The sequence below is a fragment of the Salmo salar genome, chromosome 11 (genome assembly GCF_965601325.2).
Source record: "Salmo salar chromosome 11, fSalSal1, whole genome shotgun sequence".
Classification (NCBI taxonomy): domain Eukaryota; kingdom Metazoa; phylum Chordata; class Actinopteri; order Salmoniformes; family Salmonidae; genus Salmo; species Salmo salar.
Genome location: NC_138301.1, coordinates 27,053,309 through 27,125,397, shown reverse-complemented (window position 1 = coordinate 27,125,397; position 72,089 = coordinate 27,053,309). Strand labels below are relative to the sequence as shown.

The 72,089-nt window shown below is 43.6% G+C and overlaps 3 protein-coding genes across 4 annotated transcripts in view; all 3 read right to left on the bottom strand.

The window, feature by feature from the left end:
• The window catches only part of LOC106562367 (tubby protein-like), a 104,761-nt gene extending 88,179 nt beyond the window's left edge, over positions 1-16,582 (bottom strand). For both annotated transcript variants that reach the window (XM_014127206.3, XM_014127209.3), the window contains exon 1: positions 16,301-16,582. In XM_014127206.3, the coding sequence (XP_013982681.1) occupies positions 16,301-16,356 (56 nt within the window). In that variant the 5' untranslated portion in view covers positions 16,357-16,582. The remainder of the gene's footprint in view (positions 1-16,300) is intronic.
• A 4,848-nt stretch (positions 16,583-21,430) lies between these two features.
• Positions 21,431-61,614, bottom strand: LOC106562341 (ras-related protein R-Ras2). Its single transcript, XM_014127158.3, has 6 exons — positions 61,255-61,614; positions 28,027-28,114; positions 27,735-27,837; positions 26,384-26,492; positions 25,266-25,384; positions 21,431-23,662 (listed from the first exon to the last, which is right to left on the bottom strand). Exons 1-6 carry the CDS (start codon positions 61,354-61,356, stop codon positions 23,575-23,577), a joined length of 609 nt encoding a protein of 202 aa, XP_013982633.2. The 5' UTR covers positions 61,357-61,614; the 3' UTR covers positions 21,431-23,574.
• Positions 61,615-64,458: 2,844 nt separating this feature from the next.
• copb (Coatomer subunit beta) overlaps positions 64,459-72,089 on the bottom strand; it is a 7,907-nt gene continuing 276 nt past the window's right edge. Inside the window, 21 exon segments of the mRNA NM_001140349.1 lie at positions 64,459-65,228; positions 65,417-65,572; positions 65,998-66,087; positions 66,178-66,323; positions 66,430-66,549; positions 66,691-66,835; positions 67,229-67,408; positions 67,603-67,830; positions 67,955-68,075; positions 68,189-68,349; positions 68,446-68,542; positions 68,654-68,799; positions 68,902-69,048; positions 69,268-69,375; positions 69,495-69,614; positions 69,708-69,845; positions 70,575-70,667; positions 70,757-70,871; positions 70,974-71,143; positions 71,272-71,501; positions 71,631-71,784. Coding sequence (NP_001133821.1) covers positions 65,169-65,228; positions 65,417-65,572; positions 65,998-66,087; positions 66,178-66,323; positions 66,430-66,549; positions 66,691-66,835; positions 67,229-67,408; positions 67,603-67,830; positions 67,955-68,075; positions 68,189-68,349; positions 68,446-68,542; positions 68,654-68,799; positions 68,902-69,048; positions 69,268-69,375; positions 69,495-69,614; positions 69,708-69,845; positions 70,575-70,667; positions 70,757-70,871; positions 70,974-71,143; positions 71,272-71,501; positions 71,631-71,721 — 2,862 coding nt within the window. The 5' untranslated portion in view covers positions 71,722-71,784 and the 3' untranslated portion in view covers positions 64,459-65,168.

The window sequence follows — 72,089 nt, the reverse complement described above, 5'->3', positions numbered from 1 at the left end:
AAAGTTCCTATTTTAGGAAGGGAAGTAAACAAGACAAAAGGTGAACACAGGAAACCACATGCCCCCAGGGAGAACAGGCGCGCTCTCTCTCTGGTGTCAGTCAGAGTCCCTCTGAAACAGAGTGTGATGTAAATCTGTCCTCCTGAAAAGGCCTCATCTCATCGTATATCAGTCATAGATGTCAGGCTGCTATAGGTCTAAATCTCAGCAGACCCAGGGAGGCAATAATGTAGGCACGACAGATTTACTGTTATCATGCTAAATAATAACCTACCGCATGAGAGAGGCGAATAACTCAGAAAGACAGAGGTTTTTATTACTTTTATGAATGTAAGCAATAGATTTAAAGCTAACATGCTATAACACAAGGGAATGGATGCAACCAGCTGCAATTGATGCATCTACGACTGTACAAAGCATGTATTTCATTTTATGAAAATAAAATGGGTATGAAATAGAATGTTGTAATTTTTTATATTCTTCCACTACCAACCATTACTACTGACCTGAATGTTCTGTTGGACCAGGGGATAGCACACAGGAGCATCAGGGCACAGCTGGGTTGTCATGTGTGCACTCTGCATCAAAGTCTTCCTACACCTGGCAGTACACTGCTGAGTGGGCTATCTGACAGTAATGTGTTGTTACGTGGTGGCTAACCTGCTGCCTCACCTGGTTAAAGACAGGTATGTGCAGCTCAGGCTTTCAAAAGGGCCTCTGGGATATCCTCATAGGGGCGGCAGGTAGCGTAGTGGTTAGAGCGTTGGGCCAGTAACCGAAAGGTTGATGGAGCGAATCCCCGAGCTGACAAGTAAAAAAATCTGTTGTTTTACCCCTGATCAAGGCAGTTAACCCACTGTTCCCCGGGCGCCGAAAGATGTGGATGTCGATTAAGGCAGCCCCCCGCACCTCTCGGATTCAGAGGGGTTGGGTTAAACGCAGAAGACACATTTCAGTTGAAGGCATTTAGTTTTACAACTGACTGGTTATCCCCCCTTTCCCTCCACAATACTCCAATACTCCTCCTTCAGTCCCATCTGTCCACTTCTCTCAACTGTTGTGATAATAGCCACACATTCAATACTTACACCACGATGCGATGGCACATTGATTGCAATCTGCTATTGTCCTGAGTGATTCACTGCTGATTCAAGCATTGTTACTCAATACTGGTGTCACTGAGATTATGATTTTTCTCTAAAGCCTTCATTTAACTGTAATTGCCCAAGATGATAAGAAAAATATAAATCACAGTTTAACAGGAATAAGCACATACTGTACCTAGCTATAATGTTACCAAACAGGGGAAGGGAGGTGATGCAACCATAACAGGTGTAGGGACCGAACAAATATAATAAATAAAAAAGGCTTTTAATTTCGTAACGCCTAGGAAAAGCACTTGCACATCTGAGGTTGCTTGTTGCAGGTGCATGGGAATAATTTGATGATATATTGAAAGGAAAAAGACAACATTTAAAATGTAAGATAACATTCAACTACAAGTGTGTATGAGGACAGCCTTAACAATCTGTTTGCTTCATTGAGGAGTAATTTATCATTATCCCTGAGCCAGTGTTACAATGGCCATGCTGAACTTGAGGCATCAGCCAAGGCTGCTGATAAATTCCTGAAAAACTGCAGGCTGCCTGCTGCTGGACTAATGATCTTTTTACTTTCTTATTAGTTTTTCTGCTGAAACTTGTCAGTTAGTGAATCATTACATCCAGGAACAATGGCTCAGAGATAGCGAGCGAGAGAGAAAAAGAGCATCCAGCTAGATGATCTGTGGTCCATAGTGTGATGAGATAATGTGGTATCCATCCCACACAGTGGCCTACTCAGTGTCAACTAGGAGCCTGCAATCAGCCAACCAGTTTAATGAATGGTTTCCCATGGCCTCCCCTGTCTGTGGATGTAGAGCTTGTCTATAGCTTTATGACTAATCCAGTCCATAGGGCTTTGTTCTCTCCAACCTCTCCCACCTCCAGAGTAGAGGAGTCAGAGTGCCTCATTGACTCAACACTGCATTCAGCTGTGCAGAGCGAGGAGCAGCAGCACATGCTTTTTAATTGCCGTGAGCATTTCCAAGAATGTCCACATGAAAGAAACATGTCAAAGGGTGAAGTATTAAGACAGTTAATCAGTGTGTGATCAATGTAAGGACCAATGAGTTTTATTTACACTAGATGACTGACAGGGGGTGCTGTTTTGAAGCCACAAGCCACCATCTTGGCACTCCCCCACCATTGTAAACAATATTTTGGAAGCTATGGAAATGAGTTTACTAATGTGAACATTTGTTTTTGCTATGTTTATTCTATTACAGTCACCATAATGCATACTTTTAAATTATATTATGTGAGCTAGACAGAAAAACATGAAAACATAAAAACATTTTCCTTAAAGTATACTTTTTTGATAGTACTAATGTTACTGTCCCCACTAAAACAAAATAATACTTAAATACATGTTAAATTTGTCCTTAAAACATTTGAATTAAATATTGTAGAATTCCATTCATTCCTATGGAGGACTGCTTTTCTGAGGAGTGCCAGTATGGCTGACCGGTGGCTTCAAAGCCTCTCCATGGCCAAAACATAGCACCCGCAATGCAGGGTTTATATACATCATTGGCAAGGACCTTGGACAGTTCCTGTCTATGATGTGTGAGTTTGCCACTGACCGCTTACTCTGGCAATTGGCCAGTGTACTCGAACAAAGAGGCCTCGCTCGGTGAAAAGAGTGGGATGGTTGGGGTCTTTCCTATCAGATATGTTCAAAACGCCTCCAGAGGTTGTGTTCTGTTGTTATGCTCATTCACAAGCAGAGCGGAGCATGAGGACTGATAGAAAATTATAAGACAAAAGAATACTCTGGGAGTCAAATCAAATTTCATTGGTCACATACACATGGTTAGCAGATGTTAATGAGAGTGAAGCGAAATGCTTGTGCTTCTAGTTCCGACAGTGCAGTAATATCTAACAATTTCACAACAACTACCTTATATATACACAAACACACACACACACACACACACACACACACACACACACGTAAATGGATGAATAAGAATGTACATATAAATATATGGAAGAGCGACGGCCGTGCGGCATAGGCAAGATGCAGTAGATGGTATAGAGTACAGTATATACATATGAGATGAGTAATGTAGGGTATGTAAACATTATATAAAGTGGCATTGTTTAAAGTGCCTAGTGATACATTTATTACATCCAATTATTAAAGTGGCTAGAGATTTGAGTCTGTTGGCAGCAGCCACTCAATGTTAGTGATGACTGTTTAACAGTCTGATGGCCTTGAGATAGAAGCTGTTTTTCAGTCTCTCGGTCCCAGCTTTGACGCACCTGTACTGACCTCGCCTTCTAGATGATAGCGGGGTAAACAGGCAGTGGCTCGGGTGGTTGTTGTCCTTGATGATCTTTTTGGCCTTCCTGTGACATCAGGTGCTGTAGGTGTCCTGGAGGTCAGGTAGTTTGCCCCCGGTGATGCGTTGTGCAGACCTCACTACCCTCTGGAGAGCCTTATGGTTGTGGGCGGAGCAGTTGCCGTACAAGGCTGTGATACAGTCCAACAGGATGCTCTCGATTGTGCATCTGTAAAAGTTTGTGAGTGTTTTCAGTGACAAGCCACATTTCTTCAGGCTCCTGAGGTTGAAAAGGTGCTGTTGCGCCTTCTTCACCACGCTGTCTGTGTGGGTGGACCATTTCAGTTTGTCCGTGATGTGTACGCCGAGGAACTTAAAACTTTCCACCTTCTCCACTACTGTCCCATCGATGTGGATGGGGGGTGCTCCCTCTGCTGTTTCCTGAAGTCCACGATCATCTCCTTTGTTTTGTTGACGTTGAGTGTGAGGTTATTTTCCTGACACCACACTCCAAGGGCCCTCACCTCCTCCCTGTAGGCCGTCTCGTCGTTGTTGGTAATCAAGTCTACCACTGTAGTGCCGTCTGCAAACTTGATGATTGAGTTGGAGGCATGCATGGCCACGTAGTCATGGGTGAACAGGAAGTACAGGAGAGGGCTGAGAACGCACCCTTGTTGGGCCCCAGTGTTGAGGATCAGCGGGGTGGAGATGCTGTTTCCTACCCTCACCACCTGGGGGCGGCCCGTCAGAAAGTCCAGAACCCAGTTGCACTGGGTGGGGTCGAAACCCAGGGTCTCGAGCTTAATGACGAGTTTGGAGGGTACTATGGTGTTAAATGCTGAGCTGTAGTCGACGAACAGCATTCTTACATTAGGTATTCCTCTTGTCCAGATGGGTTAGGGCAGTGTGCAGTGTGATTGTGTCGTCTGTGGACCTATTGGGGCGGTAAGCAAATTGGAGTGGGTCTAGGGTATCAGGTAGGGTGGAGGTAATATGATCCTTGACTAGTCTCTCAAAGCACTTCATGATGACAGAATTGAGTGCTACGGGGCGATAGTCGTTTAGCTCAGTTACCTTAGCTTTCTTGGGAACAGGAACAATTGTGGCCCTCTTGAAGCATGTGGGCACAGCAGACTGGGATAGGGATTGATTGAATATGTCCGTAAACACACCAGCCAGCTGGTCTGCGCATGCTCTGAGGTCGCAGCTAGGGATGCCGTCTGAGCCGGCAGCCTTGCGAGGGTGAACACGTTTATATGTTTTACTCATGATGGCCACGGTGAAGGAGAGCCCACAGGTTTTGGTAGCGGGCCGTGTCAGTGGCACTGTATTGTCCTCAAAGCGAGCAAAGAAGTTGTTTAATTTGTCTGGGAGCAAGACGTCAGTGTCCGCGACGGGGCTGGTTTTCTTTTTGTAATCTGTGATTGACTGTAGACCCTGCCACATACGTCTCGTGTTTGTGCCGTTGAATTGCGACTCTACTTTGTCTCTATACTGACGCTTAGCTTGTTTGATTGCCTTGCGGAGGGAATAGCTACACTGTTTGTACTCGGTCATGTTTCCGGTCGCCTTGCCATGATTAAAAGCAGTGGTTCACGCCTTCAGTTTTGTGCGAATGCTGCCATCAATCCACAGTTTCTGGTTAGGGAAGGTTTTAATAGTCACCGTGGGTACAACATCACCGATGCACTCAATCTTGACGCGTGGAATCCGATTGGTGGGACCAGCTTTGAACAGACCTGAGCACGGGCGTTTCCTGTTTTAATTTCTGTCTATAGGCAGGGAGCAACAAAATGGAGTCGCAGACAGATTTTCCGAAAGGAGGGCGGGGGAGGGCTTTGTATGCATCGCGGAAGTTAGAGTAGAAATGATCCAGAATGCTGCCAGGTCGAGTCGCACATTCGATATACTGATACAATTTAGAGAGCCTTGCTTTCAGATTAGCTTTGTTAAAATCCCCAGCTACAATAATTGCAGACTCAGGATATATAGTTTCCAGTTTACAGAGAGTCCAGTGAAGTTCTTTCAGGGTGTTCACTGCATGGCCAGTCTACAGTACCCGTCTACCCCTACATACACTAAGCACTCCATTGCATGGTTAGAGGGTCAGGAAAAAACATCTATGGAGGGGTACCTACAACTCCAACATGATTTATAATACTGATACAATGTAGAATCATACACTAAGTGTACAAGACATTAGGAACAGCTTCCTAATATTGAGTTGCACCCCCCTTTTGCCCTCAGAACAGACTCAATTCTACAAGGTGTCCAAAGTGTTCCACAGGGATGCTGGCCCATGTTGACTCCAATGCTTCCCACAGTGTCAAATTGGCTGGATGTCCTTTGGGTGGTGAACCATTCTTGTGTCGGGTTTACCTTGGGGTCATGATAGGGGCTGTAACAAATGTTTGATGTATTATAATAATTGATTATGCTCATGTTGTATTAATAGAAGGGGAGGGGTTATAAGACCCCTCCCTCCTTACATTTATAGGGTCCTAGACTACAGATTTATTTATATATATATATATAAAATGTTTAATATTGTTCTACAGTCTTTTCTAGTCTCTGCCTCTTATAAAGAAACAGTCTGAGAGGCGTGTGACTGAGGGGAGTGAAAGGGATAAGGGGAGTGAAAGGAGAGTGAAAGGGATAAGAAACTAGTCAGACATTCCACTATAAATCAACTTGGCGAGTGGACATTTACTGCTGAGCCATCTTTGAATATGCTTTAACACTAAAACTCTTGTTTGTATAGCTGTGTAGGCATGGGCTTGGTCTCATGAGTAGAAGGTAATGACGTAGGCAGTGACATCATTAAGGCTGGACTTCGGGCTTAATAAAATAACTTGGACCCTTTACTATTTTGCAGAACTCGGAAACATGCGTGCTATGTTCCTGTTGTCAACTTCTGTCTGCAATTGCATTAATAAAGGTTTTTGATTGATTTAATTAAAGATATTGTCTGAATGCTAATTTCACCAATGAGCCAATGATTGACAAGGAACAAGGAACGAACCCCAACACTTCATACACACGGGAAACTGTTGAAAGTGAAAAACCCAGCAGCGTTGCAGTTCTTGACACACAAAAACCAGTGTGCCTGGCACCTACTACCATACCCCCTTCAAAAGGCACTTAAATATTTTGTCTTGCCCATCCACACTCAATGGCACACATACACAATCCATGTCTCAACTGTCTCAAGGCTTAAAAAAGGTTCTCATCCTCTCATCTACACTGATTGAAGTGGATTTAACAAGTGACATCAATAAGGGATCATATCTTTCACCTGGATTCACTTGGTCAGTCTATGTCATGGAAAGAGCAGGTGTTCCTTATGTTTTGTACACTCAGTGTATAAAGACCTAACCATAACTACTGGTAATTTCCCATTTTCCCTTCACAGCAGAACCATCTATTCATCACACCATAAGGCTTCTTTACACAAACCCCTTCCATACCTACAAAACACAAGCAGTGAAATTGGCTATTTACTTTTCCAGCTCTGGTATTCTTTAGAGTCTAGCTATATAATTATATACGTAGCATTCACTGTGATCGTCAGTCGCAGGCAGGCAGCTACCAGCTCTAATTGCCGTCTTTGCAGTTGGGCCAGCACACTTTGGCTTTAACAAGAGGTGCTCCACACTTCCCTTAATGATCTCTACAGCACAGGCAGTTCACGTGCTGCAGTCCTCCACTATTAACTCACTTCGAGGTTTGTTCTCTTCTCAAAACACTTTGTGTCCTTGGGACCGTAAGGGACGAGGAGGTTGACAGTGTACTGTGACACTATCGTGACATCGCAACATATAAACACTGACTATAGCAGTGTAGGAGAGTTAGACTCAGTCACTGCCATTCTCACAGTCAATGGTCCGCAATATTCCATACAGTAATACTGTCTCAATGAATAAGACACAGTATAATCATTATTTTTTAACTTGGACCAGAATCTCGCACAATAATGAACCAAGTGAAATTGCCAATGAAACCTGCTGTAGAGCCAGTAGAGAGATCTCATGCATTATTCTGGCCATGAATTATAGAGATAGTAGTTTCCAACAGACAGTCAGCGTGCCGAGGCTTATAATAATAGTCCAATTTATTTCTACAGTAAGAAAGCCCTATCATTACTGAAAAATAGTCTGACTGTCTCCATAGTACCCACTATTACCAGTGCTTGACTTGGACTGAAATAGGGTCCGGTTCTCATTTTGGGTGCTGGTACTGTTTACATTTAGGTGCAAGAGCTCCACAAGACTTCTGATCTAACATTCCATAAGAGGAACAGGAGCTCAAGCAGTAGAACATTTGAGGTGCCAGTACTCAGATCCAGTGAGCTCCTGTCCAAGTCAAACACTGACTATTACTTTAAAACACAGTTAGCATTCCACACAGCATACCAGAGGTCAACCTTCTCTGCGCTAAGATCAATTATTCAAAAGAGAGGTTTAGCATACAGTAGACTGAGAGACCAGTCTGTCTCTTAAATCTGAATGCAGGCAAGAATATGTAGTGCACTACTTTTGACCAGGAACAACAGGGTGTCATTTAGGATGCATTTGGGAGGCAAACCTGAGTGTACATTTCTGTCTAAATACAGGCCAGAATAGAGATTGCCTCTCATCTTTTTTGTTGATATTGAAACTCCCCTTCACTTACAGAAACACTCCATTTCAAATGACATAAGTAGCCAATTGTATTTTCATGGTATTTTAATTGGAAAATGTAATTTACATTTTCTTTACATACTGCGCAATTATGTTTTGAAAAGAAGATTGTTTACCAATTAAATTCTCTCTCCATTGTGACAAAACTCAATATTCTTCAGCAGTGCAGCTTCTGATCATTAAATAGCATCCTGTCTGGAAGTGAACATGTGGATGTGAACACTGTAATAACATCTCCATATACTGTACATCAGCCCAGTCACAGCCAAGGGGTAGGATACAGTACGTCTATGGTACATCCTCCATAATCCTAACAAGACACACTCAAGTGCTCAAAAGGTGCAGGTACCCACAAATGCTGATGCTCCAGATGCACAACTAGTCTAAACGACAATTTTATTGCTTCTTTAAATCAGACCAACAGTTTTCAGCTGTGCTAACATAATTGCAAAAGGGTTTACTAATGATCAATTAGCCTTTTAAAATGATAAACTTTAATTAGCTAACACAACATGCCATTGGAACACAGGAGTGATGGTTGCTGATAATGGGCCTCTGTACGCCTATGTCGATATTCCATTAAAAATCTGCTGTTTCCAGCTACAATAGTAATTTACAACATTAACAATGTCTACACTGTATTTCTGATCAATTTGATGTTATTTTAACGGACAAAAATGTGTTTTTCTTAAAAAAAACAAGGAAATGTCTAAGTGGCCCCAAACATTTCAACGGTAGTGTATATACATACACCCTTTCATCAACGTTCAAACATTCTCAACCTCCAACCATTCAAGCTATCCATGAACACTGTGCCATATATTGCAGTCAATACACATCATTCAAACACTGGGATTCAGCTGAAAGGTAATAATAATAAACTATAATCATGTGATATACAGTAGCCAGGTTCTAGATGATTGCACCTATTGAACACGGTCTCGGGCACTATAAAGGGAATAGGGTGCCATTAGGAACACAACGAGGACATCTCAAGCAAAGGACCAAACCGAACAACGACTTCCTTTCTACCATGCCACCAGATTGATATCAATATATGTTTTGAGGTTGGGAAAGTGAGGTAGTGTATGAGAGTATGACAAACGACAATACAATCAGATATGGGGATGTTGGGGAAACATTCAAACCCTTTGGAAAAATCCTTGAAAACAGAAACATAAAGCACCTCAGCCCTACAGTCGTGGTCGTAGTCCTGTCACACAGGTAAGATATTAAGGTCTGTCAGACTGTCCCTGCCTCTGCCTGCTTCTCCTGACGGCAGCATCTTAGAGCTGCTAAAGAAACTGAATTAAGCATCACTTAAATCCCACTCCTCTTAGAGGCTGACACAGAAAAATGCATACAGCTACCCAGGAATTCTAATATATTTTGAAAGCTGCTGGCAAGATGCTGCATTTAAAAAAATATTAATCATGAATGTACTACCAACCAGACCAGTCTGGAGCTGTGCTCTACAGACAGCTGGGTGAATCTTTATCTTAGACTGTAAAATTAGGTTTTGAGGATAGAAAGATTACTGTAGTTTTGCATGTAAAAGATAAATAGGATATTTCAGACCTTAGATAAACCATAGTATAAACTGAAATACAGTGCCGTTTATAAAAGCCAAAGGCAACGACTGTGAATATGGTTGTCTCCAGCTGCTTATTAATGAAATATTCATCTAATCTAATATATGCAGTGTGCCTCCCTAAACAACACATTGGTAAAAAGCATTTCCACTTCCACCACTATCTGATTGGGGGCTATAATTACTGAAGTGTAGAAAACTCCTCAGAGCAGAAGTTCCCAGAACAGTCTCAGTGGTAATGCTTCTTATTCACACTAGCTATCTAGTTGAAAGCCGGGTAAAAGCAGACATCTGCTCCCCTCATAGTGGTCTCTTGGTCTCATAATTCATTACTTCTGGAACAATAACTTTGCCTGACGACAAGCCCTCTCTCCCCTTCCAATAGATTCATCAGATGGGATCCAATTAGATGTAATAGAGGGTAGGAGGATAGGCTTCAATTAACTACTGATAGACAATGACCCAAACATTATACAGCTTTATGCTCTGAGGAAATCATATCCAAACCTCATGGATTTTGTGTTTACCCAACTAAACTCAGAAAGCATATGGTTACAAGAGCTTAAAACTATACGTTCCTGGGGGGCTGTGTTTTTGAAGCCTTGAAGATTGCAACTGGAAATGATTGATCATCAATGCCATGACCCTTGATGTGAAGCCTCAGGGAACTGGATTAAAACCTATTGAGTGCTCTATATACTGCTAGGGCCAGGTACTGGAACAGTTCAACATAGGACCTATATTTCTACATTGATATTACAACCATCAGATATTATCCATCACTGATGTGTTTGCAATCAAAACCCTGGCTAATGGCCCCAGCAGAGCCCTGACCTCACTCACAGACACACACGCCAACCTGTGTATGGCACTGACAGAGCAGAATTCAGTCTGGGCCTTGCAGCAGCAGCAGAGGGAGTGTTTTGAAAACAGTCTCTAATATGTAACTCCTATAAATCTGCCCACTTGTGTCCAAACCCAGCCCCTTCGTTCTCCCTCTCTCCCGACCCAGGCCCCCTCTCTCTCCGACCCAGGCCCCCTCTCTCTCTCTCTCTCTCTCCGACCCAGGCCCCCTCTCTCTCCAACCCAGGCCCCCTCTCTCTCCAACCCATGCCCCCTCTCTCTCCAACCCAGGCCCCCTCTCTCTCCAACCCAGGCCCCCTCTGTTCCATTCTGAGTCGATAAGAGGCAGACAGACACTGTTATTTACTTAGAGGCATACACCTCTATACACAATGACTAGTTTGACCAATTTACACTGAACATTTTACAAAAACACATTTAGTGGAAGAACTGTGCAGATACAAAGATTCAGTAAAATATCTCAAAGTTTATGTCCACGTTAGTTAAATATCTGCTCCAAATAAAGATTCAACATGTCTGCAGATAGAATGGTGTCAGCTATGACATCACACAATGACTTTGAAAAAAATCTATTTTGGTTATTGAACTACAGTAAGTGAAGTGGATTTACATCTGGTATTGGAATTGCGGTAACATCATTTCATCATGGGTCCCTGATCTGTACGACACAGAAATGCATAATTATGGATATTACTGTCATACTCTTCATGATGATCTATCCTAAATAAATAAATAGCCTCCCTACATCTGAAGGAGCACAGTTCCCGCTCAGCCCAGTCAAAACTGTTCGCTGCTCAGGCACCCCAATGGTGGAACAAGCTCCCTCACGACGCCAGGACAGCGGAGTCAATCACCACCTTCCGGAGACACCTGAAACCCCACCTCTTTAAGGAATACCTGGGATAGGATAAAGTAATCCTTCTTTTTAAATTCCATTACCGATTTGGTAACAAAATTGAGTTTTAATCACTTAATAATTCATAAACAAAATTGATATCAGTAAAAACACTATCTAATTGATAGGTTTACCTTTACTTGTTACTTCTGTGAATTTTCATTATCATCCCTCCTCATGATGGAGAGAAATTAGAAAATATCTTAAAGATAAAGCATGTGGGTTTTTGTTAACGGAATTTCAAGCCACAAGGCAATGTTTCTTAAACTTACAGAAGGCAGAAAAATGTATCCAAAACTAAATATGTGTTGATATTAGTTGGCAAGGGCCTTTGATGTATTTGTAATAACTTTTAGGACTTTTTCTGGTAGATGTTTTGCAAGACCCCTTTTCCATCTATTTGACCAGAAATCGAAGTATTTGCTTATTCCACATTTTTAGGATGGAAAAGGGTTGAAAAATGTATATGCCTTAATAAATAAATAAATAAATAAAGACTCTTAGCTTTCATTTGACATGCTCCTATGTTGGTGCTCATGGGTCCTTTTACATGGAAATAACCCTGTGTTACTGAGATAGAACACTATTATCAATAACAGTAAGACAGACAGGTTAGGATGGGAGAATCATATAATTCTTCTACTCCATTTAGTCGTACGATTCAAGTAAATAGTGTTTCCTGTCTTGAGATCAGTCCCTACATAGCATATGAACTCGTACCAAAGTTTATATGTTAGTACACACAGTAATATGTATGTGCATGTGTGTGCGCATTTAATGTACTATGCACAGTATGTCATTATTGACGTTACAATATTAACAGCCATAAGCTATATGTTGTATGTCTGCCTAGCCTAGTGCCTACAGTGTCTTTGTGTGTGTCATTCCCCTCCACTACACAGCTTATGGATGTGAGATCTCACACATCGGTACACCGTGTCATCACCCATTCATCTGTGACGCAGGAGCAGGTGTGCAGCGTGGACCATCCATACTCCAACAGTGCATTAATCCCCAGAAATGTTCTCAGAAATACAATGACAGCACACACAGAAAATGGCCCACTCTCACCAACACTACTCACTAACCCAAAAAACATCAAATGATTACTTAAAAAGTTTGCCCCTGCAGTAATGCACTTTATTGCAGTCCTGGCTTCATTATTGCATTAAATAATTGATATGTAATTGCTTCCTTCTGTAAAGAAGGAATTGTTAGAGGTCCATAAAGAAGTGCTGTAAAACTGCAATGTACCATGTGAGGCGATACCAAATCAGAGACTAATGAGATCTCCTGGCATTTATGTAGATTATTACAGCAGACACACAATAATTATGAAAACACAATCTGTAAGAATGTGAGACCCTCTCATTGAATAGTATCTCTCCATGTCTCTGTGGTTGCTGTGTTTACTGGCTGCCAGGCCTGTTGAACTAACACAATGTGAGTGCACTGCTCCTACCTTCGCAGGCACAGCCATGAATTACGATGCCTGAACAAACACACACCTGGTCCATGAGCAGAGCATATTCAAATGATAGCAGCACCTTTGAGGTTGCATACGGCCCAGAAACATTTTCTCATGAACCTGAGACCAGCCCGAGGGAACTCATAAATTGGAATGAAAAATGTAAGCATTTTAAATCAGGATCAAATTCTCCTCTAACAGTGAGAGATGCACTGCATAGAAGCTGGAGCAATCATTACTTACATATAAAATACCATACCCATAGTATCAGCTAAGCCAGAATAAATACATACAAGAGTGGCTGTTTAGTTTGTAAGTGGGTTATTAACTGTGGATGTTGATGTTTGTTGTTTGTGTCAGCTGCCTTTTTATGACTGTATTGCAAGTGTCAAACTCGTGTGACACATATCTGATGGAGTGCTATTTCATGTGTACTGCATCCAGATATCACTAGTGTGTCAAACATGGATCAAGCACTACAGTAATGAATGGTTTCTGGCATCTCGCCACACAACAAACCATTACATCTCTCTGTCACATTTTAGGAGCAGAGTAACCTGCCTCTATTCATTTGCATGTCATATACAGTACCTACTCATTCAAAGGTTTTTATTCATTTGTACTATTTTCACATTGTAGAATAATAATGAAGACATCAAAACTATGAAATAACACATGGAATCATGTAGTAACCAAAAAAGGGTTAAACAAATCAAAATGTATTTTATATTTTATATTCTTCAAAGTAGCCACCCTTTGCCTTAATGAAAGCTTTGCACACTCTTGGCATTCTCTCAACCAGCTTCACCTGGAATGCTTTTCCAACAGTCTTGAAGGAGTACCCACATATGCTGAGCACTTGTTGGCTGCTTTTCCTTCACTCTGCGGTGCAACTCATCCCAAACCATCTCAATTAGGTTGAGGTCGGGTGATTGTGGAGGCCAGGTCATCTGACGCAGCACTCCATCATTCCCCTTCTTGGTCAAATAGCCCTTACACAGCCTGGAGGTGTGTTTTCGGTCATTGTCCTGTTGAAAAACAAATGATAGTCCCACTAAGTGCAAACCAGATGGGATGGCGTATCACTGCAGAATGCTGTAGTAGCCATGCTGGTTAAGTGGGCCTTGAATTCTAAATAAATCACAGACATTGTCACCAGCAAAGCACCCCCACTCCATCACACCTCCTCCATGCTTCACGGTGGGAATCACACATGCGGAGATCATCCGTTCACCTACTCTGCGTCTCACAAAGACACCGCATTTGGAACCAAAAATCTCACATTTGGACTCATCAGACCAAAGGACAGATTTCCACCGGTCTAATGTCCATTGCTCGTGTTTCTTGGCCCAAGCAAGTCTCTTCTTCTTATTGGTGTCCTTTAGTAGTGGTTTCTTAGCAGCAATTCGACCATGAAGGCCTGATTCACACAGTCTCCTCTGAACAGTTGAAGTTGAGATGTGTCTGTTACTTGAACTCTGTGAAGCATTTATTTGTGCTGCAATATTGGAGGCTGGTAACTTTAATGAACTTGTAGCAGAGGTAACTCTGGGTCTTCCTTTCCTGTGGCGGTCCTCATGGGAGCCAGTTTCATCATAGTGTTTGATCGTTTTTGCGACTGCACGTGAAGAAAGTTCTTGAAATTTTCCGTATTGACTGACCTTCATGTCTTAAAGTAATGATGGACTGTTGTTTCTCTTTGCTTATTTGAGCTGTTCTTGCCATAATATGGACTTGGTCTTTTATCAAATAGGTTTATCTTCTGTATACCCCCCCTACCTTGTCACAACACAACTGATTGGCTCAAACTCATTAAGAAGGAAAGAAATTACATAAATTATCTTTTAATATTATAAGGCACACCTGTTAACTGAAATACATTCCAGGTGACTACCTCATGAAGCTGGTTGAGAGAATACCAAAACGTGCAATGCTATCATCAAGGCAAAGGGTGGCTATTTGAAGAATCTCAAATATAAAATATATTTTGATTTGTTTAACACTTTTTGGGTTACTACATGATTTCTACATGTACATACTACCTCAACTAACTGGTGCCCCCGCACATTGACTCTGTACCGGCACCCCCCTGTATATACTGTTATTTTTTACTGCTGCTCTTTAATTACTTGTTACTTTTATTTCTTATTCTTACCCCTATTTTTTTAAACTGCACTGTTGGTTAGGGGCTCGTATGTAAGCATTTCACTGCAATGTCAGCGCTGTTGTATTCAGCGCATGTGACTAATACATTTTGATTTGATTCCACATGTGTTATTTCATAGTTTTGATGTCTTCACTATTATTCTACAACTTTTGTCTGGTACTGTATATCATGAATACAAAAACATCAAACATCAAGAATGTGTTACTGCCTAGGAGACGTGCTGAGAGGCTTCAGCTTAATCCCACCACCCCACCCATTGTTGCACAGCACTGAGAGAAATCGTATGAAGCCGTAGGAGACCCAGAATCTCTCGCTGCATTCTCTTGGGATGCCCAAGCAGCACAGTTACGGTGTCTAGAATACCAATCACACTGTAAGAGCTTAAGAGAACCGGGCCACAAGCATCCCACTGGGCACAAATGTCAATTCCATGTTGGTTCAACGTCATTTCATTGAAATGAGGTGGAAACAATGTTGATTCAACCAGTGTGTGCTCAGTGGGATGTTGCTTACTGACTGACTGTGTGTGCTCATGTTGTCTGCTGACCAATAAGGAAAGACCTTATCGTCAGAATATAAAGACTAGCAAGCAACACCCTGTACTGTAGCTTTTTGATGCAGAAATAGAAAAATAAGTTATTTCCCCACTTACTGTACCAGTGCTGACAAAGCTTACTACAACTCAAATATACTGAAAGCTGTTTCATCTGATCGCAGTTAAAAGAAAAGAAAAAACAGAAAATGTAAGTTACAGAATATACAGCCTCCTAGGATCCGTCACACTGTATTTGTTTCAGGAAATCAACATTGACCGGAAGCAATATTGTTGTAGTATCACAGACAAATCACTGCTTTGACACACACACACACACACACACACACACACACACACACACACACACACACACACACACACACACACCTTATCTAGGTCATATCAATTTGCCATGCCAGTGTCAAAATGCCTCATGATGACAACTGGTTTACAGTGTAGACTGCATGACAGCCTGATACATATTCTATCAATATTAGGATTGCATCCAATTACAGCCCCTGTCAATTTATACATATGTCTAGACTAGGCTACTGCATTTAATTGGTTTTGTAGGTTGGTTTATCAATCACAACCAACTTCTGATTAGATATGACAATGGTAGCCTGCTAAACAAAAGGCAAAGGAGAGGTTCTGGTGGCAAATTGGTGATATCAGCTCGCATACCACGGTAATATTGACAAAGGATAGACGCTTACCTGTCATAACTCCATCGACTGTATGACATGTTTCTGTTGCTGCTGACTCCTTCCATGACTTCTTCTACGGGGTGTTGCTAAATAGGGTTCAACGTGACATGAAAATAAAACCGGGTTTAGATGCCACGCCGATATTTCTCAACAGTTCTAGCGTTTCCTCCTCCAACGAATGGGAGTTGAGATGTGGTGCACATCGATTCAGGGATTCACTTTCTATAGGCTATAGCATTTGGAATGTGAAGGGAAAAAAATCAGTGCGCGCAAGTTGACAAGCTTGTCAATAATTTGACGAATGCATGGGTTGCTCCATTGGTTGCGCGCACGCAGGCATGTCCCCATCTATTTCGATTAAATACATCATCGCGTAATTTTCAGATCACAACGAGCAAAAACATCACATTTCACTTGTATTTCACTGAAATTTGTATAGTCTGCATCCTCTGTAACAGTGTCCCCCAGATTGTAACGCCCGTTGGTCTCATCTTGTGATGATGTTGGAAAGGTGTAGCATTGTGATTTGAATTATTATCTGTATTTGTTGGCCTGCCATTCATTCCATTATTATTGAATTATTAATGGACAGTATTGAACTCTCTCTCCTTGGGCATGATTGATAGCCTACACATGTTCACATATTCATGTTTTCATCTGGTTGCACTGTGAATGAAAGATCATTTTCAGGCATATACAAGTGGACAGAGCTATCTGTTGATATTTCTTGGCCTTGTATACCTAAGTATTCTGGGGAGACATACCTTCTGTAAAACTGTCTTTGCTTCAGAAAATCAATGTTGACCGAAAGCAATGCCTTAATAACACAGAGAAATCACTGCTTCTGCACCCCCCCCCCCCCCCCCCCCCACACACACACACACACACATTTTTCGATCAATATCAAATGCATTTATTAACACTGATTGATAACATAAGCGAATTACAGAAAGCATGGGTTTAATCTTTTTGGATTGCGTCTGGAGGTGTTTGGCACATAGGCTTATTATTGCCTTTAACACAACCTGTTGACCATGAATCCCTTAAACTCTCATTGACAGCTCAGAGGGGGAAAGAGAGAGAGATGTGATGAATGCCTGACAGCCAATGTCCCTTAGGATTGGCCTTGAAGGTCGCTAAGCAAAGGCATTGAAAAAGCAGAGTGACAGTTGCCAATTTGGAGCAGTCATATAGTAGAACATATATATAGAACATAATTATATTGAAGAAAAATATAAACGCAACATGCAACAATTTCAAAGATTTTACTGAGTCAAGGAAATCAGTCAATTGAAATAAAATGAATTAATTAGGCCTTAATCTATGGATTTCACATGACTGAGCAGCCAATCAGAATGAGTTTTTCTCCACAAAAGGGCTTTATTACAGACAAAAATCAAACATGGGACCAACACTTTACCTGTTGCGTTTATATTTTGGTTCAGTGTATATAGCCCACTCCTGCCGAGGCCAAGTCCAACTCATAAAATTTCACAACATTTCTAACAGCACAGCAGGATTGAAAGAGAGTGTGCGGATGAATAAAGGGGTCCCTCATTATGAGGTACATTGAAAGTTCACACAAAAAGCTGTGTCAGTAACAAGAATAAGGTAAACACATATAATGGTCATCAGATTTTCTAAAGCAGCTGGTTTGGATGCCTGCCTTCCGGACTGTGACTTTGAGCCAAATGCAAAGTGAGATCTTTCATTGGGACATTGAGAGAGATTCGCCTAGGAAGTTTGGATGAGTGGGCACCCTCCCTCCCTTTCTCCTGCCAAACCCCAGTGTCAATGGATAGACGCTATGAGGGGGTGGCGGTGGACCTTGGCAGTCTCAATAGGGGTCCCTCAGAGGCATGTTGAATCAGACCCAAGCTCAATAGACAAAGGGGTTGACTCCCTGACAACTGGGACAGGCAGCTCAGACAAACCGTGAGAGTTTGGGGATGTGCAGTAGCCCACTGAGTCATGACTTTAAAAAACACGAGCCAGCTGGGAAATTGTGTCGCAGTGAACAGTTGAGATTATACAATGCCATGTAACGATTATACAATGTCTTGTAACCTTTTCAAAGAAATCATGACTGCTGATTGATGATGGTGCTGGTGAACGAGGAACAAAATTCTCTTTGATTTATTTAGGTGATTTGCAGTAATAAAGGGTGCTATTGAAATCCTTGTCCTTATTAGTGCCCACATTTTAGGCTTTTGAATACAGTAGAGTGAGTCAGCAAAACACAGGTGGAGGGTATGAAACCAAATGGTAACCAAGGGGATGCAGAAATCCATTTAAGAGAGTCACCCAAACATAAAATGCCTACAACAACATGATATTTGTGTATTTTGGGCTTTCATTACTATTCAATTCTGAGTTTTCAAGACAGGGTTCTAGTTTGAACCATGTTAAAAGACAAGGAATATCCTCCACCATCATCACTGATATGTCCAATCAACAGTTTTACGACTTTAAGAGGCACTGCACTACCCAACATATATCCTATCTCGGGTCCCTCTAGAGTAGACAATGAGAGAGAACAAATTAAGGAACAGGAGCGAGAGTGTCACGTCCTGACCAGTATAGAGGATTATTTGTATTATTTGGTCAGGGCGTGGCAGAGGTATGTTTGTTTTGGTAGGGTGGGTAGTTGTATGTTAGCACTGCTTTTGTTTAGCCTGCTACACTGTTCCTGTCGTGAGTTTTGTTTATTGTTTTTTCCTCGTGTTCACAATTAAAATAAATGATGATGAGCACGCAAACCGCTGCATATTGGTCCACTTTGTCCGACAGCGATTTCGAGATATCTTCAGATGAAGGTGAAGATCGTGACAGAGAGGGAGAGAGATGACACGCAATAAGGTAATAGCGGTAAGTTTACCTCTCTAAAAAAGCTCTGAAGAAACCACAAAGCTCATATGTATGAGATGACTACCACCAAGCTTAAAGTCTCAGTGAAAGGATGGTAATATCCTGGTATTTTAACAGAGATGGAATAATGAAAATTCATTACAGCACGTAAGGGAATTGTGCCCTCCCAACACTTACTATTTTCTCTGTATCCCATTCCCTTAATCTGAAATGAGAAATTGTAGTATAGTTATACTCCAACCCTCTAACCTTTCATTTGTGGTGGAGCTGATAATCCCTGCAGCAGATAGTAGCTGGACACCACTGAGCACACACACAACTGTCAGTGTCACACCTTCCAATGAGCCACATAAATGTGTGTGCATAAGCACAGTGCTAGCAGTTGTGTGTCCATGTGGGAGAGATGCAGCATATATCACTGTGTGTTCATCTCTACAATGGAACCCCTGAGGGAAAAACAGACTGTAATGTCCGTGATACTTCGGTGAGAACTGGAGTTATTCACCCAGAATTGTTGCATTGTCAGAGATCTCTACTCCTCTCCTTACTTCAGTCTTGCACCTTCAGAGCCCTGAACATCCTCTTCTCTGAGTATAGTACCTGTGTGCCTCTGACTGGAGTATAAATGTGGTTGAGAGAGAAGCCAGTTGGATGTAGTATACTGTACATTAGTATGCATCAGGAGGATTCATCTCTCTGTGCATCCATAGCTGCTCTGTATCAAAGTAACAAGGATACTGTTGTTCTGCCAGTAAGGCACAGACAATTAAGGACATCCTATGGTCTCCCTCCCTTCCCTCTGTGTATTTTGATCAAAGGCCTGCAGTTGAGCGGAGGTCTACAGCCAACTGAGACATATCTCCAGACACAGCCTTTCATGCATTATTTATCTGAGAATTAAGGGGGAAATGTCTCGTGAGCCCAACTGCTACCATGTCGCCTGGTCAAAGCCTTGCTTTCATTTCTGCCAGCAGATAGAAATGAATGAGATCCAGTTGATGAAAATAATGTCCTCTGCGTGACTTTTTAGGGCCTTTACAGATCGAATCTAACTCCACAAATATCACCGGAGCTTATATCTGAGAAATGATTTGACAGCTGTGGGGTACAGAGGCCCAGAAGTGACACATTTGTGCCCCCTGTGTCTCTTTCTAGGTACAGAGGCCCTGGCCTGCAGTGACAACACTGTCTCTGACTTGTTTAGTGACAGTAGATTGCTACAGCTGTTATGAATGAGTCCAAGCATAATGTGATTGGATTGCCATAGCCATCTGTTCCCCAGTCAATACAATTATTTAGATAATATAGAACCAGTCAAAGGACTTACTACTACAGCTCATCTTGATTTCCAGTAGCCTACACAGTAGACGTTCAGAGGCTATGTATTCAGACTCATGCACCACATCACGTAAGGATTTCTCCAGTAAACAGCCGTAGCAGTCAATGATACATTGTACGGTTATTTGGTGACAAAGCCAGGTAGAATGGTAATAGCATTTAAATGACTGTGCTTGACTTGAGTGCCCTACACAGTGTATTGTTTCCAGCTCAGCAACACCACGCAGATGACTCAGAGTCAAGACCACCGAGAACACACAGCCAATAGTAGGAATTATCTTCAAGGGTTCTTTTCAAACCAAATCTCACAGTGATCCTCTGTTGATTTATGAGACATTTGTGCAGGGTGCTATGGCAACCATGGCCCTGTCCTGCTATCTCCCCTCCAGAGTTGCATTCTACATTCTGGAGACGGCCAATCAGATGTGAAGAACTGAAGTGCTGCCTGGCGTCTGACCCCATATTTCTGCTGTGATGATGGATATGACCGGAATAACATGACCATCAACCAGAGGTGAGCCACACGGGTACACTTACCCTCCATACAAGAACACATTTGTTCCTGTAAGACAGATTTATCCAGCTGGAAGACAATAAGCTATAGAAGAATGAGTTACATCGCTAATAAGACAGACGTTTTCACGCAGACAGTTCAGAGGTGATGTCAATGTTGGAATGTTATTAGTGAAGACAGTGGTCCATCCTCATTATGACAACAGGTGTTCAGTGGGTATAAAATAATGGAATCTTCTCATCTTATTCCTCTTTGATTGGATACATCCATTTTCTCAAAGCAAAAATCTCAGCAATATCTGCCAACACAACCGTTATTGTTCCACCTCGCTTCACAATACAAGGTCAACAAAATATGAAGTTCACCAAATACAGGACTTCTCAAAAAAACTAAAACAAAAGGAATATTCGCTATTATAGTTGGCTGAATGACAGATTTTATTATAGCACCAGAAGCTATACATGGGGTAAGGGGCATGGACTTGAAAAGAAAAAAAATATATGAATTGAATGTACTGTACATAAAGTCTGCCAAAAGAGAGGTGGTACTGACAGACTCCACCATTGAGCAGAACACATGAATCTGTGACCCAAACCTTGACCTAGAGAACAGTGAAGAGAAGAGTGAACGGCCTACCCACAATCCACCCTGCTAGTAGGTCAGGTGGGCTGAGTGGAGGCGCTCAACCAACACATTGGTTGACATTTGCAGTATAGGCATTGGGCAAGGTAGTGGGGAATGGTCAAGGAAAATGTGTCACCAACACCAAGAACTCTTGGAAGATTAGGCCAAATGAGGACCAATCAAATCAAATCAAAACCACGAGAGGAGGAAAGGTCCTGGACCACAGGTTGGTCAAGAACCAATGTAGGCCTACAGTCTTCTTCAGTTCAAAACCAGCTAAGGGAATTATACATTCCTCTTTACATATACACACAGCTGTGCTGTGAGAGCATATTCACTTACAAACATATAAAAATACTTGTCAACTAGTTTGATAAGAAAATAATGTATAAAAGTATAAAGTAAAAACATTTAATCAAGTCCATCAAATAATCATTTTCGTATGTTTCTTTTTGTCTTACATTACATGATGATATAACAAAACTACAATAGCTAATTGGTTTCTATTAAGCAGAAATACAGATCATATTGAAAAGGATGACAAGACAACAGAATGTGTGAATTGTCTTGATGTTAACTTTAAAGGTGAGAGGTCAGGTGATGTAATGGCAATGATGTAACCTCCATGTGACTGTGGGAGTCATGGAAACAGCTCCAACCTGGCTCAGAGTCACACCAATAACCTTGGAGAGAACATGAACACATCTCCAAGAATAATTGAAGGTGGTGTGTAACAAACAACCATGTCATTGAAATGAAGTTACAGTTTGTTTATGAGTGAGCTTCAACAGCTCAATACCTCTGTCTACTTTAAGTAATAACCACGTTCCAAAACAGAGCCAAATAGATGGTACAAAAAACAATGTTCAAACTGAAAGGGATTGATTTTAAAAGATATGTCAGAGAGGAGCATTTCTGAAACTGGTCTGCTATTAACATCATCATTATCAGTGAGGTACATAAATACTGCCCATGGTCTCTTCTGCACTGCTTGTCAAAGATTTAAAAAAATATAAAGAGTTTAAAATGTTTAATTCTGATTAGGCCAACCTGACTCTGAGATAGTCAACAACAACAGGTAAGAGTCAGAGAAGAGTTGTACAACTAAATAAATAAAACAGGTTTGATATCATGTTATTAGAAGCCTAAAGTCTATGAACCTTACAATGCAAATACAGTAAACGTTCCATATTTGGCCAGTGAGATGAGTGCAGAATCCATAGACATAGAAATGGATCCGCTGACGACGCTGGACAGTGAAGTTGTCATAATAACTTTAGGCCTATCTAGGTTTATACTGTACAGCGTACATACTTGTATACATGTTATGTTCATAGAAGTCAAACCAAACTCATCAACCTTACACACTGTACTGTGGCGATTTAATAAGTCATTAGAAATGCGCTTTCAAAATCACAACAAATTTCACTTATGTACAGTAGCAGATTAGCACATGGAAGTAAAAACGGATATGGTATGACATACACAAAGCTTCATAAGATCATCTCTCTATTCTGATGAGAAACTGGTAACTAATAAACCTCTCATTGACATTCTGGATATATATTTCTCATTCAATCTCGGCAAAAAGTTCAAATGTCACTGCAAGGCTAGAAAAAGTCCTTCAGAATACAAAACATGATATTGTTTAGCTGATTTAAGAGGCAATGTTTAGTGTTAGGACTTTCTCATATGAATTGGATTATTGTTGAAGATCAAGTGGTGTTTTTTAACATTTGGCATTGTCAGTTTCTTCTAGAAGTGAAGTCCGGGGGGGGGGGGGGGGGGGGGCAGCAGTTCCTGGTAGATACCACAGGAACCTCTGTTGAAGTCATGCACGTGGAGAAGGCAGCGCTCAGTCATCCATACAGGATGTCATGTCAGGCAGGAGGCGGGGACTGGTGACAGTAGCTGGGTGAGTGACAGTGATAAGGCCCACTCAGACGATCACACAATGGCAGCCACTCTTGTCCTTTTCTTTCCGCGTGGGTTCTGGCGATGGTGGGCATTCCTGTTCCTGGAATTTCCTGTGAGGAGAAAGTGCATTATTACATTATGAGTAAGCAGAGATAGAAGGATTCTAACAAAATAATCTGACTCATTCAAGCAACAATTGTTTTGTTCTGGCTTTGAGTGTAGATGAGATCACATCCTGTCATTGACATTAGGGCATTCTCACATATGAAATGATATCAAAAAAGCACAGAAAAAAATGTATGAAATTGTATGAAATGTATGCATTCACTACTGTAAGTCGCTCTGGATAAGAGCGTCTGCTAAATGACTAAAATGTAAATGTAAATGTAAATGTAAATGTAAATTCGGTACCCTGGTTCAGTTTTCTGGAGAGTTTGTGAGAATTCTACAGAATACGTTTTGATTTCACAAAACCTGAAAATAAGAGTTTCAGGGTGCAATTAGCACCCACATTCTACATCATTGTTTTCCAACCCTGGTCGTCCAGTACCCCAAACAGTACACATGTTTATTTTAACCCTGGACAACCACACCTGATTTAACTTGTTGACTAATCATCAAGCCCTCAATGAGTTGAATGAGGTGTGGTTGTCCAGGGCTACAATGAAACTGTGTAATGTTGGGGGTACTGGAGGACCAGGGTTGGGAAACACTGTTGTACATGATGTCAGCAAGCTAGCTTGTTTAAAATGTCTCGCACTGCCACCTGGTACTCTAGTCCTGGATCTTGAACCCACTACTCACGCAGGACCAGGATTCGTTGCAGCTAGGGTTTGTTTCTGTTTCAAACATGCTTTATAGCTCAGATCAGGGTACCAAACGTTCCAGGATCCAGATCATAAGGGGATATGTGAAAGTGCCCTTGTGACATTCCATGTGGAAGTATTGCATAAAGCACCTTTCAAATGTACTTGAGAAAGACAGACTAGTGCCAGTGAAGGAACAAAAGCTGAAACTACTTCTTTCCCTCAACCCATTGCCACTGTATTCAGGGAGGTATAGTGGGGTTGTGGTGCCACCCACCTGATTACTCTAACCAACTCTACAGTCTGTAATGAATCCACCCACCTGATTACTCTAACCAACTCTACAGTCTGTAATGAATCCACCCACCTGATTACTCTAACCAACTCTACAGTCAGTAATGAATCCACCCACCTGATTACTCTAACCAACTCTACAGTCTGTAATGAATCCACCCACCTGATTACTCTAACCAACTCTACAGTCTGTAATGAATCCACCCACCTGATTACTCTAACCAACTCTACAGTCTGTAATGAATCCACCCACCTGATTACTCTAACCAACTCTACAGTCAGTAATGAATCCACCCACCTGATTACTCTAACCAACTCTACAGTCAGTAATGAATCCACCCACCTGATTACTCTAACCAACTCTACAGTCAGTAATGAATCCACCCACCTGATTACTCTAACCAACTCTACAGTCAATAATGAATCCACCCACCTGATTACTCTAACCAACTCTACAGTCAGTAATGAATCCACCCACCTGATTACTCTAACCAACTCTACAGTCAGTAATGAATCCACCCACCTGATTACTCTAACCAACTCTACAGTCAGTAATGAATCCACCCACCTGATTACTCTAACCAACTCTACAGTCAGTAATGAATCCACCCACCTGATTACTCTAACCAGCTCGTGGAAAGCCTGGTCTACATTCATACGGATTTTGGCTGAGGCCTCCATATACGTCACCTTGAGCTGTCTGGCCAGCTGCTGGCCCTCCTCCTGGGTCACCTGAAGGGACGAAACAGGTACAGGGATAAATCGTAGATAAATAGCATGTACTTCTTGGCATCACCCTGTGCCCCAGCTGGGTGAAGACTTCACTTTAGGACCAATAGAACGGTTTCAAATGATCAAACAAGAATCAGGAAACTAGTGACATCTGCTGGTGAGGTTGAGAAACACATGGGTTAGAGGGTTCACATCCAAGAGTGGGTCACTAAGAAATATATAAACAACACAGCAAATGTATCATTTTACATTTTACATTCAAATAGCACCTGATTTCTATGTGCTTAGCTAGAATACTGTTGCTTCTGGTCCGTCCTAAACTATTACGACAAGATTAGAGACAAGGGCCCGTATACACAAAGCGTCCCTGTGTAGGAGAGCTGATCTAGGATCAGTTTTGCCTTTTAGTTCATAATAAATAAGATTGTATGGACAGATCCTAGATTAGCACTACTGTCCTAAAACAGCTGAACCCATTGAGTTGCCAGTAATGGGTAAAATTGAATCATACTCCTTAACCAATATGTTAAAGACCACATTTAGACTAATTCATTTGGATGAATCATATTGAGTTATCAATTTTAACAGAGGCCCCACATTATATTCAGTCAATAAAAATAATTATGATGAATAATTATGTTTTATTCTAGCAGGTGACAGTGTGGAGTCATGTGGGAAAGTGAACTGCAGCTGAAAGCCAATAAAGGCCACGGAATGAGCCCTCTCCTTATCATACCCTCCTCCCTCCCTCCTCTTTTCTTCTGTCTCACAATGTTTTTGTTGGTCACCTTCTCTTTCTCTCTTTTTCTCACTCCCTCTTTGTCTACCCAAATAGCTCCAGCCACCACCACCACTATCCATTTTCACATTTCAAAATGTAAATAGAAATTGCACATTTTTAAAGCTTGTTGCTTTATATTTACTTTCCTCACATCACCCTAACATGTACTGTATGTGTATTTGCGCTGTAGCTGGGCCGTTAGGAGGACTGCTACTCACCTGTCTCTGGAGCTCCAGATCTGCTTTATTGCCTACAAGGATCATGGGAAATTCATCACGGTCTTTGACTCTGAGGATCTGTCTTTGGAATTTGTAGATTTCTTCAAAGCTGTGAAACATAAAGCATGCAGCATCACTCGATGCCCCCAGTAAACTCTACACATTACCCAGCCAGAAGGGAGCTTGATTACAACACCAAACTGTGACATAGAGCTCAGATATAAAAATAAAGCTGAGATAAAGCTGGTGCCTCTGTGGACCTCCCAGGAATGTTGTCTCACAGCCACAAAAATGACCCCCCCTGCCCTCCCCTCCCCCACTGCACCCAGGCAGACGGGATTGACGTCTCTGTGAATCAGACAGGGTGGGTGAAGGGTACTCCAGAGCACAGACAGAGAAGTCAATGAACTCCTGTGGTACTGCGTGCCTCAATGTTCCAGAAATGTTTGCATGGGCATTGCAGTAAAGCCTTGGTGAACTTCTGAGCAGCCTCGGTAAAGGCTTACTTGCCTTCCATTGACCAGGGAGGGGTAGCCCTAAGCAGGTCTGTCCCTTTAACCAGAGCTTTCTTTGCTCCCCGTTGACTTGAAAGGCTTTTAGTGTAATACAAATATCATGCTAACTGTTTGAACCAAACGGCATACGTAAAAATATCCCCCAGAGAGAAAGGGAAACAGAATGTAACCACAAACCCAGGAGTGCATTCTAGTGAATGGCCGCCGGCGGGCAGCTTAACGAGCACATAGTAAATCTGGAGAGCCTTGACTAACGTAAATGGAGGAAGGAAAGACTGTTTACAGCATACACACGGGGAGAGAGGGGACTCTGAGGGGTGGGTTGAGACACGTCACCATCACATTGCTGTACAGGGACCAGGGGGGTGACAAGGGCCCAAGACTGCCCACCACAGCACTACAGGACAGCACATATAGAGGGGATACATTCATTCTCATGCAGGGTTTTTACACAGAAAACCAAAGCCTGTAAAGAGGTGGATGTTGAAAGAGAGGTATATGAGAGAGGAGAACAAAAGAGAATGACGACACAGGGTGGCGAGAATGGAAGTGTGGGAGAACAAGAGAGAGTGAGTGAGAGAGATGTATGTGTTTAGCATGAGAGGGAGAGCGAGAGAGAGGAGCAGGCAGACAGAGGGAGAAAGAGAGCGATAGAGAGAGAAGCGAAGACCAAGATAGGCGCAGATAGAGAGACGCGCAGACAGAGAGAGAGAGAGAGAGAGAGAGAGAGAGTGAGAGAGAGAGAGAAAAGTGCAAACAGATAGGTGCAGACAGAGAGAGGCACAGACAGATAGAGAGGCAACATTGGGGTGACACGTGACTGGGTTGTCACTCACCTTCCTCTGTCAGTGACTGAGAAGACAAGCAGGAAGCCCTCCCCTGTCCTCATGTATTGTTCTCTCATGGCTCCAAACTCTTCCTGTCCGGCCGTGTCCAGGACTAACAAACACAGGGACAGACACGTTAGACACACACACACACAGTAGCACCTCTCCTGAAAAAGGTGCTGTACAAAACTAAACCCTCCAAGAGAACAGTAATCTCCTATGAAGGCTGGAATTTCTCAATGAACATTATGTTGTGGTCAGATTTCTTCTGTTTGTTTACAGGCTGAGGGTCTATACTTACTGTCAAGCCGGGCCGCCCTCTCGTCAATGACACACTGCTTCGTATACGAGTCTTCAATCGTGGGATCATAGTCAGTGACAAAGTAGGACTGGAGAGAGAAAGAGGGAGAGAGAAAGAGGGAGAGTGAACATGGTGTACAGTAAGGACTGAGGAGACATACAGCAAAGAAGGCAGTGAGATAAACAACCAGCTTTGGCTCGGTCTTCTAGAGAGTAAACACTCCATCCACTTGTGTTGTTGAGTAACTCGTTGACCTCGACACTACTATGCAGCATGCAGGAGGTAAACACATAATCCTGACCCGTGTGTTGTGAAAGCCAGGGTAAATATGGACTCACATAACATAACCACTCCACTGTTTCTGAGGGCCACAGGAAAACGAGGTCATCTGGAGTGTTCATGACCAAAACACTGCTAATGTCACTGGCACTTCTGTCGCCACTATTCCAACAATGACACTAATTAGCCATCTTCCAGAGGCTGGTAATGAAGCAGTGACTGGGACTGCCTGTCTGTCTCCAATGTGAGCAGGATGCTCGGAGTAGGTAGAGACGAGGCTTGAAGCTGTGCATTTTATTACATTTTCTCTGCATGTTTTGTAGGCCTCTCCTGTGGGACTAGTTAAGTGACAGCTGAGAACGACATACAAAGCATGTCCTATATCAGAGTGGAACACAGTGCACTCAGACGCTCTTATCCAGAGAAACTTACAGGAGCAATTAGGGTTAAGTGCCTTGCTCAAAGGCACATTGACAGATTTTTCACCTAGTAGGCTCAGGGATTCGAACCACCAACCTTTCGGGTTACTGGCCTAACACTCTTAACCGCTAGGCTACCATGAATAAAACAGTCTAAGTTTGTTCAAATGCATGAATCATCTTTCCATTTTCCTTTTAAACAAATTATTGTGACAGGAGTGGATCTAATCTGGTAGTGGATTAAATCAGTGTATGTGTATTGATTCATGGCACATGGCCACCTGTTTGACTGTTAAAATATGCATTGTCTTTTTCAGTTAATCCACCGACGCAGATGGAAATATACTGTCTTCTCTCCCTGCCTCTTTCTCTCCCTTAATAAACCCCTCTTTCTTACTACCTACTCCACACACTCTCCAACTCTCTCAAACTTGCATTATTTCATACAAATTCCCTTTTCTCTCCATATTTCTCTGTTGCACACATAAACTCGCCCCTTCCCATACTATCTGTCTCTCCCTCACCCGAGCTCATTCCTTCTCTCTCCCCATGCCTCTCCCTTTCTCCCCATTCCTCTCCCTCTCTCCCCATGCCTCTCCCTCCATGCCTCTCCCTCTCTCCCCATGCCTCTCCCTCTTTCCTCATCCCTCTCCCCCCATGTCTCTACCTCTGCCCCCATGCCTCTCCCTCTCTCCCTATTCCTCCCTGTATGCGCTGCATGCATGCCGACATCACGTCCACTTGGCACTGTTCAATAATTCATCAGCGGTCCTGCATATGTCTGCAGCCTGCTCTGCTGCTCCACTCTCTCCATGCTGGTTCCCCTGATTGATGAGGCTGCAGTACAGTGAAGTGCAGGCTGAGAGAGACAGAGAGAGAGAAAGAGAGAATGTATATCCAGAAATAGCACTGGCTGTGTCCAGTAATATACAGTTGAAGTCAGAAGTTTACATACACCTTTCCCAAATACATTTAAACTCAGTTTTTCATAATTCCTGACATTTAATCTGAGTAAAAATTCCCTGTCTTAGGTCAGTTAGGATCACCACTTTATTTTAAGAATGTGAAATATCAGAATAATATTTCTTTCATCACATTCCCAGAGGGTCAGAAGTTTACATACACTCAATTAGTATTTGGTAGCATTGCCTTTAAATTGTTTAACTTGGGTCAAAAGTTTCAGGTAGCCTTCCACAAGCTTCCTACAATAAGTTGGGTGAATTTTGGCCCATTCCTCCAGACTGAGCTGGTGTAACTGAGTCAGGTTGTAGGCCTCCTTGTTCGCACACGCTTTTTCAGTTCTACCCACACATTTTCTATAGGTTTGAGGTCAGGGCTTTGTGATGGCCACTCCAAAACCTTGACTTGGTTGTCATTAAGCCATTTTGGCACAACTTTGGAAGTATGCTTGGGGTCATTTGTGACCAAGTTTTAACTTCCTGACTGATGTCTTGAGATGTTGCTTCAATATATCCACATAATTTTCCTACCTCATGATGCCATCTATTTTGTGAAGTGCACCAGTCCCTCCTGCAGCAAAGCACACCCACAACATGATGCTGCCACCCCAGTGCTTGGGATGGTGTTCTTCGGCTTGCAAGCCTCTCCCTTTTTCCTCCAAACATAACGATGGTCATTATAGCCAAATAGTTATATTTTTGTTTCATCAGACCAGAGGACATTTCTCCAAAAAGTACGATCTTTGTCCCCATGTGCAGTTATAAACCGTAGTCTGGCTTATTTATGGCGGTTTTGGAGCAGTAGCTTCATCCTTGCTGAGTGGCCTTTCAGGTTATGTCGATATAGGTCCTGTTTTACTGTGGATATAGATTATTTTGTACCTGTTTCCTCCAGCATCTTCACAAGGTCCTTTGCTGTTGTTCTGGGATTGATTTGACCTTTTCGCACCAAAGTACGTTCATCTCTAGGAGACAGAACGCCTCTCCTTCCTGAGCGGTATGACGGCTGTGTGGTCCCACGGTGTTTATACTTGCATACTATTGTTTGTACAGATGACCGTGGTACCTTCAGGCATTTGGAAATTGCTCCCAAGGATGAACCAGACATGTGGAGGTCTACAAATTGTGATGTCATGATGATGATGTCATGATGTCAAGCAAAGAGGGACTGAGTTTGAAGGTAGGCCTTGAAATACATCCACAGGTACACCACCAATTCCCTCCAATTATGTCAATTAGCCTATCAGAAGCTTCTAAAGCCATGACATCATTTTCTGGAATGTTCCAAGCTGTTTAAAGGCACAGTCAACTTAGTGTATGTAAACTTCTGACCCACTGGAATTGTGATGAGGAATTATAAGTGAAATAATCTGTCTAGAAACAATTGTTGGAAAAATGACTTGTGTCATGCACAAAGTAGATGTCTTAACTGACTTGCCAAAACTATAGTTTGTTAACAAGAAATGTGTGGAGTGGTTGAAAAACGAGTTTTAATGACTTCAACCTAAGTGTATGTAAACTTCCGACTTCAACTGTATGTGATGGATCCTCATATGGCTCATCACCATTAGCTCCGTGTTCAACACAGGATGACTCCCACTGTGGGGTGGGTGACTAACTGGGACAGCACAACCACAACAGCCTCCCAGGGTGGGAAGGAGCTTAGCTCACTGTTCTTCCCAGCACCATTCAGCCTTCACTGTATGTACAATTGTGTTTGTGCTATCATGCCAACTCCTTGTCATTCCTTGTCATGCTTGGCTTAACAAGGACAGCGATTGAGTTGGCAAGAGCACAAACAGATCTGGGACCAGGCTACTGAACTTCTATTGTGCAGCCTCACACCACCGTCTCCATGACAACACTGGGCAGCCATCACTGCACAGACAGCTGATCCTGTCCAGAGTCCAGACTGACTGGTCAGTCGCTCAATCTGCAGGGGGTCTAAAGTCTGGTCTGCTTGCACACACACACACACACACACACACACACACACACACACACACACACACACACACACACACACACACACACACACACACACACACACACACACACACACACACACACACACACACCCCTAGCCACCGACCCCCCCCACAGTGGACTCTCTTTGCACGGTGAAGTGTCCTGACCTTCAGTCGCCCCGTAACACAGATGCCAGTGGGAACTGAAAAACACACTCCATGTTCAAACACTCCTGAAATGCAAATATTCTCCTCTCAAGTGAATTAACCAATTGCTGCAATGGTAGCTGAGCCTTTTTCATAGAATTACATTAAATTTGAATTTGGAGAGCAGCTGAGGTTAAATCCCTCTTTAACAAAACAGAGTGCTCCTGTAGTCTGACAGAGTTCAGCCAACCCTTCCATAAATTACTTCTGTTTTTGTGTGCACCAACTAGACAGCCTTAGACACATTTTCCATATGAGCACCAGTGTGTGTGTGTGTGTGTGTGTGTGTGTGTGTGTGTGTGTGTGTGTGTGTGTGTGTGTGTGTGTGTGTGTATATAGAGTATAGTGTAGAGCAGAGTATAGTGTAGAGCAGAGTATAGTGTAGAGCAGAGTATAGAGCAGAATATATAGTAGAGAATAGAGCATGGTGAGCATGGTGTAGAGCATGGTGTAGAGTAGAGCATGGTGTAGAGTAGAGCATGGTGTAGAGTATATAGCAGAGTATAGAGCATGGTGTAGAGCATGGTGTAGAGCATGGTGTAGAGTAGAGCATGGTGTAGAGTATATAGCAGAGTATAGAGCATGGTGTAGAGCATGGTGTAGAGTATAGAGCATGGTATAGAGTATAGAGCATGGTATAGAGCATGGTGTAGAGTAGAGCATGATGTAGAGTAGAGCATGGTGTAGAGTATATAGCAGAGTATAGAGCATGATGTAGAGCATGGTGTAGAGTATAGAGCATGGTATAGAGCATGGCGTAGAGTAGAGCATGATGTAGAGTAGAGCATGGTGTAGAGTATATAGCAGAGTATAGAGCATGGTGTAGAGCATGGTGTAGAGTATAGAGCATGGTATAGAGCATGGTGTAGAGTAGAGCATGGTGTAGAGTAGAGCATGGTGTAGAGTATATAGCAGAGTATAGAGCATGATGTAGAGCATGGTGTAGAGTATAGCATGATGTGGAGCATGGTGTAGAGTATAGAGCATGGTATAGAGCATGGTGTAGAGTATAAAGCAGAGTATAGAGCATGGTGTAGAGCGTAGAGCATGGTGTCGAGTAGAGCATGGTGTAGAGTATATAGCAGAGTATAGAGCATGATGTAGAGCATGGTGCAGAGTATAGAGCATGGTATAGAGCATGGTGTAGAGTAGAGCATGATGTGGAGCATGGTGTAGAGTATAGAGCATGGTATAGAGCATGGTGTAGAGTATAAAGCAGAGTATAGAGCATGGTGTAGAGCGTAGAGCATGGTGTCGAGTGTAGAGCATTGTGTAGAGCATGGTGTAGAGTAGAGCATGGTGTAGAGCACGGCGTAAAGTATAGAGCATGGTGTAGAGTATAGAGCATGGTGTAGAGTAGAGCATGATGTAGAGCATGGTGTAGAGTATAGAGCATGGTATAGAGCATGGTGTAGAGTATAAAGCAGAGTATAAAGCATGGTGTAGAGTGTAGAGCATGGTGTAGAGTGTAGAGCATGGTGTAGAGCATGGTGTAGAGTAGAGCATGGTGTAGAGCATGGTGTAGAGTGGAGCATGGTGTAGAGTATAGAGCATGGTGTAGAGCATAGTGTAGAGTATAGAGCATGGTGTAGATTATGGTGTTGAGTATTGATCATTGTGTAGAGTAAAGAGCATGGTGTAGATTAGAGCAGAGTATATAGTAGAGTGTAGAGTAGAGCAGAGTATATAGTAGAGTATAGAGTAGAGCAGAGTATATAGTAGAGTAGAGCAGAGTATAGAGAGGAGTATAGAGTAGAGTATAGAGTACAGCAGAGTATAGAGTAGAGCAGAGTATAGAGTATAGTGCAGAGTGGTGTATAGAATAGAGCAGAGTAGAGTATAGCGTATATAGTTGAGTATAGAGTAGATTAGAGCAGAGTATAGAGTAGAGCAGAGTATAGTGCAGAGTATACAGTAGAGCAGTGTATAGAGTAGAGTATAACATTTGATTTTATTTGAGTATAGAGCAGAGTATATAGTAGAGTAAAGAGTTTAGAGTAGAGTATAGAGTAGAGCAGATTATATAGTAGAGTATTGAGTAGAGCAGAGTATAGAGTAGAGCGGAGAATAGAGTAAAGCGGAGTATAGAGTAAAGCGGTGTATAGAGCTGAGTATAGAGTAGAGTATAGAGCAGCGCAGAGTATAAAGTAGAGCAGAGTATAGAGCAGAGTAAGCGGAGTATAGTGTAGAGCAGAGCATAGAGTAGAGTATAGAACAGAGTCTAGAGCAGAGTGTAGAGTAGAGCGGAGTATAAACTAGAGCATAGAGCAGAGTAAAGCAGAGTATAGAGTAGAGCAGAGTAAAGCTGAGTGTAGAGTAGAGCAGAGAGCAGAGTAAAGAGTAGAGTATTGAGTAGAGTAAAGCATAGAGCAGAGTATAGAGTAGAGTAGAGCAGAGTATAGAGTAGAGTGTAGAGTAGAGCAGTGCAGAGCGGAGTATATAGTAGAGCAGAGCCCTCCGCTCCACTCAGCCCCAGCCACTCAGCCAGAGGGAAGGAAACTAAACCTACACACCAGGACAGCCGGCCAAGGCCAGCAAAGCCCTCTGATGTCACAGAGGAGATATTCCCCTATCCCCACCCACCCACCCACCTACCAACTAACCCACCCATCCACCCACCCACCGCCACTCATTTCCACTGCTGCCTTCCAGCACCACCACCCCACCCACCACCCACTCCACACCATGACAACATTAGCGGTCTGTTCACCATGAAAAGAGGGTCAGTGGATCCAGTCTCTCTCTCAGCTGCAGCCTCTGTACTGATTTAGTTAGCCTACATTGTGCTGCAGCGCTGAGGAGTCGCCTCCCTAGTATACAGCTGCTATACTAACCCTGTCTGTCTCTGACTCTCTGATAGACAATCTAACCGATCCTGTGTTACGACTGCTGGCTGACAGCTTCATCTCCACCAACGGGAAAACAAGGATACGTGTAGGCGTGCAATAAACGCCATTCACCCACCACTTCTTCACCACACAAACAGCTTACCGTGCTATATATAGATACACTCCTTTCTATCTGAGACAGCCATCCCACTCGTTTGGGTAGCAGGAGTCTCACGTAAATTACTGTTAGGGCTGGGCGATATGGCCAAAATATCATATCATGGTATTTTATTTTTTAAATGAGACGGTATCACATATTTTTTTTAAATGAGACGGTATCATGATATTTTAAAAAAATGAGATGGTATCACTGTATTTTTTTTAAATGAGACGGTATCACGGTATTTTTTTAATATGAGACAGTATCACGGTATTTTTTTTAAATGAGACGGTATCACGGTATTTTTTAAAAATGAGACAGTATCACAGTATTCTTTTTAATGAGATGGTATCACGATATTTTTTTTAAATGAGACAGTATCACGGTATTTTTTTTAAAAGAGACAGTATCACGATATTTTTTTTAAATGAGACGGTATCACGGTATTTTTTTTAAATGAGACAGTATCACGGTATTTTTTTTAAATGAGACGGTATCACGGTATTTTTTAAAAATGAGATGGTATCACGGTATTTTTTTAAAAAGAGACAGTATCACGGTATTTTTTAAAAAATGAGACAGTATCACGGTATTTTTTTTAAAAGAGACAGTATCACGGTATTTTTTTAAAAATGAGACAGTATCACGGTATTTTTTTTAAATGAGACAGTATCACGGTATTTTTTAAAAATGAGACAGTATCACGGTATTTTTTTTAAAAGAGACAGTATCACGGTATTTTTTTTAAATGAGACGGTATCACGATATTTTTTTTAAAATGAGACAGTATCACGGTATTTTTTTTAAATGAGACAGTATCACGGTATTTTTTTAAAAAGAGACAGTATCACGGTATTTTTTTTAAATGAGACGGTATCACGGTATTTTTTTTTTAATGAGACAGTATCACGGTATTTTTTTAAAATGAGACAGTATCATGGTATTTTTTTTTAAATGAGACGGTATCACGGTATTTTTTTAAAATTAGACAGTATCACGATATTTTTTTTTAATGTGAGAGTATTTTTTTTAAATGAGACAGTATCACAGTAATTTTTTTTAAATGAGACAGTATCACAGTATTTTTTTTAAATGAGACGGTATCACGGTATTTTTAAAAAATGAGACGGTATCACGGTATTTGATGGTTTGGAATAATAAAAGTTCCAATGTGCTTCATGAGTAGTGTGTGACCATCGGATGGCAAGTGATTTCAATGGGTCTTTCTCCATTCTGATTGGTTTATACTGTTAAATTCAACTTCAACCTAAAATAATTTCCTGTATTTCCATCAATTTCTACATTTCCTACACTCATTTGAGATGATTTCCACACTGCCACGATATGGGCAAAAAACTAGGCCTTACTTTTAACCAAATGTTGCAATGGCGATTTAGATTTACAACACTTGGGTGAACTTTTGGAATCATGGAAATATAATGTTTATTCTAATTCTATAGTTAGAATATAAATAATAGTGGGCACTTTGATTACAGTGTTTGACATGACAATGAATGAAAATGCCATGGACAAGTTATTGTGACAGGGTAGAAACTAAAAAGTGATGTTCAGTGTTTCCTAGGGGACCCTATAATCTTTTGCTACATTAAATCTTTATTCATGTAGACAACATATTCATGCTTCGCCTATTCCTCTTTGATTTAGAAGATACTGTTGTACAAACAACATGCTGATTTAGGCCTCCACCAGCACTGGTATCAGGCTGTATTAGCTAGCTACGTTTACTCTGACTTTTATTAGCTAGTTAGCTAGCCAGCTAACTAGCGATTAGCATTAGTGGCTAACATGATTTAGCTTTAACTTCCTAAGAAAATACAAACTATCTGTTTGCAGATGTAAGAAACACAAACTAATATTATAATTATAGAACACTTATGGATTTATATTAAGATCAAATAGGAAACAAATTCATTGTCATCAACATTGTTGCATGCACTGCATTGACCATGCAGACTGAACGAAACCAAACATTCAAATACCGTTATAGAAGGTAAAGTAAAAACCCAAACCAGTCTGTGTATCAATACCGGTATATAGTAAAATATGGTATACCGCCCAGCCTAATTACCATTATAGCTGATCCAGCATAAGATAAACAGCCAGAGCAGAGCACAGCCATGGATTCACCAATCAGTTCTGTGAAGAGAGGGAGGCCGGAGATTTCTCTCCAAAATACTCTAGGCAATTAATTAACAAAAACACACATATTTGAGGAAAATGGTATGCCTGCCTACTGGATCATAATAAGCGTGAACACAGCAGACTAAGAGGAAACGGCAGAGTTAATTGCCTTCCATATGTGCCCTTAATGCCCTATGAGGATTCAGAGACCTTGACTTCCAAATGAAGAACTTGAGCTTCTCTAATGAGAAAATGTAGATTAAATGGTATGAAAACTTGTATTGTCCCTTAGAAAAATTATGCAAACAGCTGCAACTTTATAATATCCCTCAATCCCAATACAATCCCAGAGCTCCCCTCTCAGCCAAGCCTGACCAATTCCAGCACCTGGTCGCGCTGACACAGCGTTAGAGAGACACACACTACGGCTGGGCCCAAAGTAGGGTAGGACCAGGACACTGTGGAGGAGAGGTCCAGTAAGGGGTAGGGAAGACGGGGTAGTAGGGGTAGGGAAGTACGGGACAGGGTAGGGGGGGGTAGTAGGATCCCAGGTTCAAGTGCAGCCATTTCAATTAACAATACCGTTAAACTCAGGCCAGACCACCTGGTGTAGACTCTGGAAATAACCATGTACCACCCTGTCAGAGGTCAACACCCCAGTCCTGCCTGCCAACCCTTGATAAAGATGTATGAACCAGCCACCACCACAACTTTACCTTAATTTACAGTACCTGCACAACAGCAGTCAGCCATAACACAAATAACTACTAATCTTACATTTTTTGGAAGTATGCAGGACTTGATGACTGCATACAAATACAGGTGATGAACTGAACTGCCTTTTCATGTGCATTGATTTATGGGAGAGTTGAACCAGTGCCAGCTCAAAGCAGATCCCAGTGAGGTCCGGTGCTTTAACTCCAGACCTGCTTAAGCCCGCTCATTTGTTTCTAGAAGTGCAGCAACAGAACTCCACCCTTGAAGTAGAGCTGTTCCAGAGATTTGCATAGTCAGGCTTTCCCTAGATTCTCCTTCATTCCCCAGCTTATCATAGATGTGAATGGCAAACTGGACTGGCCCATTATACTGGCTGTTATAGGGGTAGTCTACACTATCATATTGGTCACTGCTTCCATTAAAGAAATGGGCCCCCAAACATCCAGCTTTGTTGTCTCTTTAGGGTCAAAGTCCATTGATAAAGTGTACTTTTCAAAATATAGTCCATCTGAGTTCATCTTATCTCGGTCCCCACCAATACTTTTTACACTGAGCCGTCCTCTAAAACAGCCTCACTTGTGGAACTGCTCAGAGTAAATAAACACCTGTGAACATTGAGTTTCATTTGTGTCAGTCAGGCAGCTGTAGACTTATACCACTCCCTTAGGCATCCCCTTCCTGTTCCCCTGCCCTCCCTTGTCCTACAGGGTTAACCTCTGCTGAACCTGGGGGACTGTCCAGGGGTCGCCTGTCCTCCAGCAGCCGTCAGTAATCAACCCTCACCCAGCACAAATAGCCACCATTACATTATGGGTTAACATGAAACAGATGGGAGCGTAGGAGTTCTGCTTGTCCAATACTAGCGTCTGCTCTACTCCATCCCTCTCCTCACCTTCATGTGTGACTTCATCCCACTGGAGAGTTCCAGCCAAGAACACAAATACAATTTGTTGTGTGTGTGAGTAAGTGAAAGAAAGAGAAGGAGAGAGGGAGAGAGAGAGGGGGGAGAGACAAAGAGAGGGAGAGGGAGCACGAGAGAGAGAGTGAAAGGCCTCCACTTCCTGGGGAAAAACCCACTTGTCCCATGAGCTCATGCAAACCAGAAAGGTCAATTATTCAATAACTAATACACATGAAGAGGGAGAGCACAGCAGCACACAATGGGTCCACCGCCTTAAAAGGGCGCCAGGGACCTCACCCCTCAGGCTGAAGGAAGCCTCTACCACTCTACTGTAAATGCTATTACACTGCTTCAATAGAAAACAGCACCACGTTGGAAATCTTTTAGGTGTACTGAAAACGGTTCCACTATTCCTCATAAATTCCTCATCAAATCACATCTGATCTCACCACATTTGAGGTGGTGGCTAGGGCTTTAGCATCTGGAATTATATCATCTGATTGAATTCTTCCTTGGTCTCAATGAGCAGAAACTAGTGCCGATGTCCAGCATTACCTGCTGTTTTAACATATCTCAAAACTCATATGTAACCCGACTGAGCAAAGAGAGGAAAGGTCCAGAATGATTCTGAACAAATGAAGCGATGAAATGAAGAATCCTCAACACCCCCAGTCTGTCATCCTCCCAATGGCCAGATAGAACAGATCCCCTGGCCCCGGCCCCTGCCAGAGCCTCTCATTCAGCCGCCCACACCCAGGCCCCACCCCAGCAGAGGAGCCCTCCACCTCAGATACCAAAATCTATTTAGCTCCCAAATAGATGTTCTCACTGCACTGGAGCCAGGGCTCAGTCACGGGCCATGGTACAAAACATCACCAGGGAACGACTAGCTAGCTGGCTCTCCATAGTTAGAGCCTTCTTCACCCCTCTGCTCAGGTCTCATACTGTGTACATATACAATTACACAGCAGCCCTCTGTCAGTCTACTGAGGCCTCTGCTCTGGTCTCACCCCGCACACAGCTCTGTACTGGATAATAGTGAGGTTACCATCAATTAGAGAATCATCTTAGATTAGCCTCATTTAGAGTCTGAGAGGCTGAATGGCCTCCTCTGTGCCAGGACTAGGTCAGGTTGCCTGGGGGCTCTCTGGAACAGGAGTCATGACTTTTCACCAAACGGAAAAGAACACAGACACGCACAAACACACATGCCACAGCAGTAGCAACGTTTCACCTCAAACATGAGACAGAGTAGCTTTATGGCATGAAACTACATGGGTAACAAAATCATATGTTCTGGCCTTGGTCTGAAAGTCCTATTTGGTCCTGGTACTGTACACCATAAAGAGCATAGCAACAAGGAGAGTGTTCCTGCTGAGTCTAAAGCAGGGAGGGAAATGTTGATCAAGTCCGCTGAGCCAACCAGGCGCTCCCCTGCCCTCCGTGGCATTATAACTTCAATCGGCAGGCTAAATATCACTGTGTGCTGGACTTTCACTGCTTTTGAACCCACTCAAAGGGCGCCATCAAAGAGGAGCCAGTAAAAGGCCTTTCTTCCCCGGCTGGTGACCAGAGCTCAAAGCATCCAGAACCCGCAGCCAATTTAACATGTTCACTGGAACCTGACCACACCACTACCTCATCTCTTTCTTAACCCCAGTTTCTGGTCATGTCTTCTCATCACATGGCACCATTTTAGATACAGTAGAAAGCCACAGAGTTATTCGAGCAGACAGTGTGCAGTAAAAGAGCTGTGTGAACGAGCCTGGTTGCTGTTGCAGCAGGTCATGTGATGTTACCAATGTCCCCTTCCCCCCATTAAGCTAGCTTTAAGCCTAACCATTGTGGTGATGTTGATGTAGCCTTCTCTGTGGCCTTCGGTAATTTTGCTATGAGGAGCAGAAAAAATTTTTTTTATATTTGTGCGTCTGACTTTCTCACACATCATTATTCACGATTCATTCAGGATTATCCGTAATCATGGTAGCATCCACATTAATGTAGAAGTGTTTAGAAACATATTCTATTCTTATTTACAATGAAACTGACACCAAAGTGACACAATACATTATTTACCATTCTTTTCTATTGGGCATAAAATAATCTGAAACACAACCAAAACAAACAGCAAATGCATCCAACAAGTTTGTAGAGTCATAAGCTTGATGTAATCATTGCGTGCTAGGTGTCACGTCCTGACCAGTAAAAGGGGTTGTTTGTTATTGTAGTTTGGTCAGGGCGTAGCAGGGGATGTTTGTTTAGTGTGTTTCGGGGTTTTTGGTTGATGTTCTATGTTTTCTATTTCTATGTGGTTTTTCTAGTTTTTCTATTTCTATGTTGGGGTTTTGGAACGACTTCCAATTAGAGGCGGCTGGTTGTCGTTGCCTCTAATTGGAGGCATATTTAAGTGGGTTAGTTTTCTCTTGTGTTTGTGGGTGGTTGTTTCCCTGTATAGTCTGAGCACCTTACAGGACTGTTTTTGTCGTTTGTTTTGTATGAGTATTTTTTTTCCCCTTTCTTTAATAAATAAGAAGATGTGCAATTTAACCGCTGCATATTGGTCCGATGATTTCTCCTCCTCAGACGACGAACTTTATGACACTAGGAATATGGGACCAAATACTCAACTTTTGACTACTTTAATACACATATGTGGATTTGTCCCAATACTTTTACAAAAAGTGCTGTAATTTCTTAGCGGTTAACCTGATATGGATGAAAATACGCTCAAATTAAAGTGGACAGTCTGCACTTTAACCTGTATCATTTCAAATCCACAGTTCTGGAGTACAGAGCCAAAACAACAAATTGTCACTGTCCCAATACTTTTAGAGCTCACTGATGTGGTGGCTGAAACAAAGCACTAACAGAAGAGAGTGGGGTGATAGCTGGCTCTGAAGTTCCCACAGTAAGAGGGACTCAGAGAGAGATGGCCACGATGGGCTATTGTCTCAATGAAGAACCTGTACCACAGTTTTGCCACAGGTCTGGTATGAGATGAGGACACTAGGAAAGGGAAAGGGGGATACAACTGAATGCCTTCAACTGAAATGTGTCTTCCGCATTTAACTCAACCCCTCTGACTAGGCTTATTTATTATGAGTGAGATATGGGTCCAGAGATTTGAGATGGGTACATAATACTGATAAGCCCTCATAAAGCTGCATCTGATAGGACAGAGGGTTGTTTTCCCACTACAGGAAGTAGGACAGTCTATGAGCTTAAGCGTTGCTGTAGAAGAGATGCACAGAGAGTCAGGGGTCAGTTATGGCCAGTCAGCCATGTCGTGAGTAAAAACCATGACTAGGACCCAGGGCAGAGCCTCTCCTGACCACCCCAGATCAAACACACACCGCCTCCTGTGTCCTCCACCTAGCACCTAACCACCCACGTTGTTCTTATTCCACTTTCATTTACTAGTAGTAATAGCAGGTATAACATGCATCTGACTTTACAGTACAGCTCCTGTTACAGATTCATCTCCCTCCATCTGCTGTAGTAGCACTCCATGTATTTGCATTAGTGGTGTTTCTCCAGATGGTAAGCTTTGCAGAGGGTGATATGTCAGAAGGAATAAGGCCTCTCCTTGGCAGCGTGTCAGAAACGCAGCACCATTACCGTTTTAGGCCACCAGTCACACAACACAGACAGTGGAAATGTTATTACCTCAGCAGGCAGCTCCTCATAAATAGAGCTAATGGACGTCACTCTCCTGCTCCCAGCCCCAAGGCCCAGGGCAGACAGGCAGGCCTCCCCCACATAGACCTAGCCCAGCCGCCCACCGGCCTCACAAGCCCTTACGTAACAACATGATAAATATAGGTGATATATTTCACTTCCACAAACCGTTCCCAGTGAGGGAAGTGGATATGGCTTGAGCTAAATCAAACAAAGAAGTGAGGCCCTCAAGTCCCTTTTAGCCATGTTTAAATCCAGAAACAATTAGCTTGATTGCCAACAGGGCTGTTTGTTGTAGTAAGACAGCTAAGACTCTCAGGTCTTCAACTTGGCCACTTTAAATGACATCTGGAGTCAGGTTGAGGGCAGGATAAAGGAACATGTTTTGGTTACACATACCAAGCATTTATGAAACACACTTGTTAGACGGCTGTTGACTTGGTGTGCGCTTGCTTGTGCCAACTAAACATTCTCGTTCATTTGTGTTTGTTGAGACCAACTGGTGCTGAGTACATATTAGGAGCCATAACCAGTGACCCTGTCTCTCTTAGCAGCCACAGAACAGCAGCTGAGCCTCCCACTAGTCCCCACTGCCATTTATTTCTACCTACCCCATGAAAACTGATTACAGATCAGCTCTCCATATCCCATCTGGAACCTTAACCATTAAGAGCCAAACCACAAGACAGGCCCAGGACCAGTTGTTACGGGCATAGGAGGCCACATGCCTGCTCACCCACTGTCATCAGCACATATGGGGAGTCATTCATGTAGCACTCCTCACCTGTTGAGAGGGGTTGTTCCATTCCCCTCCCCTCCCCTCTCCTCTCCTCTCCTCTCCTCTCCTCTCCTCTCCTCTCCTCTCCTCTCCTCTCCTCTCCTCTCCTCTACCCTCCCCTTCTCTCTCCTCTCCTCTCCCCTCCCCTTCTCACTCCTCTCCCCTCCCCTCCCCTTCTCTCTCCTCCCCTCCCCTCCCCTTCTCTCTCCTCACTCCTCCCCACTCTTCCCCTGTTGGACAGCAGGTGCCCAGCAGTAATGAGTCAGTCTCAGCTCAGCCTCAGCTGTCTGCAGACAGCCAGCAGCCTGCCCAGACAGTGCCAACTGTCAGCCAGCCCAGAGCCTGCCTAAGCCTAGCCAAGGCCCCAGGGTAGGGCAGCCAGTGACGGGACGTCCCAGAACCAGGCTCTCAGTGACACACCATCAGTCTGCCTGGCCTTCCCCGTACCCCTGGGAACAGACTCAGAGGGGTTAGTCCCAGGAGTGGACGTTCTAACAGACAAGCCTTTGGTTTGGTCAGCTAGCTGCATTCTGTCTGACACAGCTCCTCACTTCTCTACATCTATACAGACATTGATTTTCTAACACCCACATGGGAAACGGACTTTAGAGAGGCACGGTGAAATCACTCTCTCTACAATGTTTAGATGGGATATAACAGTGATGCAGGAGCGACATGGCACTCTCTCTACAATACCCACTGTGAAAAATAACTTCTATAGATACATGATAATGAGGGACAAATGGCACATAGATTCCGAGTGTCAATACCTAACCAAATTGACTAAAGAGTATCCTCTGTGCCTAGTATAAAATAATTTTAGTCAGATTGGCTGCATGGGGTTGAGAGATATGGGGGCATGAGCTTCACAGCATGGCATTTTCCCATAGTCATCTTGTTGTTATATGAATCTCCGATGCGAGGAATGATACTGTCACAGTGAAACAGGCCTCAGTAATGGAATGAATAGAGACGGGGATTATCAAAGACAACACACACAGCTTCCTAAGTACCCACACTTCTCTTCTCTCTATCAGTCTCTCTCGCTTGGGTGACTGGCAGCCAGCAGGGACCAACAGCCTGAGATGAGCTGTGATTCAGACAGGACGTGCATTTGACAAGCCTAACTCGATGTGATAAGCAAACTATTAATAATTCAATTAACAGATCCTCTGACTGCACGAGAGTCGGGAAGAGGACTGTCTGGAGAGGAGTGATTTGAGTAAACACAGGTTTAGATTTTAGTCAAATTGCAGTGTTGGTCTGGATGGAGTATGTTTCAGCATGTTCTGCAGTATTGCCTCTGACACTGCAGCATACATTACATTAGTTCTCAACAGCACACATAAAGCAAGCAAACATCAGAAGGAATGCTAGGAATTCCTCCTATTGTGATCAATGAGTATCATGATTAGCCCTGTCCACATTTGTTCGGATAGGGACCGATCCAATTATTGTTTTGACGATTGCTGTGCCTTTTTAATGCCCGTTTGGGATTGTATCAGTAATGCAAACCGTTACTCATATATTGGGGGACCAAACTGAACAACCCTACATCAAGGCTCTAGCATCTTTTATTTTGTAAACAACAAAGAGAGCTTGCTCCGGTGAATTCCTGAAACAGTCATTATGCCTAATCCACGCTGGCATTGTCCCAGAGAGACTGAGTACAGCAGAGGTTGGGGAGAGAAAATGAAATCAAAACAAACCGGAGGGATAATAGAAGCTGTGGGTTCTTCTCCTTTCTCTAACTGCCACTGCTGTTTGTTGTTGGAGCCATGCGTTACACGATGTCTCCAGGCCACTGTTGTCTCAGACACTCAGTAACACAGTCAGTCATGAATAGGGTGCCATTTGGGACCCAGATCAGATCTACCCAAATCAAACAAACAGAACCAGTATAACGTGCTGTGGTGAGATCAGGGACCAGACTGACTGGAATGCTGTGGTACTGTTGACACAAGACATTTTAGGCAGATCAGATCCTGATTTTGCAAGATGATAGTCAAATGTTATGACAACAATAGCGTGTGGCTAGTGTGGACAACTATGGCCTCTACGGACAGATTTGAGAAGAAAACAAAAGCCATGTCTAATTTAATGTTTCTCAAAACCAACCCACTCAGGACATCCCCACTGAGCAAAAATTAAACACGTCAATATATCATATACGTAACTAAAAGAATGGGCTGCAGTAGCAGCAGTATAGCCTACCAAACAGCCTGGCAGATCTGACACTAAGTATTTGTTGAGTGTAAATAAAAGGGAGAGACCTATAGGGAGACAGACAGACAAATATTTTATGTTCTAACAGATCAAGAGGGGGGGGGGGGGGGGAGACCAATTGCCTCTCTCTGGATCAGGTAGAAGCCATGGGCTCTTGGAGTCCCAAGGCCGACTGACAGCCATCCACGTAATACCATAGAGTCTAGACCAGGGATGGGCAACTCCAGTCCTCGGAGGCCTGATTGGTGTCACACTTTTGCCCCAGCCCCAGCTAACACACCCGATTCCAATTATCAACTAGTCATTATCTTCAGATTACAATGAAATTTGTTTAAATCAGCTGTGTTTGCTAGGGATGGGGAAAAGTGTGACACAACTCCGGCCCCCGGGGACTGACCATAGACAGCCACTGAAACAGCCCCTTGTGCTTGAAAGGATGCACATAACTCTGCAATGCTGGGTTGTATTGGAGAGAGTCTCAGTCTTAAATCATTTTCCACACATTTTCACAGAACCGCTTTTTGAAATTTCGATGAGGCTGTCTTGTTCAGATATTGGTAAGTGGACTGGAGGCAGGGCATGAAAGGGATAACGAATCCAGTTGTTTGTGTCATCCGTTTCGGGAAAGTACCTTCATAATTGCGCACTCAACTCGCTCAGATGCATCGCTATATCACATTTGACATTGTCCGTAAGCTTGAGTTCATTTGCACACAAAAAATCCTACAATGATCGACAGTCTCAATTTTGTCACGCACATAGAATATGGTTGCAGAGAGTCCCTGTAACCCTAGATTCAGATCATTCAGGCGAGAAAAAACATCACCCAGATTGGCCAGTCGTGTGAGAAACTCGTCATCATGCAAGTGAAAATTAGTCAGTAAAGAAAACTTTAAGCTTGTCTCTCAAATAAAAAAACATGTCAATACTTTGCCCCTTGATAACCAGCACACTTCTGTATGTTGTAAAAGCGTTACATGGTCGCTGCCCATATCATTGCATAGTGCAGAAAATACACGAGAGTTCAGGGGCCTTGCTTTAACAAAGTTAACCATTTTCACTGTAGTGTCCAAAACGTCTTTCAAGCTGTCAGGCATTCCTTTGGCAGCAAGAGCCTCTCAGTGGATGCTGCAGTGTACCCAAGTGGCGTCGGGAGCAACTGCTTGCACGCACGTCTCCACTCCACTATGTCTTCCTGTCATGGCTTTTGCGCCATCAGTACAGATACCAACATGAGCAGCAGCTACGTTTGGCTATAAATATAAATGGAATGTTTGAAAATGTGAAGGAAAAAAAAAGTTACAAAAAAAATCTCTCTCTATATATATATCACATATTGAATCACATTCTTATTTGGCGTACCCCAGGTTGGGAATACCTGCTCTAGACAGCTAATGTCCCAGGAGGGGTTGCTGCTGAGAAATCATTTGAACAAATGCCTGTCTGGGGAAGTGCTGTGTCACACATGGTCACACACCCACAGCCTCACCATGTCATATACTGAACAAAAATATAAAACGCAACATGCAACAATTTCGCTGAGTTACAGTTCATAAAAGGAAATCAGTCAATTGAAATAAATTCATTAGGACCTAATATATGGATTTCACATGACTCCGCAGGGGCGCAGCCAAGCCCAGCCAATCAGATTTTTTTTTTTTTTATTACTGACAGAAATACTCCTCAGTTTCATCCAATGTCCGGATGGCTGGTCTCGGATGATCCAGCAGGTGAAGAAACAGGATTTGGAGGTCCTGGGCTGTAGTTGTTACACGTGGTCTGTGGTTATGAGGCCGGTTGGACGTACTGACACATTCTCTAAAACGATGTTGGAGACAGCTTATGGTAGAGAAATGAACATTTAATTCTCTGGCAACAGCTTTGGTGGACATTCCTGCAGTCAGCATGCCAATTGCACACTCCCTCAAAACTTGAGACATCTGTGGCATTGTGTTGTGTGACAAAACTGCACATTGTATAGTGAACTTTTATTGTCCCCAGCACAAGTGGCACCTGTGTAATGATCATGCTGCTTAATGAGCTACTTGATTTACCACACTTGTCAGGTGGATGGATTAACTTGTCAAAGGAGAAATGCTCTCTAACAGAGATGTTAACAAATTTGCGCACCAAATTTGAGAGAAATAAGCTTTTTGTGTGTATGGAACATTTCTGGGATCTTTTATTTCAGCTCATGAAACATGGGACCAACAATCTACATGCTGCGTTGATATTTGTATTCCGTATAGATCAGGGGTAGACAACCCTGGTCCTGGAGGACCACAGGAACTTCATGCGTTTGATTTAATTGACCTGGAAAACATGGTGTGTTGAATTTAGGCAATCACTGAACTGTTTAATTAGCTCAGTTGGTCAGGTGTGGTGCCTTGTTGGAACAAAATCCTGCCGTACCTGTGGGACTACAGGAACAGGGCTGTCTACCCCTGTCATAGATGATGAGAGGAACCCATGCCTCCATGTCTTATGTGAACAGTCAACCAAGTCGAAGCTCAATATGTGAGAAAGTTACAGTTACAGAGCTCTCACAGCACCAGAGTTCCCACAAAGCAGATTGTGTTAAAGATGATGTGACACACGTTACTTTTCCTCTTGTCACACTTTGATGTTCCCTGTTTCAATGTGACTCTATGGATCGGGCCAAATGAGGGGAGGCTGGTAAGCATAAGCGACAGATCCTCCAGCAGATGTCATTTGTGTGAGCTTGGAGATGGGAGGCATATGTTCCCTGTGTCCGTGCAGACCATGAACATTTACACAGCCCCAGGCCAGGCAGCCGTATTCTAATCTGTTCCTGTTCATGGTAGGAAGTGATTATCTGAACAGAAACACATGCACTCTCTGGATCCTCTCCCCTGCTGTCCCTGAGAACATAGAGAATCACAGTCACTGCATGCTAAACCCACAGATGAACTGGAAATTGTTTTTTACTGTGACTGCATGAAAAAGGGGATAGAAATAGAAACTGAATTCTACCCGAAGAAATTCAGTGGCTTAGTGGAAACAACAACTCTTATCCTCTGCAAGGTGAGAGGTAGAATCCATTGTTGTGGTTTTTTTTTGACTAACTGTCAGCCCAGTCTCATTTTCTTGTGTGTGTGTGTGTGTGTGTGTGTGTGTGTGTGTGTGTGTGTGTGTGTGTGTATGTGTGTATGTGTGTGTGTGTGTATGTGTGTCAGCTCATGCCCTGCCAGACATGGTTTCTACAAGCAGTTGATTAAGGTAAACAGGATACCTAAAGTAGAGGCAGGGCCAAGCCACAGAAGTAAATTCATGCCCTGATGTGAGACCAAAGGGGAGAGAGAGAGAGAGAGAGAGAGAGAGAGAGAGAGAGAGAGAGAGAGAGAGAGAGAGAGAGAGAGAGAGAGAAGAGACCCTGTGGTGAATCAAGGGGGGAGGGGTAATAACATACCTACTTCTTTTCTCTAACCATCACTTGTTTCCCTCAACACCTGTCTATCATCTCCTCTCCTCTATGATTAGCCATGACCATGTTAGAGCAACAACAAAAACCCTTTGCTGTGGCACTCAAGTATAGTGAAACTCAACAGGGAGGAACATTCCACCTGACCATACATTATCAACATTAATATCCATCAAATATACAGGAATAACACAGTAGTAAGCTCTCTGATTGGTGGTAGCACTTCTACATGGGGGGGGGGGGGGGGTGCACAGACTATACTGGAAACAACCACCCACAAAACACAAGAGAAAACTAACCCAACTAAATATGGCCTCCAATTAGAGGCAACGACAACCAGTTGCCTCTAATTGGAGGTCCTACCAAAACCCCAACATAGAAATAGAAAAACTAGATAAACACATAGAAATAGAAAATGAAGAACATAAACCAAAAAACCTGAACCACACAAAACAAACACCCCCTGCCACGCCCTGACAAAACTACAATAACAAATAACCCCTTTACTGGTCAGGACGTGACAGTACCCCCCCCAAAGGTGCAGACCCCAAATGCACCTCAAAACAAAAACCCCACAAAAAAATAACCCCAAACTTAAAGGGAGGGAAGGGAGGGTGGCCACCGTCAACGACGGCTCCCGTGCTACACCCCCCCCCAATCCTCCAACTATGGAGGTGGCTCTGGCTCCGGCCTTAGTCCCCATTCTAACCTGCCCACCCCCGCTGAAGGCTCTGGGCTGAGGTGCGTCGCTGGAGACTCAGGGCTGAGGAGCGTCGCTGGAGACTCAGGGCTGAGGAGCGTCGCTGGAGACTCAGGGCTGAGGAGCGTCGCTGGAGACTCAGGGCTGAGGAGCGTCTCTGCAGGCTCCGGACTGTGGGCCGTCTCTGCAGGCTCCGGACTGTGGGCCGTCTCTGCAGGCTCCGGACTCTGGGCCGTCTCTGCAGGCTCCGGACTGTGGGCCGTCTCTGCAGGCTCCGGACTGTGGGCCGTCTCTGCAGGCTCCGGACTGTGGGCCGTCTCCGCAGGCTCCGGACTGTGGGCCGTCTCCGCAGGCTCCGGACTGTGGGCCGTCTCCGCAGGCTCCGGACTGTGGGCCGTCTCTGCAGGCTCCGGACTGTGGGCCGTCTCTGCAGGCTCCGGACTGTGGGCCGTCTCTGTCGGTTCTGGACTGTAGGACATCGCCGGAAGCACTGGACGGGGAACTGTCTCCGGAAGCTCTGGATGGGGAACTGTCGCCGGAAGCTCTGGACGGGGAACTGTCGCCGGAAACTCTGGACGGGGAACTGTTGCCGGAAGCTCTGGACGGGGAACTGTCGCCGGAAGCTCTGGACGGGGTACTGTCACCGGAAGCTCTGGACGGGGAACTGTCTCCGGAAGCTCTGGATGGGGAACTGTCGCCGGAAGCTCTGGACGGGAAACTGTCGCCGGAAACTCTGGATGGGGAACTGTTGCCGGAAGCTCTGGACGGGGAACTGTTGCCGGAAGCTCTGGACGGGGTACTGTCACCGGAAGCTCTGGACGGGGAACTGTCTCCGGAAGCTCTGGATGGGGAACTGTCGCCGGAAGCTCTGGACGGGGAACTGTTGCCGGAAGCTCTGGACGGGGAACTGTCACCGGAAGCTCTGGACGGGGACTGCGCACTGAAGGCCTGATGCGTGGGGCTGGCTTAGGAGGCGCCAGACTATTGACACGCACCTCAGGGCTAGTGCGAGGAGCAGGAACAGGACGTACTGGATTGGGCAGGCGCACTAAAGGCCTGATGCGTGGGGCTGGCTTTGGAGGCGCCAGACTATTGACACGCACCTCAGGGCTAGTGCGAGGAGCAGGAACAGGACGTACTGGACTGGGCAGGCGCACTAGGGGCCTGATGCGTGGGGCTGGCTTTGAAGGCGCCAGAACAGTAACACGCACCACAGGGCTAGTGCGAGGAGCAGGAACAGGACACACTGGGTCTTGAAGACGCACTGGAGGTCTGGAGCGCACAGCCTGCACAACCCGTCCTGGCTGAGTTGTCACTGTAGCCCTGCACGGGCGGAGTGCTGGCACAGGGCAAACTGGGCTGTGCTGAGGAATGATGGCTGCCGTGCGTAGAGCAGGCGCAGGGTAGCCTGGGCCTAGGAGACACACTGGTGGCCAGATGTACTGAGCAGGCATACTCCTTCCTGGCTGGATGCCCACTCTAGCACGGCACTTGCGGGGGCTGGTATCGACCGCACCGGACTGTGCGTGCGGATGGGCGAGACCGTGCTCACTTCCGCATAGCACGGTGCTCTCCACGCCAAACGCTCCCCACGGTAAGCACGGGGAATTGGCTCAGGGCTAACCCCTGGCCCAGCCAAACTACCCGTGTGCCCCCCCCCCCCCCCCCCCCAAAAAAAAAATTGGGGGCTGCCTCCTCACCTCCTGAAATGGAGAATATAATGCCTCATACCTCCGTCGTTCTGCCTTTGCTGCCTCCAATTCCTCTTTCGGTCGCCGGTACTCCCCAGCCTGCCTCCAAGGTCCCTTTCCATTTAATATTTCCTCCTATGTCCATGACTCCAAGTAGCTCTCCTTCTGCTCCTTCCTCCGCTGCTTGGTCCTTCTTTGGTGGGTGGTTCTGTCATAGGCGTCGAAAGGAGTGGACCAAAATGCAGCGGGTATATTTATCATCTTCTTATTTATTGAAGGAAAAACACTTAAACAAAACAAACGACGAAAACAGTCCAATAAGGTGCACAGACTATACTGGAAACAACCACCCACAAAACACAAGAGAAAACTAACCCAACTAAATATGGCCTCCAATTAGAGTCAACGACAACCAGCTGCCTCTAATTGGAGGTCCTACCAAAACCCCAACATAGAAATAGAAAAACTAGATAAACACATAGAAATAGAAAATGTAGAACATAAACCAAAAACCCCGAACCACACAAAACAAACACCAACTGCCACGCCCTGACCAAACTACAATAACAAATAACCTCTTTTACTGGTCAGGATGTGACAATAAGTATTCAGACCCTTTACTCAGTACTTTGTTGAAGCACCTTTGGCAGCGATTACAGCCTCGAGTCTTGTTTGGTGTGACTCTACAAGCTTGGCACACCTGTATTTGGGGAGTTTCTCCCATTCTTCTCTGCAGATCCTCTCAAGCTCTGTCAGGTTGGATGGGGAGCGTCACTGCACAGCTATTTTCAGGTATTTTCAGAGATGTTCAATCGGGTTCAAGTCCGGGCTCTGGCTGGGTCACTCAAGGACATTCAGAGACTTGTCCCAAAGCCACTCCTGTGTTGTCTTGGCTGTGTGCTTAGGGTCGTTGTCCTGTTGGAAGGTGAACATTTGCCCCAGTCTGAGGTCCTGAGCGCTCTGGAGCAGGTTTTCATCAAGGATCTCTCTATACTTTGCTCCTTTCATCTTTCTTTCGATCCTGTCTAGTCTCCCAGTCCCTGCTGCTGAAAAACATCCCCAAATGATGCTGGCACCACCATGCTTCACCGTAGAGATGGTGCCAGGTTTCCTCCAGACATGACACTTGTCATTCAGGCCAAAGAGTTCAATCTTGGTTTTATCAGACCAGAGAAACTTGTTTCTCATGTTCTGAGAGTATTTTAGGTGTCTTTTGGCAAACTCCAAGCGGGCTGTCATGTGCCTTTTACTGAGGAGTGGCTTCCGTCTTGCCACTCTACCATAAAGGCCTGCTTGGTGGAGTGCTGCAGAGATGGTTGTCCTCCTGGAAGGTTCTCCCATTTCCACAGAGGAACTCTGGAGCTCTGTCAGAGTGACCATCGGGTTCTTGGTCACCTCCCTTACCAAGGCCTTTCTCCCCGATTCCTCAGTTTGGCCGGGCGTCCAGCTCTAGAAGAGTCTTGGTGGTTCCAAACTTCTTCCATTTAAGAATGATGGAGGCCACTGTGTTCTTCAATGCTGCAGCAATGTTTTGGTGCCCTGCCCCAGATCTGTGCCTTGACACAATTTTGTCTAGGAGCTCTACGAACAGTACCTTCGTTCTCATGGCTTGGTTTTTGCTCTGACATGCACTGTCAACTGTGGTACCTTATATAGACAGGTGTGTGCCTTTCCAAATCATGTGCAATCAATTGAATTTACCACAGGTGGACTCCAATGAAGTTGTAGAAACATCTCAAGGATGCTCAATGGAAACAGGATGCACCGGAGTTCAATTTCGAGTCTCATAGCAAAGGGTCTGAATACTTTTTTTAAGGAAAAAATTATTTAATCAATTTTAGAATAAGGCTGTAACGTATCAAAATGTGGAAAAAGTAAAGGGGTCTGAATACTTTCCCAAATGCACTGTAGATATGAGGTCACCCCAGATGTGGTCCCTGGGGGGTGTGGCAGCCAGTAAAACGAATAAATAACTGAAACATTTAATTATATTTAGATTCCAGTCAATGTCTCTATACCAATTTGATTTTTCAGTCATCTTTCAGATGCAATTGGAAACAAGTTTATAGCCCATAGCGTTCCAAAGTTAGACCTAAAAGTCTGATGACACCGGTGACCATATTGCCTGTAACGCCCATCTCTGTGGCTATTTTAGGTCATACCGGTATGTCAGATTACCAGTCATATTCTGTTAAAGGTCCCCAAAGCACACACATCCCTGGGGTCGCTCGTCTTTTCAGTTCGCTGCAGCTAGCGACTGGAAAGAGCTGCAACAAACACTCAAACTGGACAGTTTTATCTCAATCTCTTCATTCAGACTCAATCATGGACACTCTTACTGACAGTTCTGGCTGCTTTGCATGATGTATTGTTGTCTCTACCTTCTTGCCCTTTGTGCTGTTGTCTGTGCCCAACAATGTTTGTACCTTGTTTTGTGCTGCTTCCATGTTGTGCTGCTGCCATGTTGTGTTGCTACCATGTTGTTGTCATGTTGTGCTGCTAACACGCTGTGTTGTCATGTGTTGCTGCCATGCTATGCTGTCGTCTTAGGTCTCTCTTTATGTAGTGTTGTGTTGTCTCTCTTATCTTGATGTGTGTTTTGTCCTATATTTTTATTTCATTTATTAACATTTTTAATCCCGGCCCCCATCCACGCAGGAGGCCTTTTGCCTTTTGGTAGGCCGTCATTGTAAATAAGAATTTGTTCTTAACTGACTTGCCTAGTTAAATAAAGGTTACATTTTTTTTTTTTTATAAAAAATTGCTCAATCGCCAATTTCTCAGCCTCTGAGTATCACAGAAACACAACACTGTGAATGAATAACTTGACTAGAAATGTGTGAAAATGTTGAAATATATGCTTATTTTGGGGAAGTTAAACCATTTACTTGTGTTAGAAAAGGATAATAAATTAAGAAGTGTTACTGTTTGACAGAAAGTGTCATTTTGCCATAATTCCCAATTGTGTAAAGAATTACCCCTTTTGGTGCTTTTAGGGGTCGAAATACATTATTTTGGTGCTTTAAGGGTGAGCTAGACGAGACAACCACATATCACAGTCATCGCAAGTACATTTTCCCTCAATAAAGTAGTTATCAGCAAAGTCTGTGCTAGTCGACACCCCTGCTCAGGGAACGAGAATTGTTGTTGGTCTGACCCATGGGACTATGCCAGGTTCTGGTCTGTTACCCAGGCAACAAGGAAGTGGTCCTCTATAAACTTTTTAAAAGAGCATAGTCAGAGTTGGTCTCCTGCCTTATTCTTTACCACAGGGACCACAGACAGTGAGTTTATCATTGATCTGATCTTATTGAAATGTACTATGTTATGATCAGCACTACTATGTAACCATGTTCTGCCTATTGAGGTACAAATGTTAGATGTTTGGACAGAAAACAAAGATAGTAGAGAAACCTGACTCCACCCAGTCTAATGATACATCAATAATAAACCTGATCTTTGCTCAGAATAACATCACATCAGTCTCTGGGTACACAGACACCAACTGCAAGACCTGCTGAATGGGTTTTATTGTGATTAGATCCCCATAGGGTTTTTATTCAGACTCAATCTAATATCAAGTTACAGACTGATATTACATCATTCCTTATTCTTTAGGGCAGGGTTCCCAAATAGGCGGACCGCGGGCCAAATTCGGACGATTTTATTTGGCCCCCTAAGTTCAGAGCAAAGAATCAATACATTACTGTAAAATGATTTATAATGATGTTCTGGCCCCCCAACCCTCCACTCAAGAAAAAAATAGGCCCTCGGCTGAATCTAATTGGGAACCCCTGCTTTAGGGTAAGAGACCATCACAGACTTGTGTCATTGAAACCAAAATAATTTCAACGTTATCTCTTAACCCTTGAGTCGAAGCCTTTAAGAACTAAACATGATTACAATGTTGCGCAAACATTGTGCTGCATCATGCACTCACAACTATCATACAAATAGATTCATAGGAATGTGTATGGTCATTATAACATGTTCATCAAATTATAACATTTAGAAAGAAATTTATGAATTTTCTCTCCCTCTGACAACACCCATATGGAATTGGAAAAATGACTTCTACGGGACTTTTTTTGGTCTGTAAGCAGGAGAGTTGTTTGTTTTAGTGGCTCAGAATGAAGTGCTGTGAAAACCACTTCCCTGCTATGAGCTCTGAGAGCGGTTCACTTCACAGGAACACTCACTCAATGAGCCAGCTCTGTGAGAAATCAACAGGTGACCCTCCTGAAGAACAAAACCAACAATGTTCCCTCATCACCCACCTTGACAACACACACACACACACACACACACACACACACACACACACACACACACACACACACACACACACACACACACACACACACACACACACACACACACACACACACACACACACACACACACACACACACACACACCTAAATGTGTGGGGTTACCAACACCCTCAAAGAAAATGAAAAACCAGCTCAAACAAAATGGATCAGTGGTAAATGGTATGTGACGTATCAACAAGCTAGATAGAATGCTACAACACTACTGATGTCCAAAAATAGGTTTAAAGTGTGCTGGTCATGGCAGTTTCCACACCGCCTGGTATTCAGCAACCTTGTCCTGCGTGTGTGGGAATGCACACCCCCATCACCATTGCTGCAAACACTTTACTTAGCCCGCTGCGTCTATTTCAGAGAAATGTGCATGAAACAATCCCCAAACCCCATCACTCACTCACACACACAATCATACTCACACACACGCACACCTTGCCTGCAAATGCCCAGAAAAGAACGCCTACATGCTTAATCTGTATTTATTCAATTAGAACCCAGAGCAGCAGAATTTCTCCTAAATGACCTCATCTCAGTAATCAAAACCATGCTCAGAATGAGACAGAGAGAGGAGAGAAAGGGGGTAGAGAGAGCGAGAGAGAGGAGAGAGAGAGGGGGTAAAGAAAGCGAGAGAGAGGAGAGGGGGTAGAGAGAGGAGAGAGGGGAGAGGGGGTAGAGAGAGGAGAGAGAGGGGGTAGGGAGCGAGAGAGAGGAGAGAGAGGGGGTGGAGAGAGCGAGAGAGAGGGGGTAGAGAGAGCGAGAGGGGGTAGAGAGCGAGAGAGAGAGGAGAGAGAGGGGGTAGAGAGAGTGAAAGAGAGGAGAGAGGGGGTAGAGAGAGCGAGAGGGGGTAGAGAGAGCGAGAGAGAGGAGAGAGAGGGGGTAGAGAGAGTGAAAGAGAGGAGAGAGGGTGTAGAGAGTGAAAGAGAGGAGAGAGGGGGTAGAGAGAGCGAGAGGGGGTAGAGAAGTTGTGAGAGAGAGGAGAGAGAGGGGGTAGAGAGAGCGAGAGAAAGAAAAAGAAAGAGAGCACTTAAGTACTCACTGTTTAGGTGTCTTTAACCTTTGATCATACTGGTCTGTATCTAATCCTTCATGACTATCAGGCTGGATACTGTGCTCTCCCACTGAATCACACAGCAGGGAGTCAACTCCAGCAGAAATGAAAGAGAGTCAGTGGTAAGGGCTAATATTAGCAGCTGTGTGTTCATGCAACACCATGCTTTACTACTCTGTCATCCAGTCTGGCGAGAAGATAACATTTCACTCCCACAGGTGCCATGGTTGCTAATGATAACTTCCACAAAGGAACCATAGCAGAAATGTTGCTAATACCATCGGCCAAACAAATGAGTGACATTAGATATGGGATCAAATGCCTTGTACCCCACCACCCCACATTGAGTCATGTTTTCCATCTGTTGAATAACACTCTGTGTCCCATTTTTTTTTTAGATGACTCAATGTTATGTCACCTCTCTGCTATTCTACTCACTGGCTTGGCTTGGCTGTGTCTTTACTTCAACTACTCCCAGTGGCGATGACCTGCCTGCCCTGTCACTCTGTTAGTGTAGAGAGTGACATCACCCTCCCTGCACTGTAAAAGGACCCTCACTTCAGCCATTGTGTGACTAGTCTAGTATACACCACAACGGTTTCAGGAGCTAAGTTTCCATCCAATTGGCGACAGATTTTCATGAGAATATTCTAAAATACGCATAAAGAAAATACGCACATTTTCCCACCAGTGGTTTGTTTCCACCAAATTTACAAGTTTCAGATAAAAATCTGTGCATGTTTCAGATAAAAATCTGAACTTCAATGTTTCCATCACATTTTCAACTCTACCGATAGTTTTGTCACAAAACACTATTGCAATAAATACAAAATGTGTCTACTCTGGTCTTGGTACGTGCGCTCTATCCAACAGCTCACAGATACAGTGTGGGTAGGCTGTGCGGGTAGGCTAGCCTATATGATGAGATTATTATGGATAAGAGCGGGAATATTTGTATTTGTCAAAAGGCAGTCAAGCATCGATCACCATGTCACCAGAATAAGACCCTCAATATTTATTGGAAAGGAGCATCAAGATCATTGTACACTTTCACCACCCTGTGAAATTCATAACTTATTTCATCTGTAGCCTAATAAACTGTCTATTTGAGCATAAAGGCGTTTTCACCACCATTTCTCACATTATTCATTTTGTCGACACAAAAAGATCCCACCATGTCGAACGAACAAATGATCTGTGGACATTTATAAAATTGCACCAAAACTTCCTGTTTCCATCACAGCTGTCAAGATATTTTATAAGGTATGACTTTACTCGCATAAAAACGTGGTTACTGAGCCAAGAACGTTTTTTTTTTGTTTTTGTATCTCTGTAATCCCTTTACCTTAAATATGGAGTCAGGTTTTTTTTCACCAGTAAATCTTATCTAATTCCATCAAGTGCACACTACCACACACAATCACACTCACAAGCCCCGGCAGATGGGCAGGCTGCGGCTCATGTTTTGTTTTTCAAATCTAGGAGGTCCATAGAAAATGAACAGGAGTGGAGGGACTTCCTTTTCCAAAGGCGCTGATTCCGGCTGTTCCATGGTCATTAACCCAACATGACTCAGACAACCCTCCGTCCCCCACCTCAACCGACCCTCCACCCCTCCACAGATCTGGACTCAACAGCCAGCTGTGAGGCTTTTCCCCTGGCAGCCGGCTTCTAGAAAACTCTAATAGGATGTAGGCGCTTTCCATGATGTCAACATTCTACACATTATCAAATTCCTTTTTCCCCCCCCTTTAGATCCACAGACATATACAAAATAAATAAGAAAAGGAATGCAGTCAACGCACCAACTACAATTTTGACTAGATCTTGCCTACAAGGTGAATAGCAAAGTGACAGCCAAATGGTTGGCATAAAACACTGTAATGGTGCTCAGCCAAGTATAGAACTTCCTTTGCCTTTTTAGGGGCTATGAATCACCCAGTAACAGATGAATGATATTGTTTACTAAGCTCAAGCACTTGTTTGGCCAGCTGCAATGGTGCACAAATAAAACAGAAGAAACCTAAATGCTGCAGGGCCAGGCAGTGTGTCACTGAGTCCCCCACACACACTGCCCAGGATATTAACCTGCTGTAACATTCTGCTAAAGTATGTGTGTTCTCCCAAAAGCACTGTCTGAAAGACCCCTGGCCCTCTCTCTCTCAGCTCGGGGCTCTGGCTGGGCCATGGGTGAGTGACATCCCATCCCACCCTCCAACTTCTGTGGTTTAGATCTTGGATCAGATTGCTTGGGCTGGGTGAGGATCCAGAGCCTATGACCAGGGATCATCAACTAGATTCAGACGTGGGCCGATTCTTTCTTGAGCGGATGGTCAGGGGGCCGGAGCATTGTTACAAACAATTTGCAGAATGCAAATTGACCGCATGAAGCCAAACAGATATAATATTTAACAAAAACATAATCATTTCAAGTCTTGCTTACATTTGTATACAATCACACATCTCTCTATTATGTGCAAGAATACTTAGGAAAATATTTCCAAAATTAAAATCACTTGGAGCTGATTTCCTGGTGTTTGTACAGTCTAGTCTGTATGTCTAACAAGCGGGCCACCAGTTGGGGAACCCTGCTATAGACTATGCATGCAGAGCATACAGGCCGTTAATACTGCACTCATTTCTCACAGATTTAACATACTGTATATATTGGGAATTCCTTTGCATTTTGGATGTCAAGGGACAAATAAGAGGTTGATGCTCATCTAAAAGATATAGTTGCACATTATTATTTTATAATCGCTATTCACAATGAACACAGTTGTGGTATGGTTATTATAAAGAGGAATAAAAAGTGTTGATCAAGACTGTATTGGATACAGTCTGAAATGCTAAGTGCATACAAAAAAAAATGGTCTTATTTCCCAAATGAATGTTCTTTAGTGAGTGCGGACTGACCTGCAAGTTTCAACTACAGGCTCCAAAGGCACCGTTGCCATGACAAAGCAATCATCCAGAAAATATATGTGAACTGCTGATCGCTGAGCTGCATACAGTCTTCTCCTACCTACCCTATATTCTATTCATCTTGTTAACAAACAACAATCTTGTTGCTTAAACAAAATGTAATAACCAGTCTATTATCTTGGAGTTACTGTCCTATCAGTATTATTAGTTTCATATCACATGGTAATTAATCACATTACTGACTCATTACACTGCAATAAGGCACTTGTACTGCGGTTTACTGTTCCCTATCCCTACTGGAACAAGTCAACAGTGCATGTTTTCTTGTTTGGACCAAAACTCAAGTATTTGCTAAAAATACTAAAGGACTTTGAAGTGTTTATACAATACTTAGCCTATTGTTCCATTCCAAAGAAGAATAGCGTCAGAATGGCTGAACCGTGGTACAGTAATCTGATTTGAACAATATCCATGGTATACATTTAATGAGCTTCCTGAAACCTTATTAGACCTTCAGATCACAACAAAAGCCTCAAGCAGCACGTGCTGCTGACTGCCCCACTATTGTCTCAGTCACTTTAGACATCAGCTGCCTGCCTCCAGTCTAGTCTCCTGGAATTAGGACCTGGCATTATAGACTCCTGAAGACACAAAGAGGATTCCAAAGCTTGTCGGCTCATTGTCAGTTACATCTTTATGAGCACCTTCACCAAGAAACTAACTGTGAATATAAAGGTTTTGATAGTGAAAAGGGAAAGACAAAGAGTTAAAAGTGTGGGTACCTATGGACAACACACTGTGTGTGTTGGAATGCCATTGACAAGGCTATAAACGACAACTGTGGCTGGGCAATGGCTGCTTGGGCCACTGGCTTTAACAACAACTGTCTTTAGCAGCAGCTGTCATTGCTCTGCAACTGTTTGAGCAACAAAAGGGATTGATCAAGATTCACACATGATATCAATGTTAGAGAAAGGCATACATGTAATGAATATGCTTACAGTTATGGATGTGTAGGAATTTCTTTATATCATAGGCTGATTCACCTAGATTTTTTGGATTCAAATGAAGGTTAGTTAGTCTGTTGGCTAAACCGTTATTAGGCTATTCAATGGGCATATTCATTGTCTGATAATGAACATGGTCTACATGAATAAAAATGGTAGACAAGAGATTTGTCAATACTGCACCTAATGGGTATGATGGAAAATACGTTCAATGTGCCTGTTCAATGTGAGTTTACATAGGAGTTTTGTTTCAGATGTATGCTTTCAAGTACAGCAGGCCCAGAAGTTCTGAACGACGAGTTATATTGTAGCCAACAATTATATACTGATATAGCGCTGCACCGGGCAGGACGATCCACCCAAATATAGATACAAAACAAGAGAGATGTTGACAACTCAACTTTGCAAATAAGTATTTTTAAATTGCGGCTGTACAGGTAGCCGAATGTTATAATACTTAGATTATAAAGTCTTACATCAGAGTTCAGCCTAAATCACAATTGTGAGACTATTTCTTCACTATTTCTTCCACAATTACTTTCCATAGCCGAGCAAGATCACGTTGCCAATTGGCCTGTTATTCCTTGTATTGAAAAACAGTCTCAAAACGCACATTTTATCTAAACACAATTTCAAGTGTTTTCCCAGAATATGTTCTGTGCTAAACAGGCCTCGGCGAATATATCCCACTATTGCGAGAAGAAAATGAACTAAACCCCATCATACGCTTGTGGGGTCCCCATTCGCAACACCTCAGCCAGCCTCCCTCCAGATTCACAAACATTCCGTACAAAGTCGCTGGAGAAACGGCCGACTATTTACTAACCTGGATAAATTGTATAGTTAGGGCTGACTTCCCGACACCACCACCTCCAACCACAACCAGTCGATACTTCTCCTGCACGGAGCCGTCCTTCCACCCTGCCATCGAGGACACACTTCTGCACTCGCCGCTGTCTGAACACCAGTAGTGAGGAGACACCCACTTTTCAGTGAAGGCCTTCAGTTGAAAAATGGAACGAAGGAAAATCGCGAGCCTAAATAGACTGAAATGATAACTGCGTCTACAATCCGTTCCAGACTAGAGGAATTAACGGTGCTGCTCACTGAGCTACGGGCGACCGAGTCCATACGCCCTCAACAGCGTTGCTAACCACTGCGTTTTTAAGATGTGAAACAGAAAGGAGTAATCAGTTAGTGCAATACAAATGTCCGTCACTAGGGGCACTTTACTTCTCATGAGTAGCATCGACTAAAGGGACATTTAAATATTACCATTGTAGAATACTCGCTTTATGATCTATGTTCCTTTCATGTAGGGCTTACCATTGTTTTCTTTAAGTGCCGTGCCAATAAGAACATTTATAAGCATTCATTTTGGCCTTGCACAGACTATCCTCAGTAGGCTACAATGAATTCATGCAGTATTAATGTCCATGTTAATGTAATTAACAGTATCCACCATCCAGTCCACACATGGATGGATGGTGATTGTAATGGATTTCATACTTGCAGCTATCATTAATCTCTGATGGTCTGGATGATCAATAAGCCTATCTTCCAAGTAACACATCATTGTTAGTGGGAAAGACAAGTTTAGTCTGGCCTGGAGGGATTGATTTTGGCTAATTTCTATGTATTACCTTAAAAATGGGAAGATATGCTGCTGCTTGACACTGTCTGTTTTCCACAGCTGTGGAGCGCTGTCCTCACAGACAGCTTTGGTCAATATCAAGACCCCCAGAGTGAGAGCTTTCACACAAAGGCACTTTGTCCACATATTTATATATTCATAATTCCATTTATTTATTTAGATTTGTGTGTATTGGGTATATGTTGTGAAATTGTTTGATATTACTTGTTAGATATTGCTGCACTGTTGGAACTAGAAGCACAAGCATTTCTCTACACCAGCAATAACATCTGCTAAACACGTGTATGTGACCAATAAAATGTGATTTGATTTGATTTAAAGTGTGTGTGCGTGTGTGTGTTTGTCAGAGCCGTCAGGGCTGACTGAGTTCTGCTATTCTGTAGCAATGGCATGCATGCGTGACCACAGTGATCTTGGTGACGCATACAAGTGGGTCTATATCTGAGCTTCTGGAAGGACCTACATGTTTTATAGCCCCCAGCTAGTGTATAGCAATACTTTATGCAATACTGGTGCATGTGTTTATATATGTAAATTGAACAAAAATATAAACGCAACAAGGTGTTGGTCCCATGTTTCATGAGCTAAAATAAAAGATCCCAGAAATTGTTCATATACACAAAAAGCTTATTTCTCTCAAATGTTGTGCACAAATGTGTCTACATCCCTGTCAGTGACCATTTTATCATTTGTCAAAATAATCCATCCACCTGACAGGTGTGGCATATCAAGAAGTTGATTAAACAGCATGATCATTATACAGGTGCACCTTGTCCTGGGGAGAATAAAAGGCCACTCTAAAATGTGCAGTTTTGTCACACAACACAATGCCACAGATGTCTCAAGTTTTGAGGGAGTGTGCATTTTCCATGGCGACTACAGGAATGGTCCACCTGAGCTATTGGCAGAGAATTTAATGTTTATTTCTCTACCATAAGCCACCCCCAATGTCATTTTAGAGAATTGTAGAGACCACATGTAACGACGCCAGCCCAGGACCTACACATCTGGCTTCTTCGCCTGCGGGATCATCAGAGGAGGGGGATGCTGAAGAGTATTTCTGTCTGTAATAATTTTGATTGGCTGGGCCTGGCTCCCAAGTGGGTGGGCTTATGCCCCCCCCCCCCCAAGCCCACCAATTGCTGCGCCCCTGCCCAGTCATGTGAAATCCATAGATCAGGGCCTAATGAATTGATTTCAATTGACTGATTTCCTTATATGAACTGTAACTCAGCAAAATCTCTGAACAAAACATAATATCATTTTCCTTCATTTTCCCTCTGTCTCCTCCCTGGAGGGCTATTCAGCATGTTATATTTTAGACTCCTGAATGAACAAATTCCAATTGACTCCCACTCTGCAACGTAGTGCCAGAGGCATTTGAGGAATTTACATTAACTGCTGAAATCACAGTCCACACAGCCTGTGGGGTAGGAGAGGAACAACAGGGGCGGTGCACGAGTCCCTCCACTCCTCAGGAAATATGGCCTGTTAAGTATGTTACAGTAGGTCACTTAATGGCTCTGTACCTATGTTATATTTACAGCCCTGAAATCCTTATGTCGACAAAGTTAAAACGGTGAGGCTAAAGGGGAATTCTGGGTTGAAAAAGGGGAGAGATATTTGCAATGGAAGAAATCTTGTTGATTTACTGCGTTGTTTGGGTCTCTTCTTTCCAGTCAGTCATTGTGATACCACACAAGAACAGGAAGTTTAAGAAAAATATGTGAATCACTGAAAAATGTGAGTCACTGAAAATTCATAACTTCTATTCTGTGTAGTATTTTATGTCTTCAGATTTTAGAGTGAGATGAGGACTTGAGAGGAAAAGGACCTAATGATTCATCATGGGTTTTGTTTGTTAGTCTGAACTCTTCACTATTGGCCTAAAACCGTGTTTTTCAAACTCTTTTCTTACAATCAACCATAATTTCACAGTAATGTTGCCTTTAAACAAGCCTGTCTCTCAATATGAGAATCAAAAGGATACGTGGGCATCAAAGTCAGTAGACGTGTGTGAAGTGCTCACATTCTAAATCTTCCATACAAGTCAAAACGTGATGTAATTTCCTTTCCAAGAAACAAGGGAACTTTTGACTGTCTATTCAACTAGGTAATTTTTATATAATGGTGAGGTGGAAAAGGCAGTCAAAGCAATGTAAATGTGTGTGACTGTGATTAGAAATTGACAAGGGATTTTGATTTGATGCTGATCTTTCATCATTACACCATTTCAATACATGGCAAAGACTGATCTCATATAGCACGTTGATTGTATTCACGCTACATTTGTATGACTTGAAATTTGGGACCTGGCACAAACATACATTTTCACTTCGTTGATGCAATTACTTGCAATTTACAGAAGCAATAACCTTTTTCCACAAATCTTAAAGTTTTACTTTCAAGGAATTTGCATGCATCTGATACAATAACCACTTTGATGAGTCATTATTAGTGTAAAGACAATAATGGGACATGAGATCAGCTAAGCTGCTTATTCACAGGCAGCCCAATTCAGATCATTTGTTTGGTCAAAAGACCAATTAGTTGCAAAAACATCAGAAATGTGCTGCCTGTGTAAACACAGCCGGGTTGGATGGGATGTGCATTCAAACTGAATCCATATTTCATGATTTAGTCTATGACATTGCATTTAACTTTACTGTCATAACATTTGAAAACAGCATAGTTAAGGGGTGGTGGATCAGAAGTTTTTCCAACCTCGCGTTCCCTTAGCGTAAGTAAAGAAAGACTGAACACACAAACACCCCATCGTCTGACAAATGTTGGGAGTATGTTTTGTTATATATGACATGTTTATTGAAAATGAAAGATATCCCTGGCCTATCACTTGGAGGACAGTGAGAGGGAGTTTCTTCCTGACACAGGAGGTGTAAAACCATCTCTCATACCCACATATAGAACAGTACTTAATCAAATGGCCATAAAAAAACGCTATTCCTTTTATGGCCAGAGACAGATAGAAGAGACTACAAAGGACTAGCAGAAAGCACATTTCTTTGCAGATGAATCTTGTCCAGTGATGTGGAGTTCTCAGTTGGACTACTGGTTTTCAGTTGACTTTATGCAGATGTTTTTTTCTGGGAAAGGTTGATCTTGTCACCCAGACTCAACGCCATACCCTGTAGAGAGAGGGGAAGTGTTACTTGCAATGTATAAACTTCAATAAACAATTCCACCCCGATGTTTGCATTATTCTATCATTACTACGTCGGCATCCCAAATGGCAACCTATTTACAAAAGTAGTGCACTATATAGGGAATAGGGTGCATTTTGGGATGTATTCTGAGTGGGGAGTGAGTTTCTCACTTGGCTCTTGGCCCGGATGCGGATGTGTCCGTTGACAGGGGCATCAGGACCCAGGTGGATGGGCTTCTCAATGCTGACGTTGGCCAGGGCGTCTTCACCGAAGATGGAGCGGGCATACAGGTTGGCAGCCATGAAGCCACAGAAGCCAGAAAGTGCCTGGTTGTAAGGACAGACGAGGTGGAGTGAGTGAGTGAGCATCACATGCATTACTACCCATTTGATCCAGTAGTCCGATTGGTCCTGTAGAAACGTGCTCAGTTTGCTGAAGACAGATCCACAAATCCATGGTGGATTGATGAAGAATTAGAAAAATAATACATGATACAAAATACATATTGCCTGTATCTCGCAGGGTGTCCTTTTCTTTTCAAACGGATTGATTCAATCAGATAATTATTAAAAGACATTTAGAAATCAAATCCTAACACTGTAAAAAAGGTAGCAGCAGCAATGTTAGACGCTCTGACAACTTCCACTCAGCCTTCCTATCTGCCAGGTTTAAAACCTCCCTTCTGTTCTACACATCATCATCATCGTCCTATTGATGTAGTTCAAACTGAAATATTCCACGACTACTGTACCTTCTCTGGGGTCAGGCACTTCATGTTGGTGGAGCTGAGGATGTGGTGGAGGTACTCGTTCAGGTCTGCAATGTTGGTGTTCACTGTCACCTAGAATAAACAGTGTTATTACGATCATCCACTGAACACACTAACAAAACAAAACCAAATATGGACAGTTCTCTTATCTAGCGGTAGTACCTTATTCTCCCACTCAAACTCAGCCCACATCTGTCTGAACTCTGCGTCTGTGCACGAGGCTGGCTGGATGTAGTCCATGATGTCAATGTGGATGTCACTGAGGACCACGCAGTTCCTGTCGCTGGCAGCTCCTGATACGTCATACACTGAGACAGAGAGACATTAGAACTGATGTCGTACACATGGAGTGGAGGCTGGCATCAGATTATTCATGACAAGTACTCTGACAGAAGTTAGAAGTGATCCTCTTACCTATGTTGCCAAATATGATGCCATTCTCTGTGGACGCCACTTTGACGTTAGCCTTGATGTTGGCAAAGTCATGGGGTGCCAGAGTGAGAGGAGAAGGCTTCTCAACCAGCTTGAGGTCACCTGTTGGATTGAAAGGTTGTTATCAGCATTAGACATACATCACCTATGGTAAACAACAGAGATTGCCCTGAAACAACCCTTAGTAAGGATGTATGACTCTCCATATAGTCATATGAACTATAGACTAGACTAGAACCTCACCCAATGTCGCCAGCTCCAGGGTGCAATTCTGAAGGGTGTCGTTGGTTTGGTTGACGACCAGCACGTCCAGCACAATGTCATACTGGTTGACATGGACATAGGCCTCAGCATAGACTGGGTCTGAGAAACCAGTCAGCTGGGTAACCTGCAATACATCATACACTCAGAATGACATGGTCCTCACCAACCTGTTGTCATACAACGGTGCACCTGTCAATAACTACCTCAACAGCACTAATAGCTAAGATGAAAACGTACATTTCTGAATAGGATCCTGATACAATCCATGCCATAGCCTGAACTTGTTATATTCATTCCCTCTTTCATAGTCGTTCCTATGGAACAGACCTGGAAAACACTGATTTCTCTGTTGCTATGGCTCACTGTCACGTTGGAAACAATGCCACCTGCTGGCAACTTGAGGTAGATCACATACATCTACTATCCAAAAAGGCACATGACCATGTGATTCGCAAGCACACAATTTTGTAATTCTGTAACAGAACGGTGTGTGTCTACAGGGTCCTTGTAGGCGTACCTTGTTGAGTTTGGAGGCCATGGGGTCGTTAGCCTCTTTTTTAAGAGTGGTTCCCATGGCAGCCAGTAAACTGAGCTGGAACTGGTCCTCCTTGGAGGACGTCTCGTTCTTGGCCGTCAGTTGCATAAAGGAAATGGGGTCGTCTGCCTGCACCAGCACGTTCCGCTTCTCTGACTCTTTCTGTGGATAAGAGCACAGAACACCATCAGCACATAGCAATACAATCCAGCAGTGTCCAAATGGATAGGCAGCCAGGTGAAGGGAGAACTAGAGTATAGCTGACTGAACTGGGAGAAGGCACTGGTTTAGTGAGAAGAGTGGACTGGAAGCTATGGCCTAGTAATCTAGCAGCTATGGCCTAGTAATCTCCTTACCTTCTGAGATAGCTTCTCCTCCTCCAGCCTAACAGTGAGCATGTGAGACAGGGACTTGCGGCACTCCTTATTAAAGATGTCGTTCATGAGGGGCGAGCACTCGGACAGCACTTTGAGGCACAGAGAGATGCGGTCCACATCGTCGTCTGTGATGGGCTTCTTGGGCAGAGAGGACTTGCCCAAGTGGAGGATGGTGGCCATGATCAGCATAGACTCAGCCACAAAGGACTGATGGGGAGACAATAATAGAGCATTAGATTCACTTCATGACTTTCAATGGCCAGTGAACATGGAACACCTAAATCACAACTGTTTCCCAACCGTTTCAGAAGATAAGAGGTTCTATACTTACATTCTGTCTCTTTTTATCTTGAACTATGGTGACATATCGCAGGGCCACTTTGGTCAGGGTTGTGGCCAGCGAGGCTGCCACATAGAAGTCTCCGTCCATCAAGAAGCCCCTGAGAGGAGGCCTACAGGGAAAGGGACGACAGTTTCATTCAGTGCCATTTCATCCACTTCTGAAAGACAACCACTGCAAGCTAAGAAACTATGTATTTTAGACACAAAAGGTCATTTCTTTTACCTGTCCTCTTCCTTCTTTGAGGGTCGGGAGGAGCTGAGGGCGCTCTGTGTGACGTAGGTGCCCATCTCTGTCACCAGTTTGGCTGCTGGCGCTGCGCTCACCTCTTCTTCTGGCTTCCCCTCCCCAGCCTCTTTCTTGATCTCGTTCTCTACTATGGGGATCTGAAAAGGGGACAGACAATGAGCCACTGGCATCAAGTATCACTCTGGTATTGAATGCTGAAAGTGAATGAATAATCCATAAGCACACATACATACCTCTCCAAGCGACCTGCGCACTTCTGTCATCACACTCTGAATGTCCTCTTTAGTGCTGCAGTACTCTCCCAGGATCCAAAGCGCTCCTCTGTAGATCCTAACACAGTTTAAAAGATTGGATGTCAGCATAAAAAAAAAAAATCTGTAATTCTCCAAAAGTATCCTGTAAGTCTCTATTTATATGCAAGCTTGTCGGTCTTGGTCTTACTTGACAGTCCTGATGGCGTGGAAGACTTCCAGCATCTTCTCGATGATGAGGGGCCTCAGGCTGTCGAACCTCTGAATGGCCTCCCTCACAAACTCCAGCACATCAGCCGCCGCTGCCTCGTTAGTGTCACTCAGGAACTCCATCAGCTGAGTGACACACGTATGTCATTTAGATTACATCACAGAGGACAGAATGACCCTAGCTGTGTTTGATTTCAAGGTTTGTATGTGTGAACAGGGTAGACTCACCACAGGAATGACATTGGCCGCCATGTCAGGGAAGCGTACACTGCATGAGTGGAGGGTGCGCACCAGCAGCTGCCTGAATTTATCAGTGTCCTCATGCTCCGTCACGTTGTTGGTCTTAATCACCTCCTTCTTCAGAACTATCACCAACTGGAACACAAACACATGAACACCTTAGTGAGGAGAGTCCACAGACACAGGAGAGGAGAGTCCACAGACACAGGAGAGGAGAGTCCACAGACACAGGAGAGGAGAGTCCACAGACACAGGAGAGGAGAGTCCACAGACACAGGAGAGGAGAGTCCACAGACACAGGAGAGGAGAGTCCACAGACACAGGAGAGGAGAGTCCTGAGGATGACACCCCCACCTCCTCTACGTTCCGGGATGAGACTAGGTCCAAGGCCAGCTGCAGGGTCTTCTTCCGGACCTCGAGGTCAGGCGTGCTCAAAACACGCAGAATGTCCATCACCAGGTCCTGGGTGGACAGAGAACAGACATGTTAACCAGGTTATTATTACACTTCAAAGACTTACTGGTACCTAACATGGAGCCTGTTCACCAGGAGCAACATTAATGAAAGTGAAGTCGGAGTACCTGGAGAACACGTTCATGAGTGGGATGCTCCTTCAGCTCTATCAGACGATCCAGGACGATCAGCTTCACGTTGTTGTCACTCTCCTTGATAATCAGGTCAATGTAACACTGGGCAGCAGCCTAGAACAAACACACAAATGCCATTGAAAGACAATACCAGACCAAAATCCACAGCAGTGCCGTGTTGTGTTGTAGATAAGTGAGAGGGGGTACCTTAATGGCAGTGGGTGCGCTGGACAGCGTGACAAGAGTGCCAGCTGCCTCGTACTTGACGGCTGGGCTGGAGGACTGCAACAGGTTGTAGATGCAGCGGATGAAGCGGGCACGCTCAGACGGGTTAGCGTGGCACACCTAAACATTGAGGAAACAAGAGACATGACAAATAAAAAATGCCAGTACTTACGTGGATATAATCTTCAATTGAAGCTTTGTTGTTTTCTTTACCCCTTTTTCTCCCCAATTTCGTGGTATCCAATTGGTAGTTACAGTCTTGTCTCATCGCTTCAACTCCCGTACGGACTCGGGAGAGGCGAAGGTCGAGAGCCGTACGTCCTCCAAAACACAACCCAACTGCTTCTTGACATAATGCCCACTTAAGCTGGAAGCCAGCCGCACCAATGTGTCGGAGGAAACACCGTACACATAGGGACCGTGTCAGCCTGCACTGAGCCCGGCCCGCCACAGCAGTCGCTAGTGCGCGATGGGACAAGAACATCCCTGCCGGACAAACCCTCCCCTAACCCGGACAACGCTGGGCCAATTGTGCGCCGCCACATGGGTCTCCCAGTCGTGGCCGGCTGCGACAGAGCCTGGACTCGAACCCAGAATCTCTAGCGCGATGCAGTGCCTTAGACCACTGCGCCACTCGGGAGGCCCTTCAAGCTTTGTTTTAAATTTTCTTTAACTCATAGCATAATGTCTTAATAGACCACACACATTGGCATATGTTTCGGCTTGCTCCTTCCTTAGTGCATGTGAGACAGAGAAACAGACATCAAGTGACATCCTGTGTTTTTCTTTACATATTTCTCAAAAGAGATATCTGGAGGTTTCTAGTGGGAAAATGTCTGAAGGATTCACCTTGTAAATCAGCTCCACAATGACCAACTGGAGAATATCTCCAAATGTATGCACTTGATCAATGCAGGTGCTGAGGTAATCCAGAGCTCTGTCCTGCACAGTGGAAATGACCAGTGTTAGTCTGAGGCACAGAAAAATGTTGGTGAGCGGTCTCTAATAAAAAAAGTGAAGATGCAATTGACCTGGTCTGCGTGAATGAGCATCATGAAAGCATTTCTCTTGCAGCTGGCATCTTTTTCATTCACAAGGAAATCATGGATCAACTCAGGGGCATCTGGGATGAGATTTTCAAAGTTCCTGAGATGGAAATAAAATTTCTCAAGTAAATGCCATGTTCTCCATTAAGGGTCATAAACAGTCATATGGAACTTCCGTATTGTATCACTACAGTAAGTTTACCTGTAGATGGTGTAGATGGCCAGTACAGCATTGCGGCGAACGTAGCTGTGGCGGTGCTCCAGGCAGGCGCGTATGGCGGGCATGAGGGGCTCCAGCAGCTCAGACTCCTTCAACTTGCACAGGAAGCGCAGGGTGGATCCACGGATGAACTCGTTGGGGTGCTGCAAGTCCTGAAACAGCCAAACATACATTTAATGCCTCTTATTCAAGGATAATAGTCACACATCATACTTTCTTATGCTAATTATATAATTTATCTAACATTCAGACAGTACACTTGTGTAGTATGCTACCATACCTTTCTGTAGGCGTCACAGACCAGGATCATCTCCTGAAGCAGCTTGCCATCTGGAGTCGTCTTGGGGACAATCTCCCAGAAGACTAGCAGAAGCTTTTTAATGGTGTGGTCTTGAAGTGGGAGGACAAATCGGATGATGGTCATCAGTAGGCCTGGCAGCTTCTCTCCATTCAGTATCATGATGATTACCTTCTTCAGGGCCTCTGTCTTTGCCTTGATCTCTCCTTTTTCTGATATCAGGAAAAAATAACGTTGTATTACTCTTAAAGTCACACTAATCACAGATCATTCACACTGAATGTTTAGGGGCGGTTAGGTGCCTATTGACAATGCAGATAGAGTCAGCAAATGACACTTACCTAAGTCTGCTTTGAGACTGACTTCCGATGGTGGTTCGGAGTCATTTGGAACATTGATCAAAGTGTAACAAACATTCTCTGCGGCTGTCATTTTGCCGGATGGATCGTCTTTCCTCTTGCAACACCCCAATCAACAGAACTGTTAAGATGATTCCTATGAAGTACCCATCAAGTAATGTTAATGCATAATCCGACAAATGTAAACATAGCTGCTATTACACAAGTTACTTAACACGATTCGTGCTTTCTAATACTGCACAGCTGTAGCTAAGAAATATGTGGTAGCTAGTCGACACATCCACGTAGACAAGTCAGTTAGCTATAGTAGCGTTACTATAGTAGCTAGGTAATGTTCTTCATTCACACAAGCCGCCTCGGCTGTTAGTTAGCTAGTATGCTAGTTATTGACAAGTCAATGGCCTAACGAATTATGCAGCTCAATCAGTGACATTCACAAAA

Excerpts from the sequence above, each read along its gene's own strand:
- LOC106562341 (XM_014127158.3), bottom strand. The coding sequence starts at position 61,356 with ATGGCAGGGTGGAAGGACGGCTCCGTGCAGGAGAAGTATCGACTGGTT. Across the intron at positions 27,838-28,026 it reads GAGGGCGGCCCGGCTTGACA|TCCTGGACACGGCCGGACAG; the intron begins GTAAGTATAGAC and ends TGTGTTTGTTAG. Across the intron at positions 25,385-26,383 it reads ATCTGGAGCTCCAGAGACAG|GTGACCCAGGAGGAGGGCCA; the intron begins GTGAGTAGCAGT and ends TCGTCCCTTCAG.